The 58,032-nt window shown below is 43.0% G+C and overlaps 3 protein-coding genes and 1 non-coding gene across 5 annotated transcripts; 1 reads left to right on the forward strand and 3 right to left on the reverse strand.

The window, feature by feature from the left end:
• The first annotated feature begins 607 nt into the window (after positions 1-607).
• Positions 608-34,196, forward strand: LOC141990422 (cullin-associated NEDD8-dissociated protein 1-like). The gene is made up of 15 exons (XM_074957566.1): positions 608-821; positions 4,736-4,879; positions 10,928-11,082; positions 12,595-12,718; positions 13,374-13,630; positions 14,265-14,370; positions 15,199-15,350; positions 17,343-17,635; positions 20,749-20,890; positions 22,392-23,894; positions 25,983-26,078; positions 26,803-26,972; positions 27,207-27,371; positions 31,163-31,270; positions 32,644-34,196. Exons 1-15 carry the CDS (start codon positions 754-756, stop codon positions 32,869-32,871), a joined length of 3,711 nt encoding a protein of 1,236 aa, XP_074813667.1. The 5' UTR covers positions 608-753; the 3' UTR covers positions 32,872-34,196.
• Positions 34,197-35,212: 1,016 nt separating this feature from the next.
• RPL32 (ribosomal protein L32) lies at positions 35,213-39,885 on the reverse strand. Of its 2 annotated transcripts, none has more exons than XM_074957567.1 (4): positions 39,726-39,885; positions 38,217-38,317; positions 37,740-37,921; positions 35,213-35,393 (listed from the first exon to the last, which is right to left on the reverse strand). In XM_074957567.1, exons 2-4 carry the CDS (start codon positions 38,310-38,312, stop codon positions 35,264-35,266), a joined length of 408 nt encoding a protein of 135 aa, XP_074813668.1. In that variant the 5' UTR covers positions 38,313-38,317; positions 39,726-39,885; the 3' UTR covers positions 35,213-35,263. The 2 variants fall into 2 exon arrangements, with proteins under 2 accessions (XP_074813668.1, XP_074813669.1); XM_074957568.1 differs by lacking the exon at positions 39,726-39,885 and adding an exon at positions 38,952-39,202.
• LOC141991779 (small nucleolar RNA SNORA7) lies at positions 38,384-38,523 on the reverse strand. The gene has a single exon (XR_012640466.1). It is a non-coding gene; the product is annotated as a small nucleolar RNA SNORA7 (small nucleolar RNA).
• Positions 39,886-42,092: 2,207 nt separating the features above from the next.
• On the reverse strand, positions 42,093-55,866 carry EFCAB12 (EF-hand calcium binding domain 12). The gene is made up of 9 exons (XM_074959683.1): positions 55,625-55,866; positions 54,029-54,551; positions 52,843-53,037; positions 51,589-51,751; positions 49,388-49,617; positions 48,107-48,320; positions 47,240-47,405; positions 45,105-45,173; positions 42,093-44,193 (listed from the first exon to the last, which is right to left on the reverse strand). Exons 2-9 carry the CDS (start codon positions 54,536-54,538, stop codon positions 43,947-43,949), a joined length of 1,794 nt encoding a protein of 597 aa, XP_074815784.1. The 5' UTR covers positions 54,539-54,551; positions 55,625-55,866; the 3' UTR covers positions 42,093-43,946.
• Positions 55,867-58,032: the final 2,166 nt, after the last annotated feature.

Raw genomic sequence — 58,032 nt, forward strand, 5'->3', positions numbered from 1 at the left:
GCTTTCTACAAAACCGACTTCTATAAATTCGACCTAATTTCATAGTGTAGACAAGGCCAAAGGGACATATTTAACCATCATGTACATTTTTCAGTTTTTCTTGCCTTTTCTTTGCTGTAAACCAAGGTGTTGGGGTAGTCAGTATCGTTCTGTTTTCTGAATCATTCCTGTTCATTTAGTGATAATAGCACATAAAACAGCATGTACAGTGTCACAGTTCAGCACGGTCAAGCAAGCATAATTTCACCAAGCTCAAGATTATGGATGCCATGAATGAAAGAGGGGTGCCAGCAAGAGAATGTTAATCATAAAGGAGAATGCTTCCGTTCACCTGTCAGTAGTCCGGCAATCGGTAGTGTTGGGAGAGGGAAAAAGTAATGAGTTTAATGTGCGGGGGGGGAGTAAAAGCAGCTGGGACTGCTGCCCCTTGTCCCTATCCCGCTCCTTGCTGTAACTTGAGAGGCTACGAATAACTGCCGGCAGGTGGCGCCCGTAGCTCAGCAGCCTGGACTCCGGGCTATTTATATCCCATGATTACAGTGCAGGGGCTCAGCTTTTCCAGCGACTTCGAAGGGGGTGGGGGGTAGAGAGGAAAACACCACCCCAGCCTCACTGTGTCCCTTCTGTCGCCATATTCTCCATGCAGATCTCCAGCAAGCAAGCACCCCGGCTCAGGGCAGCACGAAACTTCAACATCCCCTAAACAATCCAGGCTTTAGTAAGGGGAGCACCTTCTAGGAGCTGCAGGGCAAGATGACTAACGTGTCCTATCACATCTCTAACCTCCTGGAGAAGATGACATCCACTGACAAAGATTTTAGGTAGGATCCCAGCTGCTGTTTGAGATTAGTTTGGGGGAGATCTCGTTAATCGCAACACACTAGTTAGGGGTAGCAAGGTGTGTTATCTGCAAACCCATACAAGGGAGAGATCTTGTTGACTGCAGCTAGTTCAACCCTCCTAGAGTAGGGAGGGGTTGTTTTATTAATTGCAGCTAGTACAAAACCCGAAAAAAGAGGAGGTGTCAATTGCAAAATTCCTTAAGGGTCAGCTGCAATCAGTGCAATCTCCCTGCCCCCCAAAGGGTGAGGAATCTGCTGCATGTTCTGGGATTGATTAGTAAACACATGAATGCCCAAACGAAGGGCTCCATGGTTGGTGGTGGGGAAACAAGCTAAGTTTTTTTTAGTTTATCTTACAAGTGGTTAGAGATTTTGCTCTTATTTTATAGAACTCTCTTTTTCCCTCTCCACCCCCACCCCCCCATGCCCGAATTGGGGCCTGAGGGGCACTGGACAGCAGCAGCTAGGGGAGAAAAAATCCTAATCAGCTGCTATTATCTGGGAAAATATCTGCTGTGTGTTCTGTGCTGTTCAAGAAAAATAAAAAGGCATATGAGGTCTTCTTTTAAAAGTAGTTGGATGGTGGTGGTCCCTCGTCACTGGTTTATTTGTATGTGTTTGGAGGGGGGTGAACAAACCCACTTGGAGTTCAAATAAAGTAATAGTGTAGGACAGTGAATCATCAGTCATAAGCCACAAAAGTGAAGGGGAAAGCTGATATGGAGTAAGACATGTAGCTTTTATTGGCCTGAATAAATGATTAAGTAAAAGGGTAACATATCCTAACCTGTTAAAGAGGAACTAAGGGTTACTATTATCAGGTAGTTAGGGGCCCAAAATACAGATTTTTTTTTTTATGTTAAAAACAGAATTTATTATTTTTTAAAATATGCATCTACAACTTAAACATTGCAGCATTGTGCTAGAGAACCCTAAGTGAAGCTGACTAGAAGGAAACACGCAATTGTCTCTTTTAATTGTCCAAAAAGAGAGAAATGCCTAAACTGAACAAATAGTTTAATAATGAGATAAGCAAATTAAAATAACTTCTATTTTAATAACCTCAGGTCCAAAACTATGCCGTAAGTGACTTCTGTTGGCATCAGTGGGATTTGTTCTAGAGTATCAAAGAGCAGATCTTAAAATAGAATTTGGTCCTAAAATATTATTAGTAGCTTGTTCAGATTTTAAAAATGATTTTATTTTAATTAAAGGTCCTTTAAATTAAGTAGTAATTGTCCTGTGTATGTATCATCTTACCATCCATTCATGCAGTTGGATTTTGAAATACCTCTTTAAGGAGTACTTTAATTTTATTGGTCATGGTTTTGTCATGTTTTATGTGCAGCATTTTGCCTTTGAAAAGTGTTTTATGAAACTGCAGTAAAGTGTAGCACATGTACCCAAGGATATGGATACAGTATTACAGGTATTCGCTGTGCTCAAATCCTTTATTTTTAAACTATATTGGCATGTTGAGGAAATATTTTGTTTCCACTAAAATACTTCTCTAAATGGACCAAGATGCTCAGCTGCTTTTATTCTTTTGGGTATATATATTTCTGGAAAGGCAAATAAACCTTGTTAGACTTTGGAGTCAGCGGTATTCAAGGTGCTCTATAAATAAAATGTAATAGGTGTGTTTAAAAAATGTGCTGATTCACTATGAAAGATTTTTACTCTATTGCAATTCTGCCAACTGTACCCCTGCCCCCAGCCAGAATGGGTAATGTTTATGCCAGATAGGAAGGTTTGAGGTACTTTATAAGAGAGAGTTTTTTTATTTTTATTTATAGTAGTATAACTTCTAGAAGACATGTCTACGTTTTTTGATGATAAAATAGATTTTTTTTCCCCAATGAAGCTGATGAGAGAGCAGCTTCATTAGCTCTTATTCAGTATCTTTACATGTGTTGTCATGCTTTGTGCAGACTTCCAATTTAAAATGGAGCTAAATAGTCCTTGCTTAATCAAAAATAAAGTCAAATATTGTTTAAATTGTAGATCAGTAATTCCTTTAATTCTCTCATCTTCAATTTCTGGCTGGTGATCTAAGAGTCTCTTATCCCAGATGTAGTTATTTTGCTACTCAAGCACAGGCTTACACACCAAAGACATGGCAAAACTATTGCGGTAGCATTTTTAAATGCTGAACATGCTGATCGGAAGCTTGATTTTTAAAATGTAGCTTAAGCCGCTTGTGAAATGAAAGGGAGTTATTTCCATTTAGTCCCTTTTGGATATTTATCCATGTTATAAAATTACACTCACTAATAGGGAGCTGCAATTCTAAGGATTTTCTGAACCTGGAGGCCAAATATTTGGTATCATTTGTGAAAAGATGTGCATCTGAAAGTCATCCATCTAGCTGAACGTTAAATCTAAATAACTAGTGGCAGTAAGGAAATAAAGTCATCACGAATGGCTGCTTCTCACATGTGGGATATGAGAAGGATCAGTATTGGGAACTGTGATGTAGATATTGATGATTTGGGGTACAGGTAGCCTGGAAAAATGTGTCTCTTGCACTAGTGCAGCTTCATTAGTGCGAGCAACAGTAGAAGCTGTAGCCTAGGTAGTGTGCCTTGTATCTCATAACCCGGGATGGTAAAAGAGCCTACATCCTGACTACAGTACAGCTTTCAATATTAGTAGCATTGGTGGGGCTACACTGGTGCAGAAAAACACATTTTTTCAATATAGAAAAGGCCTCTAAGGAGGAAATAAACAAGAGAGGAGGTTAAATTTTTTGATGATACAACCATTCAGATTTTTGAAGAATACAAGAAACTCCAGAAGGAAATAAACAAACTGAGTGACTAGACTGAACAATAGAAGTTTAAATATAGCCTAGATCAGTATTTCTCAGTGACTGGCCCGTGCGGCGCCAGTCCCTGAGATCTCCCTGACACATTTTAGGAAGGCAGCAAGCTGGTCCCTGGTATCAAAAAGGTTGAGAAACACTAGCCTAGATAACTTTAAAGTGCACTTCTAGTCTGAGGACTATTTTCCACTGAATGCATCCGACGAAGTGAGCTGTAGCCCACGACAGCTTATGCTCAAATAAATTGGTTAGTCTCTAAGGTGCCACAAGTCCTCCTTTTCTTTTTGCGGATACAGACTAACACGGCTGCTACGCTGAATGCTAGTCTGAGGAGTGATTATGTAAAAGTGGCACTTTCTTTCTCAAGAGATTTTCTCTCTGTGTAATCAGCATACTATCCGCTTGTTTGCGTGATTAAAATAAGTTTTTACTCCGTCAACTTTGCAAGAGAGTGAGCTAGCTTTTATTTTGTCTCCTGCATTATCAACAGAATTGTTAGCAAAGGTACAGTGGTCGGACCATCTTCTGCCCTCAGTTTTATAATTGTGCCTCAGTGTAACTGAAGGCAGAATCTGGCTGTCAGAAGTTTTATGATTAGTAATGATGAGTAAGCTAGAAAGAGCCTATCTGGATTTTCAGATCCCAGGCTGACTTTTGCAGGACTGGCACTTAGAAAACACATTTTGTTCTCATAACCCGAGACCATTCCATCTGGAAACACTGAGACAAAGTACATGTGGAATGCCACAATACCATTTTTATAGAGTCATGTTTCAGAGCAGATTTGAGGGGAGAGAATAACTTAAAATTCTCCTGTGTCTTGTCTCACTTGGTTCTGAACTAGCTGAATTCTTTGCCACCAATTCCTTCTGCCTGAGTTCCCCCACTTGTCCAAACGGGGGATGGAGGAACTACTTTCTTAACTAACTCACAGGAGGGTTGTGAGGATTAATTAGTTAGTGTTTAAGTGCTTTCCATATTCGTGCCATGTGAATACTAAATTTTATCCTCTGCACTGATCTCTGTGTTTACATACCAGTCAACCTATTGTTGATATTCTTTGTTTCAGATTTATGGCCACCAATGACCTGATGATGGAACTGCAGAAAGATTCCATAAAGCTGGATGAAGACAGTGAGAAAAAAGTTGTGAAAATGCTTTTAAAATTGCTTGAGGACAAAAACGGGGAGGTGCAGAACTTGGCTGTCAAGTGGTAAGAGCCTCTGTATGGAGTAACACACATACTAGCAAGGAAACTGTCAAATAATCCAGAAAATTCTTTAGAATAGAGCCCTAGGTATACAGTGTCTTATAGCTTCCTTTCAGAGCAGCAGCCGTGTTAGTCTGTATTCGCAAAAAGAAAAGAAGTACTTGTGGTACCTTAGAGACTAACCAATTTATTTGAGCATGAGCTTTCGTGAGCTACAGCTCACTTCATCGGATGCATTCAGTGGAAAATACAGTGGGGAGATTTATATACATAGAAAACATGAAACAATGGGTGTTACCATACACACTGTAACAAAAAGAAAAGGAGTACTTGTGGTACCTTAGAGACTAACCAATTTATTTGAGCATAAGCTTTCGTGAGCTACAGCTCACTTCATCGGATGCATACTGTGGAAAGTATAGAAGATCTTTTTATACACCCATTTTTTCATGCTTTGTGTGTATAAAAAGATCTTCTATACTTTCCACAGTATGAATCCGATGAAGTGAGCTGTAGCTCACGAAAGCTTATGCTCAAATAAATTGGTTAGTCTCTAAGGTGCCACAAGTACTCCTTTTCTTTTTGCGAATACAGACTAACACGGCTGTTACTCTGAACACTGTAACAAGAGAGTGATCATTTAAGGTGAGCTATTACCAGCAGGAGAGCGGGGTGGAGGTGGGGGGGTGGGAAACGTTTTGTAGTGATAATCAAGGTGGGCCATTTCCAGCAGTTGACAAGAACGTCTGAGGAACAGTGGGGGGTGGAAGGGGGGGAATAAACATGGGGAAATAGTTTTACTTTGTGTAATGACCCATCCACTCCCAGTCTTTATTCAAGCCTAAGTTAATTGTATCCAGTTTGCAAATTAATTCCAATTCAGCAGTCTCTCGTTGGAGTCTGTTTTTGAAGTTTTTTTTGTTGAAGAATTGCAACTTTTAGGTCTGTAATCGAGTGACCAAAGAGATTGAAGTGTTCTCCGACTGGTTTATGAATGTTATAATTCTTGACATCTGATTTGTGTCCATTTATTCTTTTACGTAGAGACTGTCCAGTTTGACCAATGTACATGGCAGAGGGGCATTGCTGGCACATGATGGCATATATCACATTGGTAGATGTGCAGGTGAACGAGCCTCTGATGGTGTGACTGATGTGATTAGGCCCTATGATGGTGTCCCCTGAATAGATATGTGGACACATTTGGCAACGGGCTTTGTTGCAAGGATAGGTTCCTGGGTTAGTGGTTCTGTTGTGTGGTGTGTGGTTGGTGGTGAGTATTTGCTTCAGGTTGGGGGGCTGTCTGTAAGCAAGGACTGTCCTGTCTCCCAAGATCTGTGAGAGTGATGGGTCGTCCTTCAGGATAGGTTGTAGATTGAATCTTCCGTATGAATGCTTTCTGTCTGATACAAGGCAGCTACAGTCTCTAGTTATGGTGAGAGATGTGTGGAAAGGGGTGAATTGTAGGGATGAATGTATAATAGTTTCATCTACTGTTCCTACAAAACTATCGAAAGGCTTATATTGTAGATTTTGCCATATCTAAACTTGCATCCTTAAAATTTTATTTCTTCAGAGAGGGGTCCAGATCAAAAAAAAAAAGTTTGCGAATGATACCAAGCTTGGAGGGGTTGCAAGTGCTTTGGAGGATAGGATTAAAATGACTTCCGAGGGAGGAGTACTCTAGAAAGGGATCTGGGGGGTCACAGTGGATCACAAGCTAAATATGAGTCAACAGTGTAACACTGTTGCAAAAAAAGAAAACGTTCTGGGATGTATTAGCATAGGGGTTCTCAAACTGGGGATTGGGACCCCTCAAGGGGTGGTGAGGTTATTACATGGGGGGGGGGGGTCGCGATCCGTCAGCCTCTACCCCAAACTCCACTTTGCCTCCCGCATTTATAATGGTGTTAAATATATTTAAAAGTGTTTTTAATTTATAAGTGGGGGTTGCACTCAGAGGCTTGCTATGTGAAAGGGGTCACCAGTACAAAAGTTTGAGAACCACTGTATTAATAGGAGTGTTGTAAGCAAGACACAAGAAGTAATACTTCCGCTCTACTCTGAACTGATTAGGTCTCAACTGGAGTATTGTGTCCAATTCTGGGTGACACATTTCAGGAAAGATGTAGACAAATTGGAGAAAGTCCATAGAAGAGCAACAAAAATGACTAAAGGTCTAGAAAACATGACCTATGAAGGACAATTTTAAAAATTGGGTTTGTTTAGTCTGGGGAAGAGAAGACTGATGGGGAACATAACAATTTTCAAATACATAAAAGGTTGCTAACCTGGAGGAGGGAGAAAAATTGTTCTCGTTAATCTCTGAGGATAGGACAAGAAGCAGTGGTCTTAAACTGTAGCAAGGGCAGTTCAGGTTGGACATTAGGTTCCACCATTGGTCTTGTTCTTACAGGGTAGTTAAGCCCTGGAATAAATTGCTTAAGGAGGTTGTGGAATCTCTGTCACTGGAGATTTTAAAGATCAGGTTAGACAAACACCTGTCAGGAATGGTCCAGATCAGTGATTCTCAACCAGGGGTACGTGTACCCCTGTGGGTACGCGGAGGTCTTCCAGGAAGTACATCAGCTCATTTAGATATTTGGCTAGGCCACATAAAAGCACTAGCAAAGTCAGTTCAAACTAAAATTTTATGCAGACAGTGACTTGTTTATACTTTTCTGTATACTCTCTCAGACTGTGGGCGAGTTCATTTTAATGGGGTCGCCAGTGTTAGACTCACTGGTGCCCAGGGCAGAAAGCCAAAGCCTGAGCCCTGCCATGCGGGGCTGAAGCTGAAGCCCAAGTTTTTAAGTGAGGTGAAACTTGGGGTACGCAAGACAGATCAGACTCCTGAAAGGGGTACAGTAGTCTGGAAAGGTTGAGAGCCCCTAGTCTAGATCATACTTAGTCCTGCCTTGAGTACAGGGGACTGAACTAGAAGACCGCTCAAGGTCCTTTCCAGTCCTACGATTCTAGGATTCTGTGGTCAGTATCTTTAACAAGAGATTCCTTCGGATGCTGACAGTCTGGTTAGGCCCAACATCTGATCTGTGTGGCCTATACAGGGCACAGGACTGGGATTCAGGAGACCTCTCGTCTCTTCCTGGATAGTCCGTGAGCTTTTTGTTTGATCCAGGCAAATCATGTAATTTCTGTGTCTTGGTTTCCCTATATGTAAAATAGGGATAACCGGTACTTTGAGATTCATGGACAAAAAGCGCTTACATTAGTGCTTATATTACTTTTCAAACTTTTGTACTTCAGAAGAATGATTTGGCTTCTAAATAGCTATTTTTGCCTTGATCAGTGAATTAAAAAAAAAAAAAAAAAGTTCCTACCAAAAAACAGGCTACATGTGAGCTCACAGTGTTAACTTTAACAAATGCTTTATTCTGTCAGCAGGTCCATGCCCCATTCTGTCATGGTTCTGATACACCAAAAAGGAAATACATGTAGGTTCATACAGATTCTGCACAATTAGCATCACAACAAGGAAAAATACAAGGTTTGCTAAATAGACAAGGATAAAACACTGTAGGTAAAGATACTTTTTGTTTTTAGGCTTTCAGGGGATTTTGTCTGCTATGGACAGTCACAAATATTGTAACAAAATACATAACAGTGACACTTTCTAATATAAACATTCTTAATAGTCAGATTGTTTACATGATGAATTCTTAATCGAAGGGTCCCATTCAGTTGCCTTTGAAATCTAAGGGAATGTTGCTTTTGCTTCAGGGGGAACCAGATCTGGCTCCACTTGTGTATCTGAATAAACTTTAGTAAGATTGGGATATGTTGATGGAGGCTACATGGTGCTGCGCCGGGTTTTGGACTCTCCGGAACAATTGGCACTCTTTCTTTATGAGCTAGATACACAGCTGGCTTTGATAAGAGTCCCAAGGAAATGGCAGTCATACGGTTTTACCATAATACAATGCAGGATACTAAGCCTAAAATTCCAGTCCCAGTTCATGTGAAGCATTACTATTCTTGAAAAATGAGTTTGTCTTACAAGTATTATCGACAGTAGCAAAAAGTGTGGCAAAGTTATCCTCTTTCTCTCACCATGTGCACGTAGTCATGTTTGTAGCCAATTGAGAGAATACTATTGCTGAGTGTTAAATCTCTGGGGGCTGGTCATTTATGTATTTTTACCTTGGAATAACATCTTGGCAGCGTTTCTTTAGAACCCTGTTGAGCAAGATGGCTGTACTGCACATCAACCTCCCCCTCCCCTGGCCAGCTGCTAAATTCTGATAAGTTTTGCACATGGAAAGCGCAAGGTATGTTTTACTCAGATTGGATGCCTGACTTTATAATAGAGGAAAGAGACCAAGTCTAGTCTCTGTATGGAAGATGGTGAGCACAAACAAGCACAGTGACGCCCTCTAACATTCTGCATCTGAACTGGAATTCAAAATGGCAGCTGCTGTTCTTGCATCAGACTGGGAGACTCCTTCACATTTAAAGATGCATACACAGAAAACAGTATGACCTCATCTTTCATATACTACAGATTTCTTAATTGATAAACAGGTTACACAAAGGGGCATGTTATGGATTAAGTCCCCATACTATGCCCACAGGAAATACTAGAAAATAGTTGGAGAACCTGATAGTTTAGCTTGTATTCAGGCCAAACTCCCATTGAAGTCCTTCCCCAAATAAAGCCTGCAGAATCTGGCTCATGGTGTTTCTCTGTAAACAAGATGCTCAATTCTGTGAGTTACTTTCCCAGTGAGTCCTGTGGAAGGCGGAAGAATGGCCTTGCAATTAAGGCACAGGACTAGGCGGTTCTGTTACTGATACTGCTGCTGACTTGTGTGAACTTGAGCAAATCACTTACGCTATAAGAAGTACAATGTATTATTACTATTAGAGTTGGGCTAAACATATTTTCTGTGAATGTTCATTTCAATAAAAAATTGAATTTTCTTTGTCTGTTTGCATTCCTTTCTGTTTGTATTTTCTGAATGTTCTCTAAACCAGATTTGTTAGTGGAATGTTTGTTGAAACAACTAATTGTCATGACATAGTATAAAATATTCATGGAAGATGAATAATTTTGAATTCAGAAACTTGAAATCTGATTTGAAGAGTTATATTCATCTGATTAGAGAACTGAGATGTTACCATGTTACTTGTCTAATCAAAACTAACTAACACAGCTCAAACTTTGAATATAAAATATTTGCAACTAACTGCTCGCAAACACCCTACTGGCAATTATTGCACATGTAATTTTGAATAGTGGATTCATTAGAGACGATCTCATGTTGTTACTGACATAAGAGAGGAAAATGAATACTGGATTTGGTTAATCAACTCTTGTTCTTACACTGTACAGAGGCAGAGTTCTCAGTCCGCATACCAGTGGGCAACAGGAGGTAAATTACACATGGAAATATTAATGTTATTTTTAGACTGGTCAGTTTTGGCACCTTTTAAAACATGACTATAGATTTCAGTGTTAAAAGAACTAACATGGCTGCCTTGTCATAATTCAGTCTATTAGCTATTAAACTGCACATTCAATTAAGAAAATCTTATTTGGTATAAATAACTTGCCCTCCCCCTCCATATTTCCAATAGACTAATTGATGTTCTCCACTATGGATCTGATAATGACTTTAATGAGTCTTTAGTGATTTAGTTGGTGTCGGTCCTGCTTTGAGCAGGGGGTTGGACTAGATGACCTCTCTCTCTCTCTCGCTCTCTCTTCCAATCCTAATCTTTTATGATTCCATTGACTTCAGTGGGCTTTGGATCAGACCCTATCTGATGTGCTAACTAGCTAGGAATACAAAGTATGATGAGTAGATTTCTGACAGACCATCTGACATCAGTTTTTGATTTTAAACATGTTTCAGTAATGATGGCAGTGTTTGCGACATTAGATCTGGTGCCCCCTTTATCTTAAAGAAATCTGAAGGACTACATCTGAAATCCAACACCAACCAGATCATCCTTCCTTTTGACATGAAGTGTGGTTTCTAGACAATGGTTTTCTTCACATTTGGTCTGTCTTCTTTTTTCCTTCTGTAGTTTGGGCCCTTTGGTCAGCAAAGTGAAAGAATATCAGGTAGAAACTATTGTGGACTCTCTGTGTACAAACATGTTATCAGACAAGGAACAACTGCGGGATATCTCCAGCATTGGTCTGAAAACGGTCATCTCAGAGCTGCCTCCAGCGTCTACCGGTAAAATTCTTCCCTGAAATATGGTAAAATCTACTACAGCCTTTAGGAAGTAGAGTTCAGAACCTGGAGTTTTATGGGATTCCCTCTCCCCCAGCCCAGTGCTGTTAGTAATGGTGGGCACAGGGATAGGGAATTACAACGTAATGAATAAAGAGTTGAAGATGGTAATAAAATTGATTAAAGACAGGACTTGAAACAAAACCCTAGATCTGATCACCCGCAAAATGGGGGTGCTTGAAATGTGAACCTTCATCTTCTAACGTTTGCAACTGACCCCTGTCTGCATAATAGTCCAAAATCATAAACCCTGCATTCAAATGTTGTTGCTTGGGACCATCACTGAGAGAGTCTATATAAAAGTCTAGCAGGGCTGCTCACGGTCTGGTTCCCACAAATGGTGAATCTGATGTCTTCTGGATCTTAGCAGCACTGATACATTCACTACGTTTATGTACAGTCTGTTTCACTGCCTGTGTCTTTTTACTATTGACAGCCTCTCCAGGCTGCCTCTTTTGCCCAGTTTCTATAGCCATGGCACAAAAAAACATACTGAGCTGGGTTTCCAGTAAACACAAGAGTAGTTCTTCAGTAATATATCTCTTAAGTGCACAGAGATTTGTGCTGTCTCTTCAGCAGTCTCTGTACTTTGATGCCATCTCTCATGCATCTGGCAACTCCACCCCCCCCCCCCCCCCACACACACACACACACTCTGCATAGCAGGAGCCAAGGCGGCATTGCTATCTTTGACTTTGAGCTGGCAGTTGTACTGGATAGCTTTCAAGCTCTGTTTACAAACGCTGCTAAATTTTAAATACTTGAGAGCCATCGTTTTAGAGACCTTTCATTGGTGTATGTCACACGAACTGAAATAGTCCTATTGTAGTAACTGGGAATAGATCACCTGAGCCTTCTTCCCAAGGGTTGGGCCCGGTACTCCATGTGCGGGGACAGAAGAGGGAGGAGGGGAGACTTCATCGCTTGCTGCTTTCACCTCTGACCCCACTGACATTGGTGCTCAGGTGTCGGATTGGGGTGGGGAGGTGATTGGGGCTGGAAAAAGTGGAGCCAGGAAGCAGGTCTTCCTGCAGCATGCTCCTCTCTAAACATACCCTCTCCATGCAGAAGTTAATGATGTTCCTAGCAGCATTTACTTCTGTTCTGGACCTGCACCCAACTCAGGGAGGTCATGGTATTTCCTGGGCAGAGGAACCAATGGGAGCATTGCTTTTCAGGCAGCTGTGTTACTTGGAGATGGAGGAGCCCAGGCATCACCAGGGAGAAGCAGCCTCCCTTTCCCACAAGGGTAGCATTAGTTGACCATTCCACTCCCTTAGTCTTCCTCTGGTGATTTTTTTTGACTGGGAGAGACCATTATGGCCAATAGTAACTTAGCCACCTGCTGTGGACGAGTCCACATGTATGCTGCTATGCATTATAACCTCTGAGTATCAGGGAGGAAAAAGTGGTTTTGAAAACAAAAAGTTGACCAAAGGTCATCTCTTTTCTTAGGTTCCACAATGACAGCCAATGTGTGCAAAAAGATCACGGCTCAGCTAACTGGAGCCATTGGGAAACAAGAGGATGTATCTGTGCAGTTAGAGGCTCTTGACATCCTGTCAGATATGTTGAGCAGGTATGAAAGGATTTCCTCCAAGCAGCTGTGTATGGTAGGGGGGCTGCACAGTGTGTTTGCTTGTGATTTTTGTGTTACTTGGAGGACTAAAACATTAAAGGATTGGGATTGGTGCCAGTTGGGAAGTGTCTGGGCAGGTCTTGTCACCCAGCTGAGCTAAGAGAATGTACATATGTATCCTTTTACACTTGGAAGGATACTGGTAACATTGCAGGATCATAAGGAACTTCTGGGAAGGTAGGAAGGGGAAGGGCAGAAAGAAGAAAAAATCTATTTTGGAACGTGTGATCTGGTCACACACAGTTTCTTTGGCTCGCGGTTTCTCTTATTACATAACGCAAGCATAATTCAGAATGACAGCACAGTGGGTAAACTTGTCAGCTGCAGTCAGGATTTTATCACCAAAAACACTGGGCCATGCAAAGACATGTTGTCAAAATCAAACTCTTGTTTCAGGGACAGGGGAAAAATGGTCCCTCCCTGTCTTAGCCAGAGCAACTTTAGATTTAATCTAGAACACGCTGTTTGTTTTTTGCTAGAAATGTGCTTGTCCTCATTTATGTAGCTTTCTTTTTTTGCATTTCAGTTATGCCAGCTAAGGAGCCTTCATGCTGAAGATCTAATTTCTTGTGTGTGTGTTGCCTCTGTATTGCAGGTTAGGGGGGATGCTTTACACTTTTCATTCCTCTATCCTGAACTGCCTCCTTCCTCAGCTCAGGAGCCCCAGACTGGCTGTGCGTAAGAGAGCCATCATTGCTCTAGGCTATCTGGTCTTGACATGCAATGGGAATATCTTCTCAGAACTCATGGAGCACTTGCTAGCTGAACTGAAGAGGAATGAGTCTACTTCTACCACAAGAACGTACATTCAATGTATCGCGGGTATCAGCAGGCAGGCTGGGCACCGCACAGGTAGGTCCAGTAGCTTGGAATGATAGCTACAAAGACACATGCACACATTACATTTTAAAACTGTTCCTATTTAGATATAAAAAGAAATATACTTATTTGTTTTTCTAGTGCACTAGTAGTTAGCACTCTGCAATTCTTTGCAGGGTTCCCGCTTCTGGTTCTCAGATCTCCACCCAGAACCTAAGGGGAGGGCACACTGGACCTCAGTGCTTGGCTGTGCTTCTATAGGGTCTTTCATTTCAAGATCTTGCAGCAGCACTTCCAAAACACTAATTAATTAATCCTCACAGCACCTCTTTTTGGAAGCTCAGCATTATTAACCTCATTTTACACATGACGAAATGGAGGCACAGAGTATTTGAGTGACTTGCCAGAGGTGCTATCCCATCTGGGATTACACCCCCAGAGTTCCTCAGACCATTAGATCATCTCTGTCTCTCCATAACTCCTTTGTATGAAAATGGGGTGGTTCTTCTGTTGAAATTGTTTGGCAGGCTGTTGACGACGCATAACCAGTGAGATCCAGGTAAAGAATGCTCTGCCTGGAACTGGCTGGCTGGTAACTAGGCTCTCACTTTACCAGTCAGCTCAAGTGGGGAGCAATTTCCCCTGCTGTTTACTTTGTCTCTTTCAGGAGAGTATCTGGAGAAGATCATCCCATTAGTTGTTCGGTACTGTAACGTGGAGGATGATGAGCTGAGGGAATACTGCTTTCAGGCCTTCGAGTCTTTTGTGAGAAGGTGTGTGCCCTCGAGTAATCTGTGCTTTATTTCTATTTCATTGCCCTTCTCTGGGAAGTGCATGTGCAAAGGGGTCTGAGGAAAAACTAAGCTGAGTGGAATATTTTCCTAAATGCATTATTGTGGGAGACAAAGAGATACAATATCAGTCCAGTAACAAAATCCATCCTTACAAAGTTGGGCTATTCATATATCATCTTGAATGTACGAGGTATTTTACCAAATATGTGAGAGAATCGGTTCTTGACCCAGGAGTTTACAATGATGTTTATAAATGATACGGGTATCGTAAGTGGCAGTTTAATACCCACTGTGACTGTACTTCACTTACTGCCGGTTCTTGGAGGACGTTTGAGTCCTTTAGGTGACTGGGAAGGAGTTGGCTCAGACTTTTGATGTCCGTAGAAGGAGTGAGAGGTGGGAATGGTGCTTCTTGAGAAGGGACTGCTGTGCAGCAATCTGCATACACTAATTCTGGTGAGAAGGTTGGCCTTGAGGAGATGTTAGAGAGCTGCCTACATTTTCCTCCTCTTGGGGAAGGGGGTGGTGGACTGAACTTGTGGGGGGCATTGTTTTTTTGTTTTAAAGGGACAACCTCTCAGGTAGTGGAGAATGAGAGTCTGAAGCTCACTTCTTGGAGTCTCACATGGGTACATGACCCTGCTTCATGCACTGTGATGAAAGGGAAATTTTGCTGTTGAATGCATTTCAATAATATGTGTGTATAGTTGTGTGAAACACTTTGGGATCTTGTGGGATGAATTATGCTGATTGATATAAAAATTACTTACCTCCCATTAATCTTAGGCTTTGTTTTTGTCTTGCTAGGTGTCCAAAGGAAATTGGCCCTCACATCCCTAGTGTGATGGGATTGTGCCTGAAGTACATTACTTATGACCCAAATTACAACTATGACAATGAGGAGGAGGAGGAAGAGGAGGAAATGATGGAAACTGAAAATGGGGAGGATGAAGAGCAAGGTGCCTGCTTGTGAGGATGACTATGATTAGTAGAACTGTTGACATAGTATCCAAGGGGTCCAGTTCTCCCCTCCGCACTCGCACTATGTGGCATTACCTTCTTCCCCACGATATCTGCATTGACCCAAACTAGTGTACAGCTGCTTAGTTCTGTCAGTGGTGTAATTCTAATGATTTCCAAACCTGGGACTTTACAATTGTGTCTTTCCTGATCCACGTGTCACTGGCATCTCTTGTCATGGAAGGATGGCATTTGCTAGAACGGACACCATAAGCTAGCCTGGCAGAGAGCAAGACTGAAGAGCTGCTGCCTCTGCTGTTGTGAGTGAATGCAGGTGTCTGTCACAGCATGCCCACAGTCCACCAGCCCTACCACTGGTGTATCTCGATTAGCTCCTGCTCTGCCGCTGTGATTGCCCAAATTCAAAACAATCCCCCCCCCCAAATGCCAGTGCTGGTTGCAGTCTGCTAAATGGTGCTCAGACTTCCGTTTCCTGCCTTTTGAGTGAGGCTATTTTATATGCATACTACAAGCAGGCAGGTGTCAACTCTATGTCTACACAGCAGCTGGGAGGGAACTTCCCAGCATGGATAGACAGACAATGCTAGCTCTGCTTGTGTGCTAAAAGTAGCAGTGTGACAGTGGTGGGGTAGGCAGCAGCTCAGGCTGGCCGCCTGAGTACATGCCCAGGAGGTCAGCTGGGATTGTATTCGGGTGGCTAGCCTCAGCCACCACTTGCATTGCTGCAGCCACACTGCAATTTTGAGGTGCTAGCTCAAGCAGAACTAGTGTATATCTGTCTACCTGAGCTGGGAAGCACCCTCCCAGCTGCGTTGTAGACATTTCCTGGGGCTCTTGGACCCTCCCCTGATGGTCTTTTATTTATCTGGTGGAACTGGCGACTTTAATGCAGCTGCGTGTCTGTATTCCTACCTCGAGGGATTGTTTAGTGCTAGCAGCTCTGTCATGTGTGAAGAGGGGAACTCCTAGTAGCCAATATACAGATTTTGAATGCATCCTGCTGAGGCACTGCATACCAAACTCATACCCAAACAGTGCAGTGTAAAATAGTGAAACTAAATCCTAAAAATAAACAAGACCTTGCTACCTTCGGGCTGACCTTGGTTACAACTGACACTGCCTCTGATCCAGGTCTTTTTCAGTAGCTTCTTTTTAAAGGAGTGGGGTGAGGGATAGATTGAGGTGGGCATGTGGAGAGAATCAGTTTCATGCTCTAGGCCCAGGTCATATCAGTTGTACGTGTGCCAGTTCTCTCGCTGCACAGGGTGTCGTGACTCAGAGCAGAAGCTAGAATAATTCAAATGGAAAGTAAGGCACAATTCAAATGTTTAATGGTGAGGGGAGTTAACCATTGGAACAGCATCCGAAGGGATGTGATATCTTTTCGTCGCTTGGAGTCTTTGGATTGAGATTGGATGTCTTTCTAAAAGAGCTTCTCCTGCTCATCTGCAAGTCATGGGGTAAAATGCAGAAATTGTGGAGTAAAGTGCTGTGACCTCTATTATGCATCATTATGGATTGGCCTAATGGTCACTTCTGGCCTTAAAATAAATGGAACTTGGGACCTTATCCCGCCTTCAAAACACAAGCCCTTACAACATGAGCTAAAGTGGACTCTCCAGTAGCTGTAGTTAACATTAGTGAGACCTTCAGGCACTAGAGGTCTGCGGGATCGGATACATAGTGAATCAATTGGACATTTTATACACCACAAGGCAGCGGTGACACATACGAGCCACTATAATGCACTGGGTTCTGATGACTATCTGTGGAAATTGTCCAGAATAACCCAAATCTGATTTTTCCCAGAAACATGTTAATTTTTGGCATCTGTTTATCTCATGTTAACTTTTGAGCTTGATAGGAGGAGAAATGACACGTGAGAGGGAAAGTCGGGGGCATGTGGTGATTCCCTACTTGTGTTTCTCTTGTAATTGGGTGTTTTTTTTCCCCCCACTCACTGTTTCCAGAGAGCGACGATGAGTACAGCGATGACGATGACATTAGCTGGAAAGTTCGCAGGTCTGCGGCTAAGTGCCTGGAAGCTATTGTCAGTACCCGGCACGACCTCCTTCAGGATTTCTACAAGACTCTGTCCCCAGTTTTGATAGGCAGATTCAAGGAAAGAGAGGAGAATGTCAAAGCCGACATCTTCTGTGCTTATATCGCTTTGCTGAAGCAAACGCTGCCCATACAAAGCTGGCTACATGCTTCAGATGCAGGAGGCAAGGAAGAGATACCTCTCACCATGCTTCAGAACCAGGTGAGTGAGAAAGTGGTAATAGGCCAGATTAAGTTGAATAGGAATGAAAAGAACTGGAAGAAGTGTCATCAATAAATGTGTGCAATAGCTCAGCCGGGGAACATGGCTATCAGAAGGATCTTGACTCTTAGTAAGAGTAGTATAAGGAAGATAGAAAGCTTTTTCCCCCCGCTTGTTTGATTCTTGGATTTATAGCCACATTTCAGAAGATCTGCTGTTTTCAGGTCATGTGTCCACTCCAGATTTTCAGTAAGGTTGTAAAATTGTTGATGTCACATGGTCTGTGTCTACACACGGAACGGTTAATGTGTTTTCTACTCTACCACTGGCAGAACGGTAACGCAATTTTCAAGCTGTAACTGAGTTCTGGTGTGGTAGTCTTGTTGTTTAGCTGGGATGGCCTAACTGTGACTGCATAAAGGGGTTAGCCAGTCCTCTTACCTCTCGGGTCGTTGTGTGGGAGAACATTCCAAAGTGTATTATGCCATGTGAAATATTGACAATCCTCTGTTCATTGTGCCAAAAAACAGAGGCAGAATGGGATATCTGCCCAGGTTTACCCAGAATGGGCTTGTATTGTGCAGGATGGTAGGAGGGGACAGGCTCATAGGGTTGCGCCAGGAAAAATACATCTGTTTAATGTGTGGAGTCACGTGCACAAGCTGTAACCATGAACATGTCACATCCTGGTTATACCTAATGTATCCCAGTTCTGTCTGTAGCATCTACTGTAGGCTACAGTTGAAATCATGCTAGCAACTGGGCTATACTGGGTGTTGAATTCGGTTCAAGCACTGTTCCAGCTAAACTGGTTTCAGACACTGTCTGGCCAGTGCCAACAGGGAGAGACTTTTTTAAACAATTGAGTTATCTAGAATTGTACTTAAGCATGGATGAAAGATCCATTTTACAACAGGGCTGTATCTACGTTAACTGTTTTTGAGAAATCTCCCTCTGGTGCAGGTCCCCAGGTGACAGTAAGAGTGGGAGTGCAAGTGGAGTTGGTGCAATGATTCAGAGCAGGTCTAGAAAACAGTGTGATCAAAATGCCAAAGCCTCATCAAGAATAGTTCTCTCACTGTTTTCTCATGAGTGGCAGTGCAATGGTGGAAGGTTTCCCAATAAAAAACTAGAGTAGATGAGGTCTTGGAGGAGGGGGCAAACCCTGGTATAACCAGATTTTTAGACCAAACAAAAATGTGCTGAAACAATTTTTCACTGACTGCATGGTTCTACAGTTTGGCTCTGGCCACTCAGCCCAGAATTATAGCACCTTTGAACCCCATAATGTCAGCTTCTTAACAGTTATTAAATTTGGTTAATTTCATAGTGTAGATAGGACCACAATGTTTAAATGGCTGATGCTAGTGTGCTCAGGGACAGTTTCCTTGACCATTGTAGACAGCTTTCCTAGCACATGAGGGAAAGGTCCCTATCTGATTCACCTACCTTCCCCACGCCCACCCTATGATTCTCACAAAAATATCAATCCATGCCAGACAGGGAAGCCATGCTAGAACTATTGTACCAACAGCCATTTCACCTGTGTTTCAGCAGGATGGTTAACATTAAGTTAATCATAGTGTGGCCACTCCTTTAGTGATGACCATGACTGTTGACAGCGCACAGGACGATAATGTGCTGGAAGAATGTTGTTAACTCTTGAAATGTGTACTTTTAAAATTAGCCATAGCTGTAGCACGGTGACATATTTATAATTGCTTGACTCCTGTAGCAGCAACAATAAACCAAAAGAGTGTCCTGAAGTGAACCAAGGGCCACTGAGTGGGATAATCTGTGCCAGTCATACCTGCAAACTGCTGCGAAGGGCTTTGCAGACACTAGTGTACCACCTCAGTCATTGTGTAAAATCCATCGTCTGTTGTGGCAATTGCTCCAGTTAAGCAGACATGTCCTTGTTCAGGAACTCGTTGAATAAACTATTGCATAAACATATCAGATTTAGGCCATTAGAAGTCAGATAAATTTCGGATACAATGTATAGGTGTGGCAGAGCATTAACACTGTATCGGCTCTGATCATTACAGGAGCCATTAGCTAGTGTTTCATAATGTCTTTGTATGCTTGTGTTCTTGTAACTATGCAGGGTACATACTTCACTGTTAATTGACCTAAATAAATGTTAGAAGCAATGGCTTTTTTTTAACCTATTTTTTAAATTCTGAAATACGCTAATGGGGTATTGTCAACATAATTTAGCAACGTAGGAATCCCCAGACCAGACCAGGGCTCCATCTAGCCAGTATCCTGTCTCTGATTAATGGCCAGTCCCAGGTGCTTCAGAGGAAGATGAAAGAAACATGTAGTCAACTATTATGAAATAAGGTGCTCATGAGAAAACACCTTGCTAGCCCACGTCAGTTAGCGGTTGTCTTTTACCCTGAAGCAGATGAATTTATATCCTTTCCAAAATGTAGTTTTCTGCCCATTTAATGTAACTGATTTAAATAAATTCTATATTTAAAAAAGAAAATATCAGTGTGGCTAATAACTTGTACCCAGTCCTGTAATTGGTTCTGTGTGGGTGGGCTTTGCTGGAGCTCCACAGGGGTCCACTTGTTCAGATCTAATTGCAGGATCAGGTCCTTAAATTTATTTCAGGTTTAATATCTAACTTTTAACCTACTTTTCGTCAGTTTGTTTAATTTTGCCTTTTGTTCAACTCAGACAGTTGAAACTTGACTGGTCAGTTTCACTTCCTTCTCCTTGTTAGAGAAGCTTCCAAGCTGATCACTAAGCAATGCTGCTGTGTTTTGAGGTTGTGGCACTAGAGGAGAAGCTTTGCCTTAAAATATTTTCATAGAATTAAAAAAAAAAAAAAACACTTAAAATATATGAATAGAAGAGTTTAAATAGCTACCCTATCACTCCACTCTCTCTCTCAGCCCCTAATTTACTCTCCAGAGTCTCCCTTTAGTAAACCATTGAACGTATTCATTTTTGATTGCTCTCTCTTCTCACCCTGAATTATTAATGTGTGTAGCTAAGCTGGGTAAACTACTTTGCTAGCATAGCTCTGTGTCAAAAAGGCCATGGTTACCTATGAGGCTTTTTTTTTTTTTTTTTCCCCTTCTTGCTTTCTAAAACTGCAGGTTCCAAACATAATCAAGGCCTTGCACAAGCAGCTCAAGGAGAAAAGCATCAAATCAAGGCAAGGGTGCTTCAGTCTCCTTACAGAATTGGCCAATGTTCTTCCTGGCTGCCTGGCAGATCACATCCCTGCATTAATGCCTGGTAAAACTGGTTTGTTGGCTGGGAAGTGGTAGGGAGCGGTTGTCTCAGTTTAAAGTTTCCACTTTCAGTGCTATAAGGTTTCTAAATGACGTGTGTTTCTCCTTCCTGCTTTTTTTTTTTAAAAAATTTCTGGATGTTTATAAACACTAAAAAGGCAAAAAGAAAAGGAGTACTTGTGGCACCGTAGAGACTAACAAATTTATTTGAGCATAAGCTTTCGTGAGCTACAGCTCACTTCATCGGGTGCACAGTGTCTATTCCTGCTGCTACTGAAACCAATTGACTTTGAGCTCAGGATTGGGGTCATAGTGGTGACATTTTCTATTTCTCTCTGAATCTCCTAGAACATTTTAAAAATGTTTATTGGGGGAGGGTTTTATCTGCAGGCCCACAAGTTTTTTCACCTAACTTTCCTTCCTTGTAAATTAGTGAAGGGTGCACATCCAAGAATGTTGACGTATTCATAACACTGAGGCCCTCCAAGACCTTGGGCTTGTCCTTACTGTAAATGTATGGGGAAACTGCCTTTTCAATATCCCCTGGCCCTGAGCATCCCATGACCTTCAATTCCTGTATGTTTACAAGAAACAACAGAAAATATGAACAGTAAATTGCATTGGGGGTGGCAAGTGGGAATCTTGGAAATACCTTACTAATGACTCATCTGAAAAACAATTTTCAGACTATATCATAGAAGTTAGATATGGAAAAGACCCATTAGTGCATCCAGTCTATCTCCCTGCCAACGCAGGATTATTCTCTAAAGTACATTTTTCTAACATTTTTGTCCAGTCTAATTTGCAAAACCCAAGCAGTTGAGCTTCCACTCCTTTCTTTGAGACTTTCCACAGCTAGATGTCTCACTGGCAGGAGTTCCTGGTGTTCAGCCTAGATTTTCCATTTTCTTAATTTAATCTTATTACTTCTAGTTATAACGCTGTGTACCACACTAAATAATTCCTCCCCAGATCACCCTACAAATACTGACAGGTGGTTTTATAGCTATCCAGTTAAAGTGCTTGTAAAATACTTTTGTAGCTCTCCAGTGCAGCCACATGGCCTGGCTATATTCTGACTTGCCACTTGGCTGAAAACATAAACAGCTACTGCGAGAATGCGGGTATATCCAGTTATGGCTACACTAGGAGCTTTTGCCAGCAGAGCTCTGTTGGTCAGGGGTGTGATGAGGTATAATCCCTTACTGACCTCGCTATGCTTCTACCAGTACAGATTGTTTTTCTTGTCAGGGGTGGCTTTACTATACTGGTACAAAGCATAGCTCTGCTGGTATAACTGCATCCACAGTAACAGTGCTTTGTCAATATAGTATATTGGGATTCCTGTATTGGGGAAGCACTCCTAGTGTAGACATGGCCTCAGTGGGGTGGAGCAAAGGAAATGATTTGGATTTGTATCCAATGATTTTAGAATTTGTTTTTTAATCTTTGTGGAAATCATTTGAAGAAATAAGATAATATATGTTAATGTCTCCCCTGAACAGGTATTATTTTCTCCTTGGCTGATAAATCCAGCTCCTCCAACATGAGGATTGATACACTGTCTTTCCTTCATGTTCTTCTCTGCAATCACCAGCCAGAAGTATTTCATCCCCATATTAAGGCACTGCTACCTCCAATTGTGTCCTGTATTGGGGACCCCTTTTATAAGATCACATCAGAAGCTTTGCTGGTCACTCAGCAGCTTGTGAAAGTTATTCGGCCCTTGGACAAATCTTGTACGTTTGATGTCAAGCCCTTTGTGAAAGACCTTTTTTCTGGTACTCTGAAGAGACTGAAAGCTGCTGATATTGATCAGGAGGTGAAAGAACGGGCTATTTCTTGCATGGGACAGATCGTCTGCAATCTTGGAGACCATTTAAGTGGTGATCTCCCGCCAACTTTGAAGATTTTTCTAGAAAGACTCAAAAATGAAATAACCAGACTAACAACAGTCAAAGCATTAACCTTAATTGCTAGTTCTCCACTGAAGATAGACTTAAGACCTATTCTAGGGGAAGGATTCCCCATTTTAGCTTCCTTCTTGCGAAAGAATCAACGTGCCTTGAAACTGAGTACTCTGACAGCTCTGGACATATTAATTAAGAACTACAGCGATAGCCTCAAGCCTGCCATGGTTGAGTCTGTGCTGACAGAGCTTCCTGCTTTGATTAGTGAGAATGATTTGCATGTTTCTCAGGTGGCTATCGTGTTCCTTACTACCTTAGCTAAGGTTTATCCATCTTCCTTATCCAAGATAAGTGGTTCAGTTCTTTCTGAACTCTTTCAGCTTGTCCACTCCCCTTTGCTACAAGGAGGAGCACTGAATGCCATAATAGACTTCTTTCAAGCTTTGGTTATAACAAAGACAGCTAACATGGGTTATGCAGAGCTGATGAAACAGCTAACAAGCCCCATATACTCAAGTCCTGGTGGGGCATCTGTGACTTTACATAAACAAGCCTATTACTCTGTAGCAAAGTGTGTGGCAGCCCTTTCATCAGCATGCCCAAAAGAAGCCACCAGGGTAGCAAGCCAGTTTATTCAAGATGTGAAGAATCCCAAGTCCAGTGCTGCTGTTAAAATGCTAGCCTTCCTTTCGCTGGCAGAGATGGGTCGCACCATGAACCTAAGTGCTCAGAAGGAGCTCAAAACAGTAATACTGGAAGCATTTGCCTCTCCCAGCGAAGAGGTGAAATCAGCAGCTTCCTATGCTCTGGGGAACATCAGTGCTGGAAATCTTAAGGAATATCTTCCCTTTATGCTGAAGGAAATTGGAAGTCAGCCCAAGAGACAATACTTACTACTCCATTCTCTAAAAGAAGTCATCAGCTCCTCCCCAGCAGATGGCCTCAAACCTTATGTGGAAGATATTTGGGCTCTGCTTTTCAACCATTGCGAGTGCACAGAGGAGGGGACACGAAATGTGGTTGCCGAATGCTTGGGGAAACTGGCCCTAGTGAATCCATCCCAGCTGCTGCCCAGGCTCAAAAAGCAGCTGTCATCAGGTAATGGGAAGGACAAGGATTAGAATGGTAAAAGGCCTAGGGAAATGTTTTTGTTCGCTGCGTAAACATCTTCTACAGTCCTATCTTTTAATATCTTAATGTGGTATAGCTGTAGTTGGAGGGAGCAAAGCCAGGCTGGGGAGATGATCAGCCAAAGATTAACCAAAAGAAGTGTCTCTGAAGAAGTGCAGAGTTGTGTGGTGCATGGTATTAATAAGGATGCTACAAGAATAGGAGGGCTGCGTGACAAGAGAATGCTTTGGAGGCCAGATTTGGACATGTGATGTGATGTGATCCAATATGGCATTCTCTATTCCTTTAGCTCTTGTACAAAAATAATCTTTCTTACATTTCCATTGAGCAGCATGTTTGCTAACCCAAACACATGTAAAGAGTAGGGCTGTCAAGCAATTAAAAAAATTAATTGTGCGATTAAACAATAATAGAATACCATTTATTGAAATAGTTTTCGATATTTTCTACATATTTAAATATATTGATTTCCCTTACAACACAGAATACAAAGTGTACAGTGTTCACTTTATATTTATTTTTGATTACAAATTTTTGCACTGTAAAAAAACAAAAGTACTGTAATGGTATTTTTCAATTCACCTAATACAAGTACTGTAGTGCAATTTCTTTATCATGAAAGTTGAACTTACAAATGTAGAATTAAGTACCAAAAAAACTGCATTCAAAAATAAAACAATGTAAAATTTTAGAGCCAACAAGTCCATTCAGTCCTACTTCTTGTTCAGCCAATCACTCAGACAAACACGTTTGTTAACATTTGCAGGAGAGAATGCTTCCTGCTTCTTGTTCACAATATCACCTGAGAACAGGCATTCGCATGGTACTGTTGTAGCCAGCGTTGCAAGATATTTGTGCCAGATGCACTAAAGATTCATATGTCCCTTCATGCTTCATCTGCCATTCCAGAGGACATGCCTCCATGCTGATAACGGGTTCTGCTCGATAACCATCCAAAGTAGTGCAGACTGACACATGTTAATTCTCATCATCTGAGTCAGATGCCACAAACAGAAGGTTGATTTTCTTTTTTGGTGGTTCGGGTTCTGTGGTTTTCCCATCAAAGTGTTGGTCTTTTAAGACTTCTGAAAGCATGCTCCACACCTTGTCCCTCTCAGATTTTGGAAGGCACTTCAGATTCTTAAACCTTGGGTCGAGTGCTGTATCTATCTTTAGAAATCTCACACTGGTACCTTCTTTGCGTTTTGTCAAATCTGCAGTGAAAGCGTTCTTAAAACGAACATGCTGGGTCATCATCCGAGACTGCTATATCATGAAATATATGGCAGAATGCAGGTAGAACAGAGCAGGAGACATACAATTCTCCCGCAAGGAGCTCAGCCACAAATTTAATTAATGCATTATTTTTTTAACAAGCATCATTAGCATGGAGTGGTGGCTGAAGCATGAAGGGGCATATGAATGTTTAGCATATCTGGCACGTAAATACCTTGGAATGCAAGTTACAAAAGTGCCATGCGAACGTCTCATCTCACTTTTAGATGACATTGTAAATATGAAGCCGGCAGCATTATCTCTCATAAATGTAGACAAACTTGTTTGTCTTAGAGATTGGCTGAACAAGAAGTAGGACTGAATGGACGTGTAGGCTCTAAAGCTTTACATTGTTTTGTTTTTGAATGAAGTTATATAACAAAAACATCTACACTTCTAAGTTGCACTTTCACGATAAAGAGATTGCACTACAGGACTTGATTGAGGTGAACTGAAAAAATACTATTTCTTTTGTTTGCCATTTTTACAATGCAAATATTTGTAATAAAAAATAACAATAGAAAGCGAGCACTGTCTTTGTGTACTATTGTAATTGAAATCAATATATTTGAAAATGTAGAAAAACATCCAAAAATATTTATTAAATTTCAATTGGTATTCTATTGTTTAACAGTATGATTAAAAGTGTGATTAATCATGATTTTTTAAAATCGCGATTAATTGTTGTGAGTTAACTGCAATTAATCGACAGCCCTAGTAAAGAGCATACTGTGTCAATGTATACACCATTTTTTTTTTTATGTTCCCTCTTTGTTGCAGGTTCCCCGCATGCACGAAGTACTGTAGTAACTGCAATCAAATTCACAATTTCTGATCAGCCACAGCCTATTGACGTACTTCTTAAAGGTTGCATAGGTGAGTTTCAATTCCTATAGAAATCTTGTGAGCTCTACACATGAGGTCTGGTACACTATCAATGGCCCTACAACTGTCCTATTTTGTATTGCAAGTAAGATTTTTTTTTCAAATTGATTTGAGACTACATTTCTCTGGGGTTAACTTAGATGGAAAAAGATCTAATGCTGAGGTTGCAGAGTGAGTGTTAGTAAATGTTCTGGTCTTCCTCCTTCAGGTATGTGTGTCACTCATGAATTTAGTGGAGAATTTAGTGATTCTGGCTTCAGACAAATGTCTTGTAAAATATTTCTTAGGTTGGACACCCAGGTCCCTGTATCTCAGAGCTATTAAAGAGAAACTGCAAAAACTCTGCTTCCAAGACGTCTAGGCTGAGCATTGAAAAGAAACTCCTTCTAAAAATACTAAGGTTTCTACTTGGACTCTCAGATGAAGTCACTGGTGGCTAGCATCACACTGGTATTTCTGTACCCCTAATGTAACCTGTTGCCTCAAATAGTTTAAATCCTATCCCAAAAAAAGGAAGGGAAAATAGATCTAAATGCATCACTCTGTATAGGCTTTGCTTCTAGAGTTACTTTTAATCATTGTGTATAAGATTTCTTCATATCCTGGCTCCTTCAAATATCTTATGTTACTCTGAGGATCAGCTGTAGGTAGATCTTGAACTACAAAAACATTGCATTTAATGCTGTCAAACAAATTTTATGCTATTGTCCTGCAGGTGACTTCTTGAAGACTCTTCAGGATCCTGACTTGAATGTTCGACGTGTTGCTTTAGCCATGTTTAATTCTGCTGCTCACAATAAGCCTTCTTTAATCCGAGACCTGCTGAACACTATCCTACCCCACTTATACAATGAAACTAAGATCAGAAGGGAACTGATACGGGAGGTACGTTACTAGTGCTGCTGCTTCATGACTTCCGCATGTCAATGTCTTGGCCAACATGGAATGGACATGAATATGCTGCGATGCTCTCATGAGCAAATAGTTGGGTGGAACCCTGGGGGCGTAGGTGGGTCGGAGAAGAACATGTATTAGGCATTAAGTTGGTCGCCCAGATGTGGCAGTGGGGAGCCTTCCCCACTGACAGCGTGACCAGGTGTATCATTTTTTCCTTTTAAGGTAGAAATGGGGCCATTCAAGCACACAGTGGATGATGGCCTTGATGTAAGGAAAGCTGCCTTTGAGTGCATGTACTCACTGTTGGAAAGCTGCCTTGACCGACTGGACATCTATGAATACTTGAACCACGTGGAGGATGGACTTAAGGATCATTATGACATTAGGGTAACTTCCTCTCCTTATCTGGTCAAGAGTAGTGGAAGTAACTGGTTTTGATCTTATTTACTACAGTGAAGGCCAGGGCTCAGATTGTGTCAATGTGTGGTGCTGCAGCACCCGGCACCTTTTTCATGCTGCCTTTTTGTTCTCTAGTATATAGGCTTACTCTTTCTTTCTTTCTTTCTTTTAAAAGTTACTAGTTGTTACGGTTGCTGCGCTGGCCTTGAAAACGTAACTCACATGTAACCTATGTACTGATGTCTGCATCAGTTTGCAAAACCTGAAACAATGGCTCTGAAAGGTGTGACGTGCCACACTCAAGGAAGGCCATATTGGTTTAAAAAACTGATCTGGTTTAGAGGGGAAGTGAAAGCAGCTATGAAATATAATATATAACAAATGGAAGAAAGGGGAATTTGATAGTAATGCATATAAATCAGAAGCTAGGAATTGTAGAAAATGTATAAGGGAAGCAAAGGGGCAGGAGAAATCTATTGCCAGCAGAGTTAAGGACAATAAGAGAGAGTATTTTTAGTATATGAGGAACAAAAATAATTCTGACAATAGTACTGGTCCATTACTAGGTGGAAATGATAGTTATCAATAATATTGCAGAAAAGGCAGAAGTGTTTAATAAATATTTCTGTTCTGTATCTGAGGGGGGAAAAAACAGATTGCCTCATCATACGATGGTGACACTCTCTTCCTCTAGTATCTCTGAGGGATGTTAAACAGCAGCTTCTGAAGTCAGACATTTTGAAATCAGAAGGCCCAGATAACTTGTAAAGAGTTTTAAAGAGCTGGCTGTGGAGCTCACTGGATGGTAATGTTGATTTTCAATAAGCCTTGGAACACTGGGGAAGTTCCAGAAGACTGGAAAAAAAAACTAATGTTGTTCCAATTTTTAAAAAGGGTAAACAAGATGACCTGGGTAATTATGGGCCTGTCAATCTGACATTGATCCTGGGCCAGATAATGGAGCAGCTGATATGGGACTCGATTAATAAAGAATTAAAGGAAAGTAATAAACTTTAATGTCAATCGACACAAATTAATGGAAAATAGAACCTGTCAAACTAACTTTTTGGTAGATTACAAGTTTAGTTGATAAAGGTAATAGTGTTGATGTAATATACTTAGCATCTGGAAGGCATTTGACTTGGTACTGCATGACATTTTGATTAAAAAACTGTAACGGTATAAAATTAACATGGCTCAAATTAAATGGACTGATAGGTCTTAAAATATTACTGTAAACAGGGAATTGGCAAGTGGGTTTGTTTCCAGTGGGAGGTCCCAGAGGGGTCTGTTCTTGGCCCTACTCTACTTAACATTTTTATCAGTGACCTGAGAGAAAACATAAAATTATCACTGATGAAGTTTGCAGATGACATTCGAAGGAGCGGTAAATAATGAAGAGGATAGGTCACGAATTCAGAGTGATCTGGATTGCTTGGTAAACTAGACACAAGCAAACAACATGTATTTTTAATACAGTTAAATGTATACACCTAGGGACAAAGAATGTGGGCCTTACTTATAGGGTGGAAGACCCTATCTTGGGAAGCAGTGACTCAGTAAAAGATTTGGAGGTCATGGTAGATAATCAGCTGAACGTGAGCTGCAAGTGTGAAAGTTGCTAAAAGAGCTCATGTGATCCTTGGATACATAAACGGGAATCTTGAGTAGGAGTAGAGAGGTTGTTTTATCTCTATTTGTCACTGGTGTGACCCGCTGCTGAAATACTGTGTTCTGTTCTGGCACTCACAATTCAAGAAGGATGCTGAAAAATTGGACAGGGTTCAGAGAAGAGCCACGAGAATGATTAAAAGATTAGAAAACATGTCTATAGTGATACAGACTCAAGGAGTTCAATCTATTTAGTTTAACAAAGAGAGGGTTAATGGGTGACTTGATTACAGTCTATAAGTACCTACATGGGGAACAAATATTTGATAATGGACTCTTCAATCTAGAGAGAAAGGTACACCTTTATCCTGATATAATGCGGGTTCGCATACAACGTGGTAAAGCTCCAACACGCTGCTCTGAGCAGCATGTTAAGGGTGCCGGGCCGGGGCCGAGGGGTTGGATAAGGGGCAGAGGGTCTCGGGGGTGGTCAGGGGCTCTTCCCCCTTCCCCTCCAGGGTCTGGGAGGCAGGAGCTGTGGGAGGGCACGTTTGGGAGCCCTGCAATTCCAGAGTAGCCCGGGGGAGTAGTGGGGGGCCGGGAGTAGCCCGCTCCGCTTCCCTCGCCACGGCCCCAGCCGTCTCGCTCGGGGGAAGGGATTCCCCCCACCACCACCACCACTCACTGGCAGCGGAGCAGCCCGGCCCCAGCCCGCTCCACTCCGCCAGCTCCAAGTCACGGCACTCCACTTCCCGCCGCAGGTGAGTGCGGGACCTTTCCCCAACTCTCTCCTCGCCGCCGCCCCCCCCCCCCCCCCCAGCGACATGGCTGGGGCCGGGGCAAGGAAAGCGGAGCAGGCTGGGGCACGTCGCTCCGCTTCCAGCCGCATGTGGGGGGCGTCCTTTCCCCAACCTCCCCGCACTCACCAGTGGCAGGAAGCTGAGGGCTGCGGCTGGGAGGTGGCAGAGTGGAAAGGGCTGGGGTCACGTTGCTCCGCTTTCCGCCACTGCCAGTGAGTGTCTGTCAGGGGATGGGGGGTGTGGATAGGGGTTGGCGCAGTCAGGGGACAGGGAGCAGGGTGGTGGGGTCCTGGGGGTGATTAGGGATGGGGGTCTCTGGAGGGGGCAGTCAGGGAACAAGGAACAGGGGGGCCAAAGCAAGTTTGATATAAAGCGATCTCACCTATAACGCGGTGAGATTTTTTTTTTTTTGTCTCCCGAGCACCACGTTATATCGGGGTAGAGGTGTATAATGCGATCCAGTGGCTGAAAGTTGAAGCTAGACAAATTCAGACTGGAAATAAGGCATACATTTTTAACAATGAGAGTAACCATTGGAACAATTTACCAAGGGTTGTGGTGGATTCTCTATCAATGACCATTTTAAATCCAAATTGTATGTCTTTTCTAAAAGATACACTTTAGGAATTATTTTGGGGAAGTTCTATGGTCTATGCTATACAGGAGGTCAGAGTAGATGATCACAGTGGTCCCTTCCGGCTTTGAAATCTGTGAATTTTGTGTGGATGCAATTGTACTAGAATAAAGTGCTCATACTGGTACAGCTTTTTAGAAATAAGCTACGCTTATGTAAATAGCTCTGTCCTCATTAGTTTTACCATTTGAACGATATGTAGTTCAAGCCGTACATATGAACATCTGAACAGTTTTTGATCCTTCTGTTATTCTTTTAGGGCTGGTCTACTCTCAATTTACTATCACTGGTATCTCTTATAGGCAAAGCGTATAAGAGTACGACTATCTTTTCCCTCTGGCCCCCTTCAAATTTGACTTCCGCTGAGGGACAGATCCTGTAGTACTCAGTGGGGCAAAACACCCACTGATGTAAAAAGATTTTGCATGAGAGAAGTCTTAAGGGTTGCAGGATTTGACCTCTGTTTTTAAATGCTCAGAAGGGCCCTGTGTATTCTGTAATGCTTTGGAATTTGATGCATACTTATTTTCTAGAATCTAAGCCTTTCTTTTGTCTAAAAGACATACCCCTTATGAGTGCAAAGAAAACTGTCCAACAGAGAACAATGCAACGTGATGCAGTGATTTCTGCCTGAAATTGTTGCAGTAGAGTACATGGGGACTTGATAGAAGGGTTCTGGGTTCGATGGGGATCTGAGAAATTTTAAATCAACCTTTTTTAAAAAAATCCTCTAGATGTTGACTTTCATCATGCTGGCTCGACTCTCCACGCTGTGTCCTAATGCAGTTCTACAAAGGCTAGAGCGATTGATTGAACCCCTGCGGGCAACCTGCTCTACTAAGGTAAGATTAAATGAAAGCTTCAGTTATCAGATATGTTGAGTGTCTGCAATTTTGGAAAAAAGTCAGTACTATGCTTGTGCGTGCAATAGAGATTTTCCAAGATCTCGAAAGTCTACAGCACCATTGCTATGGCGCTGTAGTCTGGGTCTTAATACCTGGTAAAAGCAAGAATTTCACATTTGTAATAAAACAAGAATTAAATGTTTCTGAAAGGTATGGTGCCTTAGACCATTTGTCAGAACTTGCTGAAAATGAGCCAATTTGGGGCATGCAATATCTAAAATATTTGTTATGGAATAGAATTTGTCAGAAGTTCTTAAAAACTAGAACTTTGCAGAAAATATTTAAAATAATAAATTGTACTGTGGTCTTGAGGTTAAATTCAACCTACTTTAAATCACAGTTTGCTTATTTCCATACTTGCAGTAAATAGCACTCAAGATCACTTTAGTTTTGAGACTTCAATTGTGGTTCTGCTCTTAAAAAAATGACTGTAAAAATAATGTGATGTTCCATGTTTATGGGCTTTGAAATATTTTCTATATCAGACTTGCTCAGTTATTAAATAAAAGGATGGGTTTTCAAACTGCCATCCCTGCAAAGTCACTCTGGTCCTTTCAACTTGCATGTTGCAAACTCTAACTCCTATTCTACAACAGGACTATAACAGCTCTGCTGATGTGCAAGCCACAATAGAATCCCGCTCCCTCTCCCAGAGCTGTGTTGGCTTTGCAGGTGTAAAAAGAATATAGAGCAAATTTATTTTCAGGAAAGTATTCAGCATGCATATAGCAGAGTGATGTTTAGTTGCCCTTTTTACCTAACTATAGACTTTATGGTGAAGAAACATTAAAACCAAGCAGTGAAAAAGTAACCACAGCTACTAGATTTCATGTAATAGTATTAACTTCACATACAGGTGGAGCAATTATAATTGAGGTCACGAATACCTAGTCACCTGGGCTGCCAATAGGAAATTTAGTTTTGTTGATTAGTTTGTTCAGGTGTATTGTACTGTACCTAGAATTTATTATTTTAGATGTGTAACTTAAACTGATGTATCTGTATAGCACTTGCTAATGGAGGTGTGTAGGTATCAAGGCAGAAATAGCCTTTTGTGAATACATGTTCATAATCATAATGATAAAGTACAACTACTGTGGGCATTTTCAACAATGCTCATTGTCAGTTTAATTCTGATCTCTCTCAAATCAGTTATGTCCACGTGGATTGCTTTTGAAAAACACCATGAATTCCTCTCCAGTTAGAAAATATCCCACCTCTGTCTCTCACTTCAACTGTGCACAGTCCTCGTGTGTATGTTCATCCTTTTCCAGACCGCATTTAAGGGCAGTGTTTTTTAAATTTTTTAGGTAAAAGCTGGTTCGGTGAAACAGGAATTTGAAAAGCAGGATGAACTGAAACGGTCAGCGATGAGGGCAGTAGCTGCTCTACTAACCATCCCTGAAGTAGAGAAAAGTCCAGTGATGGCTGAATTTGCTTCTCAAATCAGAGCCAATCCTGAAATGGCTTCACTCTATGAAAGCATTCAGAAGGATTCAGCTTCATTACCTACCACAGAATCAATGGATATGAATTAAAGTCCTCTGTATCCTTTCCCATATCACCCTCCTCCCCCCACAAGAAGAATTGAAACAGGTGCTGCATAGGCAGGAAGAAGAATGTCTCAAAGCTGGCCTAGCTTAAAAAAAAAGTGATGTGTTTTAAGAAAATGACAGCTAGTTCAGCTACATGAGTCAGACTTCTGATTAAATTATAAGTTGGCAATGAGACTAAGGTTAAAAGGGCTGTGTGCTGCAAAGGGAGTGAAAAACAAATATTAAATTATTCAGCATGTTATTAAAGGGCTTAAGTGAGGCCATCTAAATTTATTATTACAATTCTTTACTTAAAAATAGAAACTGTCTCTTGGACGTTTCCCCCTGTTGTAGGACTTCTTGCACTATCATTTTGAATAAGGACAGTAGTTTAAAGTTAGTTTTTCATTTTAGTTTCAATTTAGTTTTCATTTGCCATTACACATGCATTTCTATCCAAAATAACTTGTCTGCAGAAGGTCTATCCTTGTCACTAGACAACATTAGTTAAAAATTTAAGAGCAAATGTCCTGAAACTCAGAACGAGTTAAGTGGCAGTACCACTACCCTGTTTTTCAAAATTGAAAAATACCCTACACTAAGATATTAACTCTGTTTACTATAAACTGCACTTGAGCAGAATTTATCTTTCAAGCTTTACAGGTTTTCATTGTAGCTAAATTCTGTTTTATTGATATTCTAATTTATGGCAGCAAAAGGCAAAGCAAGAAGTTTGACTGTACAAAGTAACCAATCAAATGTCTTCCAAAATAGAATGGCATGTTTTAAATTTTCCACAAAGTATTCAATCTTTATATATATGCATCAGTCTTTTCCTGCATTAAGTTGCCAGCAGCGTTCCACTGGGTAACTAGACTCTTGGCTGTGACTGTCAGACACCAAAGCATTGATGTATTCCGCACTATAGTCAGTAGAACTGAAGAAATACAGCATACTGCTGTAGAAGAGACCTGCCTTCAGTATTCTGGTATCAAATATCTAGTGAAATAGTATAAGGCAACGATGAAGTTGCACGAATGTAAATTAGCTCTTTTGCACACCATACAAGAACTTGTTGTTGTTAGTTGTCTTGCTCAAATCCTGCCCTGCACAGGGATAATTCTGTAACAGGAATAACAGATGGAGTAATGGCAAACCAGAGAATGAAGCCATAATACTTCTTGCAGCCATGGATTTGTAATCTTTCATTTCCTGTTTTTGACCAAGTGGTTAGTGTGAAACATTTTAACTGTCCTATTCACAGTGCAGAGTGAGACCTTTCCACTTGGTACAAGTGGCATCCTAGGAAAATAAAGATGTATTTTTGAAGCTGTATCTGCTCCTCTACCTTCAATATTTAAGAGAAGTAAAACACATTTGGTCAACCACAGCATTTTAGCTATGCTGCTCCTAGTCCCTGCCCCTCAAACTAGTGTAGGGATATGTATTCAGGTGACATTTCAGATGGCCATTAAAAAGGCTTATTCTTTTACTATTATTAAGCTAACACAAAATGAATGATGTCCCCTACATTCAGGAAGAGGAAATAATTCTCTGAAGATTGCATTCCATATGCTATGCTTCAACACTGCAAGCTTCAGGTGCAGGTATCTCATCTCGTAGTTAGAGCAGAATCTTTACTTTGCTCTAAAGCATTAGGTGTATTCACTCTACTAGCAGAGAATAGTACCTGTTAACAGATGCAAGTCATCTATACACAGTATAGAGTTGCAGCATCACTCAATTTTTAAAAAAAAGCAGCTATATACTTTTTTGAATGCATACTACTTAACTACAGGAACTTGCTAAGATTATAGGCAAGTGCCCAAATCAGGAATATTTATACTAGTCTTGACCATACAGCATGGTGTACTACACTTCCTGGAATATTAGTGTTCCTTAACAGAAAGAGCAGTGGGGCAATTCAAGGGGTGCTGTGCTCCCATTCCCTTTTCAGCTTCCTACAGTATTTAAATTCAACACGCTCAGTATAGTTTCTCCACCTCCCGTGGAACAGGAAGTGAACAGGCAGTTTAGAAATGCTCTAGCCAAAGTGTAACAGTACTGAGTACAGTAGCCCCTCCCCCCACATTAGCAGCCTCATTTTGAAGTCAATAAGCTTTCTACGCTTACACTATGAAAGACTAATTCAGTACCAGTGTAACTTCACACCATAGCTATAGTGCAGTTCCTTCCCTCCATCTTTTTAAGAACAGCACCAAGGGAAAACTGACACAGTCTGCCTTTAATCTCACTTTTTCACTAGTATTTTATAGGGAGATCATCTTCATTGATACCTGGTCTGATGAAGACTTAATACAACCATTCAACACACACCACCACATTGTGGATTTTTGTATTTTATTAAATACAGTTACACAAAGGAGGAGCCCATTTATTCATTTTCCTCACTGCGCAGTCTGGCATTTGGATTGGTGATCTTGATAGCAAGCTGAGCTGCTCGCTCTACAATTACCTTGCGGTTCTTGGAGGAAACATTGTGAGCAATCTCTGCACAATAAGACCTATTAAAATACAGAAAAAGAATCAATATTTCAGCAGCATAAAGCAGGCCAATATTCAATTCAGTCTAGGAAAAAAGATCTCCCCCTTTAAGCAACACAAGAATGGAAACGTTGAGCTAAGTGTGCATGCATTCTGTAGGGAAAGAACAAGCAAGCAGCTCTAAGTAAAAATAAATATTTGAAGAATCAATGATAATTAATGATTCAGGCAGTTAGAAACAAAACAGATTAAAAGTGTACACAGTGCCTCTTGTGAGAAGCTCCTCTGCAACATTTTTCTGGACTATTTATAACTAGGACTAAATAGGCTTAAATTTGAATGTAAACATTAAATCTAAATTCTGAAACACCATGTTAAAGATCAGTTTAGGTTTTAAGCTGGTATTTTAGCAAAATCTACAAGTTTAACAGCCCACAAACATTTCACTTGCACTTCATTTCCTTTCTCATCTGCCTACTGCAGTAGATGAACTCTTGTAGTAGGACAGTGTGTCAAATCACATGATATTAGTACCAGCTTCCTGATCCCAAGTAGCAACACACTCCCCATCTCTGCTACTGAACTGTCTACAGTTTTCTTCAAATGTCAACTGCATTTTCCTCTCCTGATCCCATTTCTCTGCATTATCCCTATAACATCCTAGGGTCAAGTTACTGCTGGAATAAGGCAGCACAGATCCAATGAAAACAGCTAAGTTGCATCCACTCATGCCAGTTGCGACTCAGGCCCTACCACCGATAATTCCAGCTCAGTTTAGTTACAGCAAAATGTAATACGTAGTGAGAAAATGCAATTCAAAATATACCAGGGACCAAATATGTTTCCTACAATACACAAGTCAGATGCATTTACAAGGGTAAAAGGTTACTGTTTAAACAATTAAGTTTGACATTTTATAAAGCCTCTATTAGCTAGTACATATGCCTACGATCTTCTGCTTGTGCAATTTTTAGCAAATATTATATTAAGAAAAATGCAAGCACATGATTCCTAAATCATTACTGTCTTTCCAGCACCTAAATGTCAAGTTAATGAAAGCAAATCCATCTGCCTAGTACTATTTCCTAGGATGCTGCTGCAGCAGTTTGTAGACATTGAAATATTCAGCACATTGCCAAAGCAGACCCTGACTTTGATGTGATATTAAGACCAAATCATGATACTTACAGTTAAGGAGTTTAAATACTGAAATAAGTTAAAAGGGAGGTTGTTGAATCCCCATCACTGGAAGTTTTAAAGAACAGATTAACTAGGCCTTTCCTGACAGTGGTCTGTCTATACTTGGTCCTGCTCAGCACTAGTTAATGAGGACTACATGACTTCTCCAGGGCCCCTCCACCCTACATTTTTATGGTTCTATAAATGTAGTTACTCAGGAAACCTGTCTCACAGGAATAAGATCAATCTACAAAAACCTATACAAAGCAAAGTTTAGGGTTTGTTTAATCAAAGTTCAAAATTACTTCTAGCCTTTGAATGTTTGATCATAAAATGATCTTCTCCTAAAGGCTGAAGACGATGCACTGTACTTAAATAGAATGTTTAACATCCCAGGAAGGGGACATAATTGAAGGGGAAACAAGAAGGCAGGTACAGCCAAGATTCTGTTTTTAATCAAGGTGTTCTCAACCTCTCTCCACCTAGGATCCCAAAACTCAAATACAACCTTGATTTTTGACCTCAATTCCCAAAATCCTTTATGGTCAAATCTTACAGTCCTTTGGTGTTCGAAAAAGAACTGTGGTATTACAGGAACAGCAAGAAACCATGGCTTGGTTTTGAGTTGGAGGGTGAAGGCTGGTCAGCAAGTTGATATTGCTGAGGGACAGGAATGCTGTACAAGGGTAGTTAGAGCAGTTGCGGGGTAGGGCAAGTTTAGTTTCATCCCCTCCCACATTCTACTCCAGGAAAGTTCCACTTAGAGATGTCAAAGAGTCAAATACTTTGACAAGCAGAACTACATGTTCATCCTCTTATTCATAGGTCAGTGTCCAAAGGCCTCCAAACATGATTGAGGCCCCAATTAGCTAAGGCCCTGAATAATGGCATGGTGCTTCCTGGGAGCAAAGCATGGTATAGATGGGCAAGAAGAGGGAGTAGCTCCAGCGAGAGGCAAAGGCAGGAGAAAGAGAGAACAGAGCATCTCACTCAGGCTTAAAAATCTAGCAGTTTCTAACTATTTCACTAGATCTCTCCCCTCCCTTGCAACCTGCCCTGGACTCCTGCTCCCCGCCCCGCCCCGCCCCTTGAGAACCTTGATTTTGTGATCAAAATTACAACAGAACTGAAGTGTAAACCTGCATCACAGAATACCAGGGTAGGTTAAGAAATCTTTCCCAACTTACTTGTTACTCATCATCAGCACCTCAAGTTCTTTGACATTGTGGACCAAAAACTTTTTGAATCCGGTGGGTAGCATGTGTTTCGTCTTTTTATTGCTACCATAGCCAATGTTGGGCATCAAGATTTGGCCCTTGAACCTCCTGCGAGCTCTGTTATCGATACCTCTTGGTTTACGCCAGTTGCGCTAGGGAAATGCAAGGAAGTTTTAAGAATACAATTGCACAATCATGAAGAATAAATGCAAAGATTCAGGGTGGACGTGGTCTTTTTCATTCAAAAATGTCTCATCCTACAACATTACAAGCACATCTGCAAGGAACCTCTACCATAGTGTTATTACAGAAAATCCACATTTCTGATTCTTGATAATTAAAGGTACTTTTTATGTTTTACCTCATAACAGCTCCTAAATATAATCACATCTCAGACTTTAAGATTTAAACACTCCAATTTTTTTTTTGGTTCAGAGGGATGCATACCTTGATCTTGACATAGCGATCTGATTGATGGCGGATGAACTTCTTGGTTCTCTTCTTGACGATCTTAGGTTTCACCAGGGGTCGGAGGGCAGGCATGGTGTCTAAGATAGATAAAACAGGGATAAGAAAGAACACAAAACAAGATAGCAATAAGTTATCTCACCCAAACCTGTAGCAGATTGCCTTCCATTAACTAGCCACTTCCAAAGCTACTAATGGAATGGGTATTCCTCTGCAGTAGTTCTCCCTCCTGCTTCCGAAGCTGGAAGAGTACTGAAAGCTCTCCAGATGCGGTCCCGGGGAGGTCTCATTTTGCTCACACAAGTCAAAATTATTTGGGAATAAAATGTCTTTGCAAGTCATGTCATATAGACCTTCAACAAGATGTTTTTAGGAGCTTAATTCCCAAATGATCCTGCCCATCCTCCCAATTCTGTGGTTGTTGCTAGACTCCTTCCAATTTGTGCCCAAACTGCTGAGTCAAAAAGCCATCCTTGCAGCACGTACTAGTCTCCATTCCATACAAACTAGAAAAGAAAATATAATCTTGCACCCCATCCCAGCTAGAGCTCTTCAGTATCACCTCAGCAGATGCTATTTCAACTTGAGTTGTCCATTGAAGAACTTTTTGGTTTCTCCTATGCAATTGGAGTTTGCATATGATATATATGATATGCATATATATGAAAATATGCAGTTTCCCTCTAGCATTGACCCTCAAGGGCCTTCCCTTACCTACAGCAAGGCTCCCACTTCCACTGGCCAACACAGTGGCTTATGCAACCACTTTAAATTGGGATTTCCAGTGCGATCTTGGTTGACTACCGGTGAACGATGCTCAGCTACTAGGATGTTCAGCACAGTAGTATAAAGAGATTAGATGAGTGACCGCGCAGCCACCACTCGTGTGAGTAAATTACCACTCAGAGGAAGGAGGGCATTTGGGGGGGATCCTACAGCCAAGCCCTTGTGCTGGTTTGTAGGTTTCCATTATGCCTCGCTCCCCCACGCCCTAAGCAGTTCTCTTGCTACTGGGTTTCCAGGCGCGCAGCCGAGGCGACGCTGGAGCCCCTGCAGACGTGGGGGGACAGTCCCCCGCTTCCCCAAGCTGCAGCCCCGGCGTCCCCAGAATTCGGAGAACCCCGCCCCCCGTCCACCCCTCCCCCGTCCGGCCCAGAGCTGGGAGAAGGAAGAAAGCTCCCGTCACCCAGCGCTGGGGGTCGCCTGCTCGACTCCCTGCTTTCCCAGGGCCGGCGAGCGAGGCCACCCCTTCGGCTGGGGAGCCCAGAACTCGCCCCTCCGGCGCGGCCCCCCCCGCCCCAAGCTCGCCAACCCCCCTTTCCCTGGATCCCGAACCCGGCTCCGCGGCCGCAATAATCCACCCCCGCCGGGAAATACCCCGGAGCGCTAAAGCGGGGGGCCGCCAACGGGCCTTGGGAGACTGCAGGGCCAGGCTAGCAGGTCCCCCAGGCACCGATGGCGACGGATCCGGGCGGGCGCGGGACTTACCAGTTGGTAATGGCGGCCACCCTGAGAGGCAGCGCCGCTGAGAGAGAGCGAGCGGAAGAGCGCGCGGGCTGATGAGGTGACTCCTGAAGGTCCTGGCAGGCCAGATCCCTGATCACGACCCAGAAAGGGGGAATCGGAACCAGCCTCCTAAACCTAATAACTACGCTGGTTAGATGAAGACCAAAGAGTAATTATTTCAGAGCATAACAGTTGTTAAAATGACTCGTAGTTTTTCTACAATAATAGCAACTATAATCTGCCAGGACCTGTCCCAAACAACTTCCGTTAACGGCATCGGCAACTGCCAGAGGAGCGAGAATGAAACTACTTCCGCCAGTACTGATACAACTGTCTGAGGGCCATCTAGTGGCAGGTTTCGGATACTGCAGAGTTGATGCCACATGGCACCCAAGGGCAGATTACTGAGCTTTTTTGGCTGTATTAATTTATTTACTTTTTTCATTTCATTAACACTGTTTTTTTCCTGCGTCTTCACGGGAAATTGTCAGGTAACAAAGCTCCAAATATGGATTGTTGGTTGCATAAAATGTTGCTTTACAAAATCAATATTTTATAATAATGTAATACTAATAGAGATACCCATAGCAACTCTTTACGATGTATTTTCTATTAATATAAAGTATTTTTCTTAGGTTTTTAGGAAGTTTCCAGATAAAATATTTCTTAAATGTCTGTTTCTTGCTAGTGTTGTCAGCTTTTGCTGTTTTTATCACAGGTCATAAACTGTGGTGTTTTTCTCAAAGCTCACCCTGTAGGCAATGTTTAATTTTCTGAGTTTTACTTAGGTTTCAGTCCTCCTGCAACTGGATCCAAGTGGATCATGCAATTAGTAATATTTCTGGACAGGATGTAAAACTAAGCTGGGAAGTTTTGGCTGCCCTGGTGATTAAAAACCACCTGGCACTTATGACAAGACTAGCTCTTCACCCTGAGGATATAACCAAATCTAGGTACAATAACTGCATTCTGTGTCCCTACATTGCCCTTGCAATTCTAGTTTTTAAAATGTATCCCTTAGTTCCCTGCCTAAAAATAGGCTTTGGGATAATTTGACAGTCACTACAGGTTACCAGCAAAGGAAGAAATTGGTATTTTTCTAATAATTTTACTTTAGGGTGAGGTTACCCTATATGGCTGGGATTAAGTCCATAGGGCCACAGGAGGTAGTTTGCTGCCTCTCTTATGGCATGCACCTGGGAGGTCCAGGTACCTACTGTGATAGGGCTAAACCATAAAATGAAATGAATCAATGGATTCTAAACAGGGACTCAAGTGGGGCTCTGTTGAGTGGATGTACTTTTAGAGAACCCTGGGACTAGAATGTTCTTAAAGCTTTCAATGGTATATCAAGTCTTTGGGAACATATTTTATCTGTTTATATCTTTTCCTTCAGAATCCCATTTATACCCTTGCTAAGCTTGTTTGAGGATTCTATCATATTTTTGTAAGATCCCATCTCTATCCTCTCCTGTCGAGATATTCTAGTTCTAGGTTCCAGTCTTGCAAGCACCTATGTATCTGTTTTAACTTTAAACTCCTGAGTAGACTCCTGGAAGTTAATGGGACTACTCTTGTGCTTAAAGTTAAGTATAAAGGGGGCCCTAATTATGGCTTTAAGCTCTGTGTGGAGCAGGGGTTATTTGAGGAGCACAGACTGAGAAGTTGTAAAGACTACCACACCAACCTGCTTGCTGGTGCATTTCAATAGTAGCAGATGATGCCTGCAAAGCACTCTGGGATCTCTTGGGATGTTATCCTTTGTAATTTTCTGTTAAAATAGCAGTTCACCACTCGTCATTTGCTCCTGTTCCCACATCTCCCCAGCGGTGCTGCTGATCGTCAGTTAACGTTCCACTCAAGCCCAATCAGTATTAACACATGCTGGTGCATTCTCTTGAATTTTACTTGGGTCACTCAGCAATGAACAAGGTGCATTAAACCTGCTTAGCAGACATCACCGTTAGAATTTTAAACTCTGAAAGTTTCCAATGTGACTAGTGATTTAACAAATTGAATAAACCCATTTATTGTTTCATATGTTCAAAGGCCAGAAGGGGCCATTGTGATCATCTACTCTGACGTCTTACACAGCACAGGCCAGTGACCTTCCCCAAGATAATTCCTAGAGCAGATCTTTTTTTAAAAAAAAAAATCAATCATGTACATTGTATTTTATGAATAAAGCCATCACTTAATGTAAAAAACAACCTTGATCTTTATTTTTGAGGCATTTTTGTAACTACACTTTTCTGATTGGTTTCAGAGTAGCAGCCGTGTTAGTCTGTATTCGCAAAAAGAAAAGGAGTACTAGTGGCACCTTAGAGACTAACCAATTTATTTGAGCATAAGCTTTCGTGAGCTACAGCTCACTTCATCGGATGCATTCAGTGGAAAATACAGTAAGGAGATTTATATACACACAGAACACGAAAAAATGGGTGTTATCCTACACATCTCTCCTTACAATCTCTCCTTACTCCTTTACTTTTCTGATTGACACCAGCTATTCACAGTACTGTGAAGTGCATAACATTCACTGTTCTAAAGTTTTTCTATTTACTAACTAGTTCATAAATATTTTCAAGGAAAGTTCTTTATGCCTGGAACTGTCTGGTTAAATTTTATACAGCATAGCTAAATAACCATAATCCATGTTACTGAGAGATCTCCATAAATTCCATTTGGCTGCTACATGTACTGTGTTTTGAAGAAAGAAGATACAGTTCAAAATGAATTGCTAAAACATGCATTCCGTATAGCATGAAAACTCTGCGTCAGAACCTGCTGTTGAAAAATGTTTTAAAATAAACTTTCCTTCCCTGTGGGATTTGCTTTTTCTTTTCTGTTGTTGTTGCAGGGGCAGGGTGGGCAAGGGGAGGAGAAAGGTACATTTATTTATTTATATCTATATTTATATTTAAATCTTTCATCAGCCTGTTAAATTAAATTGGGGTCACTACCCCCATCTCTGGCTGAGCAGGTGGCAGTTAAAGATCCCATCATTCTCTCAAAGGGGCTGGGATAAGACCAGTGTCCCAACAACCAGTGTTCCTTCTCTCATAGTCTAGTGTCCTCAAGCTGTGTGAGAATTAGCAGGTTTCAAGTGTTGGTCCATCGAGACATTTTTATCACGGAAACCGAAATCCTTCTGAACAGGTACAGTGTGGGCAGCAGGAAGGCAAATTTCCCCTGCCCTTCCACACCCATGTGCCTTGACCCTGACCTCTACGGGTGTGACAGGTTAGTTTAGTCACCATCATGGTCCACTCACTCTTCCATCCCAAGGCTGCCAGTAAGCGGGGCTAGTTGTGATGGCATTTTTTATGACTTGGACCTATCTGCTGGTGGAAACTAGACTAAGACTTGCCAAGTGCATTTTACATGGGTCACCAAAGAGCTGGATTTGAATCACAGGAACAGAGGAATTGCCAGATTCAATCAGATCTGAGTGTAGTATCCTGTCTTGGACAGGTTTCAGAGTAGCAGCCGTGTTAGTCTGTATTCGCAAAAAGAAAAGGAGTACTAGTGGCACCTTAGAGACTAACTAATTTATTTGAGCATAAGCTTTCGTGAGCTACAGTATCTCACGACAGCTTATGCTCAAATAAATTGGTTAGTCTCTAAGGTGCCACAAGTACTCCTTTTCAGTCTGTCTTGGACAGTGGCTACTACCAGACGCTTCAGTGGAAAGTGCAAGAAACTCTACCGTAGATGGATGTGGAATAATCTGACCCCCAAATTAGGTTTTATCCTGATCCTTAATAGTTAGAATTTGTTTTCTGTCTTGAAGCATGAGGTTAATATCTCTCCCAGAATTTTTATTTAGCATTAACTATTATAAGTCTAGTTATTCTTGTTATCTTTATGAGTGCTCCATCCCTTTTTGAATCTTACTACATTCTTAGCCTCAACAATGTCTTGTGGTGATGAGTTCCACAGTCTAATATTATCAGTTTTGAATTTGCCACCTTTCAGTTTCATTGAATATCCCCAGGTCTTGTGTTATGAGTCACAAGGAACAGAAACTTGCCAATCTAAAAGTGAACTGCTCTGTATTTCATTGTCTATCAAGTCCCCCATAACTTTGGGAATGCATACTTTTATAGCTTTATTTTGCTTATGATGGTGGCCTAAGTCCATGGAGGTGACTGAGGGATCACAAAGCTTTCATTATGCATAGTATTACTGTCCCAGAGAACATCAATACTTTTGAGTCTCAGTATTTCCATAGGTCACGTATCCCTGGTCACTGATTGGCCAGCTGCGGTGTGGGTTGTAGATGCCAGGATAGACAGGTGGTGTTGGACGAACATAGCTGAACAGGGCATGCTCCTGATTAGGCTCTATCTGTGGGAGATAAATACGCAGCTTGTCCAGAAGGTGACCTGGCCAGAAGTTATTGTCGTGAGACTTGTAGCTCTGATTGGACCACTTCACGTGCAGACGTCTGAAAAATATGAGCTAAAATAATCAGTAACATATTTTTATAATGCCTTTCACTTAAAGAAACCAAAATGCTCAATTAATTATATTCATTGTCCAGGGATTTCTTTAGCCATCACTGAAATGCAGCCAGTTGTGGGGTGGAATGTGGCAGTTGTTTAACAGGAACATGGCAGAACAGCTCAGGATAGAAAGTGGCAGAGAGCCACATACTGAAATAAAACCATAGTCATGGGTGGCGGGTATCATGGGTTGGGGGAGGCTGTGCCTCCCCAAACAGCCTGCTGTGGTCCCGGCCATGCTCTTCTCCCGTTCCCCTCCTGCAGTTCCCGACGCTCTGCCCTGGCCCAGGCTGGCTGGGGCTGGGCAGCCTGCCGCAAAGACTTGGGGCAGCTGGCGCTGGGGCCGCGCTGCCCACCTAGAGCTTGGACTGTGCCACCGGCAGCCAGGCGCTGGCGGCGCTGCGGCCGTGCCACCCAGCGCTTTGGGGCTGGGGCACTGCATCTGTGCTGCCCAGTGGCCCAGTGCTGGGGGTGCTCTGGGCTCCTGTGGGGAAAGGGGAGGGAAAGGGGGCTACCCTCCCCCAATGGCTGGGTCACTGGCCACCCATGACCACAGTAAAAATGCAGGCAGAATTATATTAAATTATATGTATTTATAACCCACCATATGGCCACCCGTATTCTGGTACAAGTGCATCTACATATGAGGTTATAGCAGTATACCTACTCTGTAAAGCTATACCAGTATAACTGGTAAAACTCTCCCATACTGACAAGGCTTCAGAACTCCAGTAGCTTCTGATGAAAGCTGCGTCTGACTGGTTGTTGGGAAAAAGTGTTCTTGAAGCCAACCTAGCTATTGGTTGTCTCTGCTTCACTGTTATATATGGAGTAAACCATTCTCTGCACAGACCTTGTTAACTGTTCATAATCCTCAAATGACATCCAGCTGCCTCTGTGTGCCTTCTGCTTTCCATGCATTCTAGCAGGGAAGATAAAACAGGAATTGTTTCAAACTATGAATACACTTTTTGGTAGAGATCTCAACCAACAGACTGGAAGCTCATTGGGGAAAATTCCCTTGTCTTTCTACATGTCTGTAAATTATCAGGTGTATCCATGGAGCTACGTAAATAATAATGCAGTGGGAAAAGATGCTGAATAAGTAATTGTACATGTGCTCCACATTCTGTTCAGGTTTTCACCATCATCATGGTACATAAGAATACTTAACATCTGTATAGCACTTGGTAAGTTCAAGGCACTGTACAGACATCAATGAAGCAATCCTCCCAACGCCCCTATGAGGTAGGTGGGTAAATAGCACTAGCCCCTTTGTACAGATGACAACACACATTGACACCAGGGCAACCACACTGCCTTCAGTGCAACAGTGTCAGTATAACTGAGAGGAGAATCTGGGTCACTCACTGTCATGATCTTATCAGAGGCTGCCCCCAAATGTATTTCATCCCACTACAGACACATACCATATTGGGTGCTGTATTGTGTCTCGCCAGAAGGGCCAGCAAAATGAGGTTTGGGCAAAGAAGAATGAATCACAAGATGGCAGCAGGAATATTTCGACTCATTGAATCTGATTCTTCTCTTACTTACATTCACGTAAGTAGTTGACTTCAGTGGAGTTACACTGTTGTCAAACCAGTGTCAGTAACAGGAGAATTGGGCATAGTGTGTGTGACTTTCCCTTGTGTCTCATGGACACTGGAACACAGGGCCAGCAGTGGAAACTGCTTGCTGCATACCTAAAGCAAACATGGTCATCTGCTATAGCAGTGGTTTTCAAACTGCGGATCGTGACCCAGTACTGGGTCAGGGAATGTAAGGCACTGGATCGCGGCGGCTCTGGTCAGCACCGCCGACTGGGCCGTTAAAAGTCCCGTCAGCGGTTCTGCCTGGCTAAGGCAGACTAGTCCCTATCTGTTCTGATGCTGCGCTGTGCCTTGGAAGCGGCCAGCAGCAGGTCCGGCTCCTAGATGGGGGGGGCCACTGGGCTCCGCGCGTTGCCCCTGCCCCGAGCACTGGCTCTGCATTCCCATTGTCTGGTTCCCAGCCAATGGGAGTGTGTGGGGGGGAGGCGGGGGATGCTGCCTGCGGGTGAGAGCCATGCGGAGCCACTTTTGCGCTTCTGCCTAGGAGCCGGACCTGCTGCTGGCCGCTTCCAGGGCACAGTATGGTCTGTGGTGCCAGGGCAGGCAGGCACCCCTGCTGCGCCGCTGACCGGGAGCCGCCCGAGGTAAACCTGCGCCCCAATCCCCTGCCGCAGCCCTGAGCTCCCTCCAAACCTGGAGCCCCTTTCTGCACCCCAAACTGCTCATCCCTGGCCCCACCCCAGAGCCTGCACCCAGAGCCCTGACCCCTCCCACACCCTAACGCCCTGCCCCAGCCCAGACCCCCCACACACACCCTGAGCCCCCCATTCCTGGCCCCACCCCGCAGCGCTCAGCCCTGTACCCCAACCCTCTGCCCCAGCCCTGAGCCCCTCCCAAACCCCTCATCCCCAGCTCTGTTGGGTCGTGGGCATCAACAATTTTCTTCAACTGGGTCACCAAAAAAAAAGTTTGAAAACCACTGTGCTATAGTGTAGACATGCCCTGGAAGAGACACTTGAGCTAGTGGAGGAAAATTCTCATTCCCCACCAAAACCAACAACTTTTGCCTGCTTGCCTAACCCTCCAAAAAGCCTGAAGCCTGCCTACTGATGTTGTACAAGCATCCCTTTTAAATATTATTAAACTAAGACTGGGGCACCATTGTGTTAGCATTTGACATACACCAAGTCTCTGCTCCAAAGATCTTACGCTCTAAATAGACAAAGGACAAGAAGAGAAACAAAGAAACAGAAAAAGTGAAGTGATTTGCTCAAGGTCACACAGCAGATCAGTGGCAGAAATTGGAAAAGACCCCTGGTATCCTGACTTCCAGTCCAGTGTTTTAGCCACTAGGCCATGCTGCTGCTTGGAGATAAGTCGCTATAGTTTATAGCCCACTACATGGTCCACTACAGTAGAAACTCTTTGAACAAACCCATTTTTGGCATCCCCTTTTAATGCATTTCTTAATTCTTGTTTGCTTAAAAGCAGTCGTCTTTGGTGGTGACTCCCATCCATTGTTGTGTAGGGACCCCCCGGCTGTCTGATCTTCCGCACGTATGCTCCTTCTTTTATTATTTTGTCTCCTGGGTACAGCAGGGCTGTCAGGAAAGAACACAATTAAAAACAAAGCCGTAATAACTGTATGGCACATGACCTGCTAAACGTTTTGAATGGATTATGAGCTCAGTGAAGTGAGGGACTAACTGAAATGTGTTGAGTCTGGCGTAGTGCAGGCAGACCCCGTGCAAGCTTAACCTACAGAGCTCTCCCAATGCTCTTCAATCCTGACCTGCGGCACTCCCGCTATTCCAGTCCTGCTCCATCCCACATGTGCCAGACCATCTCTTGTCTTCACCTGCGGTATCTCTTGCTATGCTGAGCTGGAATCTCCTAACACTGCTCTCCCCCAGGAGCCTCAATCCTGATCTGTTTCAGAGTAACAGCCGTGTTAGTCTGTATTCACAAAAAGAAAAGGAGAACTTGTGGCACCTTAGAGTTAGTCTCTAAGGTGCCACAAGTACTCCTTTTCTTTTTGCGAATCCTGATCTGGAGCACCCCTTGCTATTCCAATCCTGCCCTAGCTCTCTCAATGTATTTTAATCCTAACCAGCAGCATCCACTGCTAGACCAGTCCTGTTGCTGTACATGGAACTGCAAATACCCCTCATTCTTCACCTATCTACTTAAGCGTCTGTTTCCCACCCTAAAATAAGAGCCATGCATTTGGGCTGGCGAGCAAAGCTTAGCCTGAATTGTTCTGAGGTAGCACATTTACACCAAGCCCGAGGTTTTGCCTTACCTTTTTCCAGGACCTTTTCGGTAAGTGGAATGTTATATTCCTTGCATAATTTGAGACACTGCAGATAGACCATGTAGCAGGTCCTTCGATGCTGATCCGTTATTTCCCCCATTTCACTATCCATTGTAGATGGCAAGCAATGTTCATCAATGGCCTTGTTTCCAGATCTCACCAGCCGACAGCATTCCAGCCATTGTATTGGGTTGACCTTCGCCTGCAAGTAAAGGGCAGGTCCCCATTAGTGTAGCTGGATAGAACATTTTCATGGCCAAAGGTCTAAATGAATCCCTGGTGTAATTCCACTCACCTCAGTGAAGTTACGCCAGGGATGAATGTGGCTCATAAGGCACCATTTGTGTGTACAATGGAATTCTGTGCATGCAAAATGGGTAACACTGTTTTCATGAGCACAGGCACCGGTTTGTGGATGAAATCCATCTTGGGTAGAGGGCCAGTACAAGGCCCATGCACCCTCATATCCTGCATAAGCCCCATTTCAAGTGGTGCATTAGTTGTCTGCACCGCAGTGAATTGCACAAGAGTTTGCACTAGAAAACATTGTGGTCCTATTTTTCGGAGATCTTTTGAAAAACTGAGCCTTATAGTTTTGTTCCCCTTGCTCTTGGAATGTCTTTAGCATTAATTTCCATTACAGTGTGTGCCCTGGAGATTCATCAAACCTGGGAGGTGAGATTGTTAGTTTCAGAAGGTGCAAATAGCTGGGCCAATGCACCCTGTTTCTTTTTTTTAAGAACCTCTCCCAGCAGCAGTGCTACGTAGTGGTTACAGCACACAGTGGTGGGAGCCAGAACTCACTGAGTTCTATTCCCAACTCTGCTACTGACTCATTGTGAGTCCTGCTGCGGGATATATAGAAAACAAGACAGGACAAAGTACTTGCAGATATCCCATAGGGACTAATCCTGTTTTGGTGAGCAGATGGAGTAGAAAAGATGACCTGGATCGACTTTCCATTCTGGGGATGTAAATCACTTAAATTTAGCTGTGCCTCTCTTTACCCCTCTGTAAGAAAAGGAATAAAATACCTATACCTCAGAGTGCTGGAGTCAAAATTAATTGTTTATAAAGGGAGAGCATCAGATAGAAGGTGCTACATACAGAAGGGCAAAAGATTACTGATCAATAATATTCACATTAAAAGCCCTTGGTTTGGTTTGGTTTTTCTAAACTGCTATTTCATCCTCAATCTATCAGACTCATGGGAAGGCCTGAAATGCAAAGCATAAGTAAATGAATAATTTCTCTGCAGATATGCAGTACCTTCTCCCATCGTTTCCTCTCTCTGCATCTCTTCCCAACCTCCTCCATTTCCTCATAGCTCAGAGGTCTCTGATTCGGCTTGGTGTGGATAAGAGGAACTTCTAACAGCGTTAATTTTGCTCCAGGTTTACTAGGAGCAAGTGGCTGTGTCTCTTTGGTTTTGCCAGCAGCAGATGCTGGACGACTAACAGTTTTAGAAAGAGCTTTTCGGGTGTGAAGCTGGGGACACGCTGTAGATTAACAAGAAATGAAGACATTATCTTAGCATGTAGCAGAAAATAAACTTCTGAACTGATCAGAACTCATGAAAGAATGAACTTTGCTTTTTGTGCAAATTTGAGTTAGCAACAGGCTTAGACTGGAACTTTGGATACCAACAGCCTTGAGCTTTGGATCCAGATTTGTTGCCAGACCCACATTTTACAACTGAACCCACCTTTAGTTTGAAATGATTCCTTGAAGTGCTTTATTAAAAAGTCTTGAAAGTAAATCTTCCTGGATTTATGTTGACCCTCCTCCCCCGCCACCTTTACAAATGATAACACTTGATTCACAAGAGCTTTACAAAAGAGGATGTGTCATTTATCCACATTTTATACATAGGGAAACTGAGATACAGAGAAGCAGACTGACTTTTACAAGTAAATCTCTGCCGGGGCCAAAATCCAGATCCCCTGATTCCCAATCTCACAGCTGGACTATGTTACCTCCCACCTTTATTTGAGAGAGAATTTGTTTGACATTAGATAACATTGATCGTACAGCACTGTTTCCCAAAGTGCCCACTGCAAGGAGGACTAGCTGGGGGCAGAGGGAGTAGAGAGACCAGAACTAGCTTGAGGGAGGATGAGGGGGGCAGAGGGTGGCAAGAGCTCTCTATTATTCTCCAGACTCTGACTCTCAACTTTCTGTTGAAAAAAAGGGAGTCTCTCGCTGTTATGGTTTCAGAGAAAACCATCAAAATGTGACCCAAACATAATCAACGCAGGGATGTCTGCCTGAAGTAGCAGGGAGCCTGAAACAATAGTTCTGCTGCGTGAGCTGCTTTGTTCGGTTCAGTGGCTGCTCGTTCAGAAGCCAAGAATGATGCTTTAAATGTCGATATTGTTAACCATTTCAAAGCACGTAAGAAAAGAGAGGGAGGATCATATTATGAAGACTTAAAATAAGGGGAGCCCTTTAACGACACATGGCAGAGTTGGAAAGTGGCGTGGTGTCTGATTTCATTTTCCTAAATGAAAGCTCAACTTGCAAATGCTTGGCAAATGCTGCCTTCTGTCACATTCCTTCAGAATCAGACCTTTGTTTCCCAACAACAGTGGTAGAGATAGGTCTGAACTGGGGGAGAACTAAATTGTAACCCTCCAAATAAGTGTTTGTAGGAAACATCTGAGCACAGGACTTGGTGTGAGGCACGCTGAGTTCTGTTCCCAGCTCCAACACTGACTCACCACTGGGCCGTGGGCAAGTCACTTAACCTCTCTGTGCCTCAGTTTACTCAGCTATACAATACAAATAAAGATGCTTACCCCAATGGGATATTTGTCTTTAATCCTATTACTTTAATAATACTGTGGCCTTCTCTAGTGTCTTTCCTCTGAGGCTCTCAAAGCACTTTAGAAATATAAATTAATTGCTCTGAGGAATAAATTAATGTTTGCAGGGTATTTTGAAGCTGTAAAGTGCTATGTATTTCTCAGGACTTCTAGGTATTTCTCCTTTCACGTCTTGACTGGTGAGACTGTAGCATAAGGTAACACGTGTACCGGGACAAGCTTTCACGTAGAGATGAGCCAAGGAGGTTGGGTTTTGGTTTTTCAAAACCAGGGGTGGCTTGAATCTTGGTTCCATTCTATCCAAACCCCCAGAGTTTTAGTGGAAGGGCATTTGTGTAAAAGGTTCTAGTTTTCAGCCATCTGGCTGGAGGGGGCCAAGAATGTCAACCAAATTCTGGAAGGGATATTAAACTTAGGGTTTAAGCAAATCTCTATTAGTGACCAGGATGAGACCTAATGTGGGGGGCAGATTATCCCACATCTGGCTACTGCGGGGATCTTACACTTCATCTGAAGCATCTGGTGCTGCCCCTTGTTGGAGACAGGATGTTGTACTAAATGGACCTGGGGTTGGACCCAGTGTGGCGATTCCCATGCTCCTAAGAATGAAGAATAATTTTCCTACCACGGGTTCCTTTTTCTTACCTGTTTTTGCCTCCCCAGGTTGTTTCGTCTGATCTCTCATTGTGTCCAGCCATATATTTTGACATTCAACCAGATCGTCACTGGTTATAAAATTCCCACGGTTTGAAGAAGTAAGGAAGATGATCACATCTTCCAGGTCATTGTCACTGATAGGGACTTTGGCCTGTAAAAAGAAAAAATTTCAAATGTGATCACAATAAGATTGAAGGCTGCCATAAAGCCCTAGGGACCAGTTCTGCAGTTCCTCCGTGTGCACTACTACTATGGTATTGAAAGATGGTGCAGCCTGGTGGCTGGAGAATCACAGAAATGTAGGGCTGAAGGGATCTCAAGAAGTCATCAAGTCCCGCTCCCTGTGCTGTGGCAGAACCATATAAACCTAGCCCGTCCCTGACTTTCCAGTGATGGGATTCTACAATCTCCCTTGAACCCTATTCCAGACGTTAACTATCCTTAAAGTTAGAATTTTTTTTCTAATATCTAACCTGAATCTCCCTTGCTGCAGATTAAGCACATTACCTATGGGAATTAAGATCCATGGGTTCTAGTCCCAGCTTTGCCACTGAGAGGCTGGGTGGCCTTGGGCAAGTCACTTTGGCCTTCAGTTTCTCCATCTGCCAAATGTATATTGTTACTATACATATTAGAGTAGTATCTAATGGCACCATCTGAGATCAAGGCTCTGTTGTGGTAGGCACTGTACACATACAGTCTACAGACAAAGGGTGGTATAAAGAGGTGAAGTGACTTACGCAAATCACACAGCAGGTCCGCAAGACAGCCAGGAATAGAACTTGGGTGTCTGGAGTCCAGTCCAGTGCCCTCCCCACTGGACTACATTGCCTCTCCATTCACACACCTACCTCACAGTTTGGGTTGTGAGGCTTAATTAATGGTTTGTAAAGCATCTTGAGCTCCCTCAGAGTGAAGGAAGCTATATTATCACTGTTATGGAAATCAACAGCAGATCTGCACACAGGGCAGAATCTGAATCGGCCTCTGAGTTTCTTTTGGACAATGTGTCTGTGGGTTTCGTCCTCAGCTGGGATTCACTCTATCTGGGTTGTGGAGTAAAATCTCTGCAGATTAATTCCCCATAGATCATTTCTAAAATCACTGTAACCACGGTGAGGGGAGGACCTGTCGTTGTAAGATCAGCCCTTATCATTGGCTTCAGGGGAGCTACTCTAGAGTTACACTGACAGAATTGGGTCAGAATTTCAGCCTTATATTCTTAACCTGTTTTCTGCATACCCCCTTGATAACTTTAATGAAGTCTGATCTCATGAACCGCTTCTTGTCCTTATCCGCCTTCCTGAATAAGTCCACCATCTTGAGCTTTTGTTTATGCAGAAGGTTATGCAGTGTGATGAGGGACTGGGGATAGGGAGCGTTGATAAGGGGGATGACTCTTCTTTGAGGAGGCAGGTCGTGCTTTGGCAGCAGGGTCTGGAAGAGATTGAAGAATAATCATGAGATCAGTTTCATCCTAATGAGAAATTCAGTCAGGTTTCCTGGCTCAGGACATAGAAATGTGAAGAGTGTAAACTGATGGTATAAATAGGTACAGCTCCATTGACATTAATGGAGTTATATTGATTTACACCAGTAAAGGACCTGGCCCTGGCATGTTCCAGGATGACCTTATTTTGGATTCAGTCTTTCCTCACCCTGACTAGAGGCCATATAATCCCCTCTGCCTCCATGGGCAGAGGCAACTGGAGTCCAGGAGGCCTCTGTCCTGGAGACCCACAAGAGGGAAGTGCTACCTCTGCAGTACTGTTCCACATTTACCCCTGCCCCCAACACTGCCCAAGTCACTCCATGAGGACTATACGTAGTGTAGGTGGTGCTGATGGGAGAGGTAGGGCCAGCTATAGAAAGCTCTGAACTTCCTGGATGCCCAGAGGGTGTAGTGGGGAGGAATTCAGCAGCACCAACCTGCAGGGTCTTTCACCACAGGGTTTTCACTATAATTACTGCAAAAGCTGTATTGCCAGGGGAGCAGGGAGTTAGTACAGAGGAACTTCAGATGGACTGCCCTGCGCCCTGTCGATCTGCAGCTTTAATGGATGGAGCTTTCAGCTAATTCCAGGAGAGTGCAGCTGCTGCCCCAAAAGGCAGAATTTCAGAGAAACTCCTCCAGTGCAGCCTGGCTGAATTACCTCTTCCTATGCAGAAGTAACTAGTCTCCAGGGGAACAATCTGAATAGGTTGGTAGTATAATTTTCTCACTTTCTGTAATCTTACTGATGAGAATCTGCAAGGATACCTGACTGATACTAGCACCTATAGAAAGAGAACTGACCTGACTGCCCTCCAATCTCCCTCTATTTAGCTACAGTTGTTAAATTCAAATGACCAGTGTAAGAGTGAGGTGTGACTTCCAAGGGCGGCAGTGCAGTAATTCAAAGGACAGAGGAATGAGGCATACACTTACTTCAAGATTTCTGGTCGCAGCTAACTGCCTTTTAGCCTTCCTCACTGCTCTGCAGTCCTGTAAGTTTTCCAGGACTCTATCTTCTTGCTCGGTGGTGCAAAGTTTTTGACCTAGCCATTTTTCAACATCCACAAGGCTATCCAATTGAGACTGGAGCTTTCTCCTTTCCGTTATCCAAGCTTCCAGCTTTGGTAGATCATCTGCCTCTGAAGGTTCTTCTGGCGTGCGGGGACAGCTTTCTACCTCAGCATGCACTTGCCAGGCAGCGGCTTCCTCCTTTTCATCGATGGCAGTGGTCTGAATGGGTTTTGAACCAGCAGAAGCTGGTCTTACCATCAGAGGTGCGATAATAATGCGTCGTCTGGATTTGGGTGGCCCAAATGTACTTGGTTTCACTTTAAAGAAAAACTTTGGATACAAATCTCTGAGTCTGTATTGTTTAAAACAGTGCTGTAAGACCAGTTCCGGCTTGACGCTGGTAGTGTCTTTGAGCAAATCTTCCCCAGTCATGGTGTCCCCTTAACTAAAACCAAATGGAATTGTTTCAAAATTCAGTGTGAATTTTGCTTCGGAATATGTGTGGGATCGTTAAAAAAATGACAATGAGCTGAAATCACATATGACTTCCAAAGCTAAGATGAAATAATACATGATACAATAAAAAGGAACCTAGATGGACACTACTGTGCAGACAATGCTAAGGCCTCCTTATAATAAAATATAAGAAATTAATCATTTGACATTTACATTGCCCCTTTCAGAGCACTGGACAGGGACTCAGGAGACTTGGGTTCAATTCCTGGCTCTGCCACTGACCTGCTGGGTGACACCTGTAAAATGGGGATAATGATACTGAACTACTTGTAATGCACTTTGAGATCTATGGATGAAAAGTGCAATGGGAAAGCTTGGTATTATAACTATTTCATCAGAAGAGAGATTGGGGAAGAGTGTCAATATGAAGTTAGAAATGGGCTGGTCTTGTATTATTCTATAGTTTTGGTCCAGTAAAAGACCGCTTTAAACACAGTAATTCATCACACAACAGGCTCCTGAACCCTGGAATCTCTCTAGTCCTGATTTGTGTTTATTAGTATTCACAAAGTATAGGGCATGACATCACAACCCTGGAAGAGGCTCAGGTTATCATGCTAATTTTCTAGTGCTTCATATTGCTTTAGAACAAGTGTAAGAGGTAGCATCCTCCTTGTTATTTGATATGTATGCATGCGTTTCCTGCAGCCAGCAGCAAAATGAAATTTGCTTCATTTTATAACATATTAAGCCGCTTCGTCAAGAACCAGACCAGCCAGCTGGGTGTTGGTAATGGCAAGCCGACAACCGCAAGCTGCTGATGGAATTGTTTAAAACGCGTGACTGGACAGCAGGCATTCCTATGCTGAGGCTGGAGTGAGTGACAGCTGCTAAGGTCCCTGCTGTAGCCATCAGACCCAGCATCTCAAGCTAAACCATCTCAGCAGAGTCAAGCCAAAGTGGACCGGCTCTTAGCGAGAAAGGGCTGCCAATGGGCGTGGCGCTGGCACCTTCGCCTTCCCATGCCGCCGGAAAACAGGCCGGGCCAGAGCCCTGTCCTACCTGGCTGCTCCCAGAACAGGCTGGCTGTGCCGCTCCGCGGGCGGGCCAAGTCCGCACCCAGCTCCACCGCGCCGCCCCGTGGGCAGGGAGCGAGGGAAGGCGCCGTGCGCAGGGGGCCCCGCAAGGCTGCCCCGGAGCTCAGGTGGCCGCGGCTGCCCCTCTCAGGGACACGGGGCGGGAGGAAGACCCCGGGTTCTCCCACGTGCACGTTAGTTGGTGCAGAGCCTGGGAAGTGTTGCAGTTTGGAGACCATAGCAACGGCCCCGCGGCCTGGCTCCTGATTGGCTGAGGAGGGATCGGCCTGGATGTCGTGTCGGCCACGCGTCGCTCTCCCCAGCCCCTGGGCTGGCCGGGAGCAGCCAGGGCCCGGGGCCGGGCACAGAGGGAGTCCGCTGGCTGGGACCCCTCAGTTAGGACAGCCCCCTCCCGCTTTGGGCATGGTGAAGGGCCCCCTGCCTGTGGCATCCCCAGGGCTGTGAGGCCTCAGGTTCTACGCTCCCCGCCCCGGACGCGGTGCAGCGGGGCCCCTTTACAGCGCTCCGAGTATTGCCCCAGCCTGAGACTATGCATCAAACTCCAGTTCTCGCGGCAGAGCAGTCCTGCCGTCTGCATGGAGATGGGTGTGAGCCTTGTTTATAATGACCGAGGAGCACATAGTCAAAGGCTTTTCCCAGCCGAGGGATTTGGCATTCTATTAATATCTATAACGCATAGCTTCTCCACCAAGTCACAATAGCAGCCAGAGAGGAGGGGGCAGTCCCTGCAGATGCAAACAGTTGTTTTCACTTCATACTGTACTCTTTTGGTGAAGGGGAAAAACGAATCTCCAGTACATGTTAATTTAATGACCAAGTCTGAATGGGTGAATCATTCGTTGCCTGCGTAAGGCCTCTCAACTGATGTTAAGTCTGTTAACTTTCTGGACCGAATACCTACTATAATTTTATTATATGTATTGCTGGGCTCTGTTGGTCAGAGTTTTAAGGTCACTCCACAATCCCTTTGGATAGAAAAGTATCTTTTATGCTATGTTGTTGTTTTAAATAAAGAGTTAATGGTAACCTTTAAAAGAGCCCCCAAATGTTTATATTATATTCTTCTTAAAATATCCCCCACTTAAATAAATCCTGCTTTTCTTGGCATTGTACCTTCATGTACTATGAAGGTACATATACTGTGAAGGTACAAACAGTTAGATATTGCAAAAACTACTAAATAAAACAATTACCAAGTATACAACAGATGCGGAAGTCTAGAGAGGTGGTTAAAGCAGGGGACCAGGAGTCAGGATAAAGAGGGTTCCATTCTGTTATACATTAAGGAGTCATGGTATGGCCTTGGGTAAATCATAAAGGGCTTGATTTTCTGATGTGCTGAGCATCTCACCTCCCACTGAAGTCAGTGGGAGCTGCATGTGTCCAGCACCTTTGAAAGTCAGAACATTAACCTCTCTCCATCTCATTCTTTCCATCTGTAAAATGGGTCAAAAATACACACCCAGTTTGAGATGCATAGATTAAAGCTGCACTCTATGTATAGTTCATTAGATGCTTCACAGGGTGAAGGCATTATGGATTAGATTCAAATGCAGAGCTTCAACCCAGTCCTTGCACCAACCTTTACATGTTATGTACATACTTTTGTGAAGGGTTCATGTTTAGTCCATCCACCTGGAAACAGTCAGGGCACACCCTGACCGTTGTGTAGGAGCAACACATTGCTCCATCCAAGGACGAGGACCAGATATGAACCCTGGGAAGTTAATTAAAGGACAGTAATCGTGGGAAGCTTCCTTGGCCTGGCCTCAAGGCCTGAGAATTAGGATTGTAGTAGATAGAGGCTGGAAAATAAGAATATTAATCAAAGTCATGTATTCCTTTGTTGTGTCTTTTTGCGGTGGAAGTAGGTAATGCGCAGGGGGGAGAAATATAATAAAAGGGAAGGTGGAAAGCTGACAGGCGGCAGCCCTTTTCAGCTAACCAGCTTGCTTGCTTGGATAAACCTGTGTTCTGTCTCATCATTGAACCGCCACAACTGGCGCCCAAACGTGGGGCACTCAGCACTCACCTCGCCCGGCAAGGGTTTCAGACGCGTCACTCATCCGCTTCGCGGATCCCGGTGAGTATTTTTCATTGTGGTAAGTATGGGAAGCTCCCTCTCTGCTTTGCAAGTGCAACACCGCAATGAGCTACAGTATCTGCTGCGTAAGGCTCAGCATGACTGCCCCGCTCGAGAACTCACTCTCCTGCTACAGGAGGTGAGTGCCCAGTGCCCGTGGTACCCTGAAGCCGGAACCCTTAAGCTAGCGGACTGGGAGCGGTTGGGCCAGACATTGCATGAAGAGCCTCGGGCACCCGTGCAGGCTTTACATGCCTGGCACCTCTGCCGCGATGCGATACAGCGTGTTG

The sequence above is a fragment of the Natator depressus genome, chromosome 7 (genome assembly GCF_965152275.1).
Source record: "Natator depressus isolate rNatDep1 chromosome 7, rNatDep2.hap1, whole genome shotgun sequence".
NCBI lineage: Eukaryota > Metazoa > Chordata > Testudines > Cheloniidae > Natator > Natator depressus.

What these genes read in the sequence shown, in the direction of transcription:
- LOC141990422 (XM_074957566.1), top strand. Translation starts at nt 754, where the DNA reads ATGACTAACGTGTCCTATCACATCTCTAACCTCCTGGAGAAGATGACA. An exon ending in CATCCCTGCATTAATGCCTG is followed by an intron (nt 20,891 to 22,391) that starts GTAAAACTGGTT and finishes TCCCCTGAACAG; the next exon opens with GTATTATTTTCTCCTTGGCT. An exon ending in AGGATCATTATGACATTAGG is followed by an intron (nt 27,372 to 31,162) that starts GTAACTTCCTCT and finishes AAAATCCTCTAG; the next exon opens with ATGTTGACTTTCATCATGCT.
- RPL32 (XM_074957567.1), bottom strand. Translation starts at nt 38,312, where the DNA reads ATGCCTGCCCTCCGACCCCTGGTGAAACCTAAGATCGTCAAGAAGAGA. An exon ending in ATCGCTATGTCAAGATCAAG is followed by an intron (nt 37,922 to 38,216) that starts GTATGCATCCCT and finishes GCATTTCCCTAG; the next exon opens with CGCAACTGGCGTAAACCAAG. An exon ending in GTGCTGATGATGAGTAACAA is followed by an intron (nt 35,394 to 37,739) that starts GTAAGTTGGGAA and finishes GTATTTTAATAG; the next exon opens with GTCTTATTGTGCAGAGATTG.
- EFCAB12 (XM_074959683.1), bottom strand. Translation starts at nt 54,538, where the DNA reads ATGACTGGGGAAGATTTGCTCAAAGACACTACCAGCGTCAAGCCGGAA. An exon ending in AGAGGAAACGATGGGAGAAG is followed by an intron (nt 48,321 to 49,387) that starts GTACTGCATATC and finishes CTTTACTTGCAG; the next exon opens with GCGAAGGTCAACCCAATACA. An exon ending in GATTATGAACAGTTAACAAG is followed by an intron (nt 44,194 to 45,104) that starts GTCTGTGCAGAG and finishes CATATTTTTCAG; the next exon opens with ACGTCTGCACGTGAAGTGGT.